This window comes from Perna viridis, chromosome 5 (assembly GCF_037379345.1).
Source record: "Perna viridis isolate PV_CMFRI_1.1 ecotype Kerala chromosome 5, ASM3737934v1, whole genome shotgun sequence".
NCBI lineage: Eukaryota > Metazoa > Mollusca > Bivalvia > Mytilida > Mytilidae > Perna > Perna viridis.
Window position 1 is genome coordinate 27,533,540 of NC_142449.1, and position 72,089 is coordinate 27,605,628.

The following is a 72,089-nucleotide window of genomic DNA, read 5'->3' on the forward strand; positions in this document are numbered from 1 at the left end:
CTCGACTGGTGTAACTATCACAGTGGAGCACACCAACCCTACCGATGGTGCACCTGGTCATTCCATGTCCAAAATTTGGCTGACTTTCTTTCATTGATTAAAAAATGTTTTTTCTATTCATTCCTGTATGTTTTATGACGTTTTTATGTCCTCAATGTTTCCTTGAAATTCGATTTCTGCGTTCACTTTTTTACCCCACAATTTCCTTGGATGGATAATTCAAATAAAGCCCATTTTCATTCAGTATGATAGTACATATTTCATGGGAGGTTATTTTACGTGTTATACATCAACATTTCATTATGCTCAAAAGATTCCTGTAATTCTGTAACTGTTTAATCGGTATCAACTATTACAATTCCTTTTAATCATAATAATAAAACTCGTAAAAACAGGACGTAAATTGAATGCGATAAATGATAAACAGTAACGTACGTATATAATAAAACTCTCAATATACACAATCGTCAATGATGCACAAACAATTTAATCGACTTTATACAGGTATATTGTACCTGGATTTCTGTAGTTACCTTGGGTATTGATCGATTTCATCACATTGGATATAGGTTGTAATAATACGGAATTCGTAAGTATGTTTATGTTTCATTTTAAAAACAAAAAGTGGTCAATCTATTTCTGTAATTTACCTTGTATATGAAGATGTTTATGAAAGTGTAACTACACAATACAGTTCACACAACTAACTGTCACGGTTCCATCGCTCTGATTGTTATTCGACTTCATTTTAAATTCCATTCTGGTAAATGGTGTTAAGGTTTAGGTGTTTGTCAGATATTTATTATATTACGCAGCTTTAAAATAAACATCAAATTTTATTCCTTTGTGTCAATCCACAATCTATGGGCGGTTGCTCACACACTTGATGTAGTAGTGTAAAAAAATGAGCTGAATAAACTCTATTATAAAGTTGAAATAAAAGTCATTTTAATACATATTGTTCATACCGCATAAATTTTAACTGAGCCTTTACTTCTTCTTTTTCTACGATAAAAAGAGCTTATCATAAAATTGGATCGCTTAAACCGTCATATTATTATTAAAGGGAGAAGCAAATTACAACTTTATATAAGATCACATTTGCATAAAAAGACCTTAAAAATATTTAGAAAAGGGAAATAATTTTTATTGCATCGTTATATAAGGTCCAATTATACAAATATTGTTCTGTAAAGTTTATATTTTTGCCTACTCCGTTATATTTCTATCCCATACGTTATAATAGCGCACCACTGATGTCTGTTTATTCGTCCGTTTACCAGTCCGTTCAAATAGCGATTGGATTAATGTATATTTTTACCTGGAATTATTTATCGACCAGAATCAAATAGAATACCGCAAACGCAAGATTGTATCATACATGTAGTTATGCACGTACGGAAAACGGCACATGGGGCATAGATCATGGAATAAACATGGTTCTTGTGACAAGGAAAACAGCTTAACGTAGACTGATTTTAAGTACTATACTATAATTACACCACGTTAAACTTAGGGAGAGGTTTCATAATACGATTGCATTGGTTTGATATACCGTAAAATCTGTCTAAACCGCATCCTTTATAATCCTTCTAAACCAGACAATGTTTAATTTATTTCAACTGATATGTAAAATATATTTAGAGGTGGCGGTCTGAATACTTGTTTTAACGAAACCATTTTTCAGTTCACAAGGGGCTCACTTTAGACATGTTTCCTTGTAAAACTTATAAACGTCTGGACATTCATACATGCATGCTGCTTGAATTTTAGAAAAAAGATACATTTAAAATGGCAACAACTATCAACTACGAGACATTACCTCCTTCAGGACCAAACACAGAGGCTAATACAGTTACAACACAAGGAGCACATCAGCAGTTAACTCAACCACTTCCTGTTAGTGTAGCATTGCAGGGTGGAATTCAACAGCCAGTAACGCTAGCTCCAGTTTTCACTCAGGGAACGCCTGTAAACATGAATACAACCCCAGTAATGACACAGGAGCCAAACCAAAATATAAATACAACCCCGATACTGGTAAATAATTTACAAGGAAGTAACCCACAAGAAACAGAGAGAACAACACATGAACAAGTGTTCCCCGTCAGAACATTTAAAATCTTTGGAGGCGTGCAGATAGGACTAGGTGTTTTATTGGCTATCATGAGTCTTATTGGCACCATTCTTGATGGAATTAATATGAATAAAACAAAGAATTGTTTTTATTGGGACATGTACTATTCCTCTTACGAACATCAGTATCACCTTTGCGCTTACAGTAACAATTATGACATCTTGTTTGCATTTGATATTACATGTCTGATTTTGTCTGGATGGGTAAGTTTACAATGTACAATTGTTAATGCATGCACATGCACAATATTCTGCATTTGATTTTTAAAATGTACTGAAAATAGCATGCAAAATAAATGTATCATATATCATATTAAACCGAGACTTCTATATCATTCCACCCGAGGGATTATATAGGTCAAGCACTAGTACGCATGTTAAGTAGAACTTCATATATTTTTAACTATTCTACAAGTATTTTCCGAGTACGGATGAGACATAGGGTAACTAATATAAGAATTAATCAATCACATTTAATGTATTTTTTAAGATCCCTACCAGCCTAATAGTATACTAATTTTTTTCAGAGGTGTAGTAGAATACACACACTCTTTTTGCCATAAGCACCTTAATTTATAAGTTGATTGTTTAATGTAATTGTAACGGATATCTGATTGGTAATTTGCAGTTGCGATATTACACGATCAATAATTGGGAATGCCGTCACAAACTTTAATGATTGGATTATTTATACCAGTATATAAACATTACACTACAATAATCAATTCATTAATAGGACATAAACGGTTGTTATTTAAAATACATTTTTATCGGAAACTACAATTTTACTGCCTTAAACTATGTATATCGACCACCTACTATTTATTCAAGGATAAAGACTAGACAAGGAAAATACACGCACATCAAAACCATAAAAAATGAATAAATAAATACAATAATAAAGAACATGATGAAACCAAATCAACACACATATGAAGTTAACGAAAGTTGTAACATTTCAGTTTATATTGACTGGATTTCTTCCTATGTGTATGTCGCGAAAACGACAAAGTAGTTGGAGAGTCCTGGTGAGTTATCCATTTACCTCGTTTACTGTTTTCTCTTCTTGTTTTAAATGTAAGTTTTAACTTACAATTTTCCATTTTTTAATATCGTTGCCAAAGTCCATTGCTTGTTTTGGTATTTAATAGATCTAGAATTATCACAGAAAAAAGAAAACATATTTTACAAGTTACAAAGTACACATAATACAAAAAATACTTATTTGTCAGCGGGAAAATCAAAACAACTTTTGAAGATATCTGACTACAATAAAAATTTCCTCTAACATGTCTTTGAGATTTGTTTATGAGGAACAGGTTCATATATATAAATCATGGATTTTTTTATGAGTTATTGGTGATATGTCAACCAGCTGGAATACAAGACACACCTGCGCTAAAAGTTCTAGCAATAAACTTTAAAATACGGACTAAAGAATGAATGGAAAATGACATATATTATTGTAAAGCGTGATAACCTGTGTCTTGCTACAGAAATTTTGTCATTTCAGAAAATAGCATTTATGGTATGCAGCATTGTTGGAGCCTCTGTTTTCGTACCGATTGTGTTTAGTCTTGGTGTGGTCGGATCAGTTATGGTAAGACTTCAATAATAGTCCAGTTACTGGACTGTACATATTTCACGCAAAAGAAAGTAATTATCCAATCCGAATGATTGCTTAACAAAAATAGTACAATGTAAGATTGTACTGAACAGTCAATGTTTTGTTTGAAGCTTCACGTGTTTCACTTAGTTATACATTGCGATTTCTTGAATTTCTAAATATTGTGTTCAAGCAATCAAACAAAATCCGTAGTTTACGTAGTACATATGCCATTGTCTTTGAATTAAGTTCACGTTTTATCCTTTTCTACATAGGGCGGCTTACAAGTTTGTTTGTTGTGGGATTTATATTCCTCTACTTCAATGGACTAACAAAGCATTCAAGCAAAAGAAGGAGAAAGAACTATGACTTTTCCAGTTACTAAATACTGTTCTTTATCATAGCTTCTCCATTGTTTTTCCGTCACATCTAAAACATTCACACGCGTACTCACTTCAATACTGACGTCGGAATGATTGGCAACTGACAATGATATGATAACTTCACCTTCTGATTTGAGCTAATGGTGGTCAGCGGTCCTTTTCACAAAAAATCGTAAGTGTAAAATTAGTCGTAAGTTATGACATCATAGTAAATAAAAGTATTGTGACGTCATAACTTACGACTAATTTTACTCTTACGATTTGTTGTGAAAAGGGCCACTGAATGCTATCTAAGTTGAGGAAACAAAATTAAAGGTTTTTATTTCATATTTGAAGAATCCTTTTTATCCCTTACTCACATCGACGAAACTTTCACATAAAATAAAGTTAAATGGTTATTCTTTTGTCACAATTTTGCAGAGAGATTTTACCCACAACGCAAGAAAAACAACGGTAGTGTCAGCTTCTACTGCAGTGTTGGCGTTCTTGGAAGTAATACTGGCCATAGTTTCGGCATCGTATTGTTGTTGTTGCACTAAGTGGGATACAGCTGTTCCTGCTCATCAGGTATGATTTAAAGTGACATGAACTATATGAAAATACATTTATTAGTTTTCGATTTGTGAAATTCGTTCATACAATCAAGTTCTACTTCGATTCAGATTGACAAATCTCTTAGTTTTTATGTATCAAAAGTAAAATGCGAATAATTCAACAGTTCTTTTTAACAAAATTTGCAAAATTTGATTGCCATCAATAGGATGAATAGTACATTTCCTTTTAAACTAAAAGACCAAAATACAGAAGAGAAGTTTATAGTTACCAATCTTTATACCTATTCTTTTTATAACAAACATGAATTTAGACCATTGTTCTTAAATCAACAAATGAAACACATTTAACAGTTATGTTTGTTTGTTGGGGTTTTACGTCCGGCTAGGTTTCTGAGCACTATTTAGTCGCCTTATACGACAAGCTTAGCGCTGCTGCAGGCCTATTCTTTTAACACCCGGACCTGCACGGGGACATTTAACAGTTATGAGCAAAATTGATTTTTAATGGATGGCAAAAAATGCATTTCAATTTTGTTTTTTTTTCAATTAAGAGTCTACATACATATTACAGGGTTTTGTTTATGTTGGTGGAAATAACCCTCACCTTATAATGATTCCTCAGTCACAGAGTTCAGGACCTCATTTGCAGACAGTTGTCATGGCTGACAGACAGCAGCAGTATTCAGTTATACAACAGCAACCACAAAACCCATCTAACGTAAACATGCCTCAAGCTGGTACAAATAATGCTACTATGAACCCCCCACCGTATAAAGAATAGAATCGACCATTCCTTTCTACTCATGTATACATAAGCATATATACAGCCATAACTTTAAAAAATTTAATTTGAAATTCCAGTAGGGAGCATCAAATCGTTATTCAATTGTGTTCAATGTACTGTAAACATAAAACAATGACGTCGTCTTGATTTTCGCTCTTTTCGCGGTAGACATAAATTCACAAAAAATTGCACCAGTGAAATTGATTTTAATATGATATGACGCTAATTGTTTTCTAAAAGCGCGAATCAATACACGCGTATGTTCACCAGACAGATTTCGCGAAAATTAGCATCCGCAATATCACGAATCTCTTTAACATTTATCCTGAAATGATATACACAAAACAACATTGTGGCTTTTTAATGCCATGAGTAAGAATTAATCCATTCTTCCATGTACATTAAATCATTTACTCTCGCACTGAAGAAAAAAAATAAGAAAGATCCGTGATGCTCTTATGAATTATGCAGCTAATGCTAATCTTGTCTTGTATACAAGTACATATAAAGTACTCTAAAAATTAAATCATAGCATATGGATAGTAAACATATAACTGGCAATGTTTATCGTCTGTTGTATTTCTTACATTAATACTACACGGGAGTGAATTAATATGTAATAACACTGTCAACAGATACATCTTGTGATATGCCAACCTATCGAATCGCCTCATCAACTGACTCAAGTGCTAGATTTTAACTGGACCGTAACATTAATCATGATTATCCATTGTCATCTGATAAAATAATTCTCATTTATTTAATACTTTTGGATAATATTTAAAACATATTTCAGATAACGAGCAACATTTTCTTTTATAAATCGCAAATTTTCAACAAAAGGAACAAATACTAAAATAGCATTTAGTTTTAGATAGTAAAATCATCAAGATTAATATAACGGCTCACCCTAGCAGACTCAGTTGATATTAAACGTGATGAAATATGATAAAAACAAAATGTCATTTATTCCTATAATAATGCTGTATCCTTGCCTAAACTAACTGAACTGATGATTAAAACTTTATTCCAGTTAGTTTTTTTACTTTATAATTATATATATGACTATTCCATAAGTAATCGAATGCTACACAGTGATGACATTGGTACATGTAAAATAAACATATTCCAAAACAAAACAGGAATAAAACAGGAAATGTAAGAAAATAAAGTAAAAACAGGAGACGATAGAAAAAAACCAAACAAAACTGGAATAAAAGCAGGAAACGATAGGAAAAAAACAAACAAAACTGGAATAAAAACAGGAAACGCTAGAAAACGAAGAAAACAGAATAAAACCGGAAAATTGGACTTCAAATGGTCTATACACCTATATAGATGGAACTGAAAAATTGGACTACAAATGGTAATGTGTACCTGTATAGCTAAAACAGGAAAATTGGAATACAATAGGGAATGTGCACCTGTAAAGACAATGTCTATTAACCCTTTTATTAAATAAATTCTGCTAGTTGATGATGCCATGACGTTTTGAATTCCATGAAAGAAACAATAATTTGGTACAAGGATTAAGAGGTACTTGTTGAACCCAACAAAAAGACCCGAGAAGAAAACACCTTTAAAGTGATACAAAGTTCCTACAATGATTGACCTAATGTCAAATTTTCTTCTCATTAAAATGTTTCGCTTGAAAAGTTAAGTATATTTGAAAATAAATCAAATAAAAAAAAAAAAAACAAAAAAAAAACGTGTACTCTATTGTTTTCCTTGTATCCTGATTTTGTATGTAATTGCATTGCAATGTTTCCTACAGTATGTATGTAGATACACTTAATAAGTTTCCGATGTGTACATTTTTTGCCATATAAATCGATATTTGATGTGTTTCTGATGTGTACATTTTTTTGCCAAATTAAACGATATTTGATGTTTCTGATTTATCCTATTTCGATGATTTGATATTTTGTTGCCGAAATTTAATATCCTACATAAATTTAAAACAATGACAAAAATGTCAAATTCAGAATTCAGTGTGCTTTTAAGACCGACCCTGTCTAAAATCAATTTTCGTTAGTGGCGAGATTATAACTGGACAATTGGACACATTTCGATTTCCGTAATAAAATCATTTTCTGGCGTTTAAGATGATGCCTTCCACATATTATTATTTACACAAATGGTTGATTTGAATAATGGTTTTAAGAAAATTTTGTTTTATTTTCTATCTAACTGATCAAATTTTAAAATGCAATTCAGATTTTTAGTACGCATGTTATGACTTTTAGTTGAACAAACATTTCTTGTTGATAACATTTAATGATCCTTGTTTATTTGTGGTGCTTTTAAAGCATTGAGTGCTGTATGAAATATCCATTTATCTTGATAATCTAAACTTCATAGTGATCTTTCGAACAAAAGTTTCATTAAAACTAATTGTTGTGTCTAATGGAATCAATAGACACCAAACCTGATTCCATAACTTTTTGTTGTTAATTTTGAACGCCGCATATATGAAATCATAAAACCATTGTATGCACATATGTAACAGATATCAAGGTTGTTGGGATGGGTGTTGCAATGATAATATTATTTTTTACTTTGCATTGTCAATGCACTAATAGTATTGATTATGACATCATGATACAGCTTCATGACTCGTTGTTATCAAACTATTCAAAACATATTCAGCCAAAGAAAAACGTATCGGAATTAATTGTAGTAAAGATTCAATTTTATATACAATTGTTGATAGATTATGATGAAACAAATGGACTTATCACATTATATGGGACTTTTATGCAGAGCTGGAAAGACGACTTTATTCAATGGGACGTGAACGAATTTCAAGGAATTACAAATGTTACACTACCATTAAAATCGGTCTGGATACCGAAGTTGTTATTAAAAAACAGTGCATTTAAACGTACCTTATTTTCATTTGATAATGATTTAGACTATGAAACGTCATTTGTATCCTATAACAATCAAGTTGTGAAACCAGTGGCGCCATCTCATTCTCATGTGGAGCGGATATGACGTATTATCCAGCTGATACACAAAACTGTCATTTAGAGTTATATCCGGAAAGAAATCGTATAGAACTAGCTGCTATGTTCAGTGTAAAAAACACGTTTACTCATGCCGTTGTTTGGATGGAGCTTTGTTCGGAATGGATTATACAAAATGTTAGTTCGAAAACGTTCAATAAGGAAGATTTTAGTACTCTCGAAATATGTATTAGAATGAGAAGAAAACCAGTGTTTCTGTTTTTAACACTAATCATGCCACTTTTTCTGGTTAGTTTTGTTAATATTTTTGCTTTCATTTTGCCAGTTGAATCTGGAGAAAGAACCTCATTTTCTGTCACTCTATTCTTAACATTTGTTTTTGTAATGGCTATGGCGGCTGATTCTCTTCCATCTACAACACAATTAGGCTTTTTAATGGTTTTTATTATAATAAAACTCCTGACTAGTTCTTGGACGACGGTTATGATCATTGTTTCAACCTCATTTTACTTTAACAAGGGAAAACCTTCGGATAAAGCGTCGGACATATCCAGTGAACACAGAAACGTAAAAGATGAAATGAGTACGAATTTGGCTTGTAAACAAGAACTGGATATGGCAAAATCAAAATATTGCTGCAAACTAAGTGATGATCTGCTAGACAGCAGTAATGCCAAATCAAATTCTAAACGGCTCGACAATATATGTATGTCTGTTTTAGCGATTGAATTGACAATTGAAGTGATAGTGTATTTGGTATGGCTGGTTTAGAGGACTACCTAAGGGATACCAACTGCTAAATTGACCAACTTTTCCGATACGGCAAATAGTTTAGATAATATCGTCAATTATTTATACTACTAAAGGAACAGACCGATTTCTTTGAGCCGCAATTCTTCTGAAACCATACATGGTCGAATATATTTGTGATATGAGGTATAAATGTAATGTTGTGTACTTCCTAAACTTGTCTTTGCAACAACCTTTTTTCTACGGAAAACACGAACCTTTTGGGAATAAATTCATATTCGGAAACCGTCATTGGTCCGTGTGTTATAATACGCTTTCGCACATTCTCAGTTGATGTACTGTCCGGGTCATGTGTTACACAAGTATTGAACGTTCATTATTTTGTTGAATTAAACGACATTCACAATTTTTCTGAGGTGCAAAACCGTCCAGACATGGAAATGCATAAAACGTGTCGACATAAACCTTCCCCCTTCTATGTGTAAACATCTGCGCCCAAAGTCTAGACCCTCCTTTTTATGTGTAAACTGGGTGGAGCAGAACTTTCTGAAATTTAAAGGGTGTTCAACCCAGCTCTCCTCCCCCCACCCAACCAAACACAAAAAAGCCTGGATCATCAATCACAAACAAACTGGAAATGACATTATCACACATTTAGATTGACTAAAAATGTATTTCAAAGTCTGAAAAGCTTATATTTCTTTTATTACATTGTATAATAACAATTTCTGTTCGAGCAAAATGCACAGTTTGGATAAAGTATGAATGGAACTTAAACTTTATATTATGCATAAAAATTCAGTTGAGTCTGTCTGTTCGTTCGTCTCCCTGCGTTTTCCATTTGATAAACAAAACTTTGTACAGTTATTAATCACAAAACTTCGATTCTGAGCTAGATAAAACAAAATTTTCAAGTTAGCAAAAGACCACTTTGATAATCTACTTGAAAGCATTATTTGGTGTAATTCTTTGATAACTAACAGGAAATTTCGCAGAAAAATAGGACAAAATGCTAGAAAGTCCCCTTTCGATGTTTCTCGCCAATTCAACCATTAAAAAATTACAAGTGTCAGTTTGGTTGTTGACCACATATTTGTTTATACATATCAAAGGGTAGCTACGGAGTGAAATGTGAGTCTGAAAAAACTCACACGATACATTGAAAATAACCGATATCAACGAACAGGGCTTTAATGCCTCTTCTGCGTTTTGATGTTGTATGAGGATCTTCAAAAACAACGTTAACACCCTCAAACCAGACCAGGAACTCTCTTGCTGCCCATTGGCCATGGAGTGAAAACTTGGGCGAAACCTCAGGATAACCAGCTAATAGTTCCATGGTTACAGGTAGAGACTACTAATCTTGAATTAATCGATCTCTGCAAACATACGTTATTGACGTAACGCATGTCTGGAGCAGTCAGATTGTTTATTGCAGGTGTATTTTAATGTACATTGTAGTTTTTTTTCTCTTTAAAGTCTTTTCTTTGCGTTTGTTGATGTCGTCATCGTCGGCATAATACATTAGTTCCTTCTATACCCCTGGATCATATTAAATCTGGGAACCACTAAAGCAATTTGAAGAAAAACTGTATACCATTGATGTATGGTAGATAATCGTAGATCTTTTTGCTTGGATTTGTCCACACTTTGCTCAACTGGCCGCGATTTCGCGTTCAAATTCTACTTATATTTATGGCGAACTGCTATTCATACATCATGAATTTTTCCGATAATTCAATTTAAAAAAGAAAATAATTTAAAAAAAAATGATTAGCTAATGCACCGATCACAAATTTTCGAAGAACAATAGGTTATGGAATAAAATCTAAACAATATTCAGGACAATTAATTATTCATCAAGAAAATGCAAAATAGTATTACTTGCTAACTTGCAAAAAAACTGATATGCGGACGAGTCTTAGAGCCAGAATTGTCAACTTTCTATTCATCTGTGGCAACATCCGTTCAGCACCTGCGTGTTGAGTGTTCTTATCACAACTCATACGTTATACCAGAGCTTGCCGAAACAACGCGCTAGAATTCTGACAAAACAAGTTTTATGTCGCTACATCACTACATATGTTTTATGGTCGTCATCATGAACTCGTGGGTCGTTTCGGTGTATCCATCTGCACCATGAAAACTGATTTGTTCAAAATGTCATAGGATTCCTTTCCTGTCTAGTCTGTCCCGGACTTGACTTTCTATGAGCAACTCGGCGGGTATTTCTAGAAAAGCAGAGGACGCTTACCCCACCGGTGCACTTGGTCCATGCTCCCAGTTTTTAGATCCTCTTCTAGTATTTTCATATACAAAATCATTTAATAAACATGCATGATAAACGAAACACTTTCCCGTACACAATAATAGTGATAGACCATTAACCTTGTGGAAGTGCCTTTTTAAAATAAGCATGCATGTAAGTAAAGTAGTAGACATGGTATACACATAAAATGTTCCCATAATTCATTTTTCTTTCAATTTATACATAATGTTAAACTAACTGGGTCTATGCGTCCTTTTGGATATTTTAAAAGATAAGGACAAACAACTTTTATTTCTGTTATTTCTTAAGTAAACTGAAATATTGGCGATTTGACCACTCCTATTTCCGTTGGTTATTCTGTTACAAAATATGCAACCAAAAATGGTATTTTAAAATTTAACATGAATTTTGCATTCTTTTTATCTTGTAGATCTGTAATTGGCTTTTTACCCAAACTACAGAGAAAGGGACAATTTTCAGCCATTTGTTCATATGAAAATCTCAATTTCGACTTCCAAAATATAGTCTTCACACAAAATTATCTTTACGTACCATTCATTTTCAAAACAATTAACAAAGTTTGGAAACGGTCCCGTGTTGTTGTTTAAAATGATTAAATAAGGGTAACCAAAAAGTATCGAACACTATGATAATATTATTTTTTACTTTGCATTGTCAATGCACTAATAGTATTGATTATGACATCATGATGCAGCTGCATGACTCGTTGTTATCAAACTATTCAAAACATATTCAGCCAAATAAAAACGGATCGGAATTAATTGTAGTAAAGATTCAATTTTATATACAATTGTTGATAGATTATGATGAAATAAATGGACTTATCACATTATATGGGAATTTTATTGATCCTATCTAAAATCAAGTCAAGTCTTAACTTAATCTGACAATATAGATATAAAACCAACAGAGTAACTTGTACCGTAGTGGTTCAGACCTGGTACAAGCATTTCAAAATAGAGTTACAGTTAGGTTTTACAGCGCGCCAAGCCTCTCTCTTCCAATATGTCGTGAATATGCCGATATTGATTAACGAATAAATAACAAAAAGGAATTAATAAAATCATCCATTTGAACGTTCTTTAATGCATTAAGTTTACCATTACTTATGTGAGTACTTACACAAAGAAACATACTTTCTTTATTATCAATATTTGCTTTACTCGAGGAATGTTCTGCAGGATATATATTTTAAGTCGTATTTTTGTGAGCCCAAATATCGTTCAAATATCTAAATTTGTTATTAAATGTGTCTATCAAATGTTGTTTTGAATGTTCTTTACTTATTTTAGTCATAATAGTGGTTCATAGCAATACAGAAAGAGTTCCACAATAAGTGGTGCACAATTGGTCATCATGGGCATTACATTGACTAGACGATCAACAGTTACATGTTGACAAACAGAAATTCGAGTGTAGTATGCATATCAAAATAAGTCCAATTAACGTATGTTTTATGTTTTTTGTTACTAAAAATAATCTTAAAGAATTCGAATATATATATTCACATTTCGATTTATCAAAATGACCATTTGATAAGGTATGAGAATTGTTGTTTTAAGTTGAAGTGTAGTGGAAATGGATTCAGTCTGACTGGTAAGCTGTGACTTGAACTGAAGTTAAATCCATATTCATTTAGGTGATTTGTTAAGTTCATATGACATGGCTAGACTATTGTTTGTCGTTTATATCATTACAGAGATTAATGCATATTGAATTGAATACTTTCCTAAGGGAATCTTGGTAAACAATAGAATGCGTCATTTCAAACAATTTTTACCAAATGAAGATATTAAACATTTAACCAATAATTTACTTTCCTAGAATTCACAGTACAAGGTTGCTGGGTGTTGAAAACTTTGCTCCTACTTAGAGAGAATAATCAAGGGAACTGAAGTTGTAGCAGTAATCAAAAGAATGTAATCCAGGGACGATGACCAGGCATGGAAAACATGCATACAAAGTAAAAAAAGTAAAAGCTTGGAGCATGGACCAGGTGCACCGGTAGGGTAAGCGTATTCTGCTTTTCTAGAAACATCCGCCGAGTTACTCATAAAAAGTCAAGTCCGGGGTAGACCAAAGAGGAAGGAAAACGACACATTGAATAAATCAGTTTTCATGGCGCATAGAGATATTGTCATTTTACACCTTTTTACTTTGAAGATGGAAATCTCGAGTCATACAAACATTCAAAAACCTTGTAATTTAGATTACCTCCTTATGCTTAGTCTACTACTGTAAATGTTGGGATAAGGTCTGTTCGTCGTGAGTCCGTTCATGCTTATCAATAGTTGCCGTGGTTATTCACAATCCCATATAAATTGATAAAATACCTTTTGTCTTACTTTTTTCATAGAGCTTGGTGTTGCATGTATTTGTAAATCGAGTAACAATTTCGATACAAAAATATTCAAGACGAAAGGATCTATAATTTATGCTATGTCTACCATTGATTTTTCAAATAAAATCATGACCGTAAAATGTATTCGATTTGCCAAATCCAATGTATTCAGTAAAAACTAAGCCGGATGTAAATTTTGTAAACATATCGACCTTTATTTATGTATTAAAAAAGAAACGACGCAAAAAGAGATTAAACGAAAAGTGAGACTTTAATTCAATTAACACAGGTACGTATATTTACCTACTGTTTACCCAAAACGACCTTAGTTATCTTTAATTCAATAGTCACGTTCTTAATTATTTTATTATTGTAATTATATCTACATGGAAGTCAGGTGTTATATTATTTCATTTGTTGCTTCTTAGGATCACGTTTGCTTTTACTTAGCTAGTATAAAAAATGAAAATAATTTATTATGTAACGCTAAACATTTTTTGAAACCGACATTTGACACAGTCGCGACAATCTGCATCTGCAATAATTAAAACGTTAAAAAGTTTTTCCTAGTTCAACCTTAAGAATTACAATTGAAAATATCAATAATATGAAATAATATTGTTTTGTTATTATCAAATTTCTTAATTTAACTTTGATCTAATGGTATTTCAATTTATAATGACTGTTTTACTTCCCATGTGCATGTCATAAAAGATGACAGAAGATTGCAGAAAAATCTTGTATTATATTTACATTCAACCTGCCATTTTGCCTTTACCCTTGGCACCAAGCCCTTTATCGTTTCTCCACGCAGAATATGCAATTTTCATACCTTTCAATTTTCTGCATAATTTCTTGAGAATCAATTCCTTGAATGTCACGGTGTAATTTTTTCTAATTTTTCAAGCAACTCTTTTCCTCTCTATCTTTGGTCTTCATTTAGTGTGAGGCACAGCTATCCCTCTTACCTTAAATTTATTTTTTTCCCAAAGTAACTGTCCATCAATAGCAAACCTTTTATTAGGATTCTGAAGATTCTCATTTTCATCACATTCGTACTCTGTTATAACCTCCAAGACGGTTTGCTTAACCTTATCAACAAAAACTGGGTCTTTCAATAGACTATTTTTAATGTCCAAGTACCTTGCCCACGCACTTGATAATAAACTTGAGGGTAATGTTGATAGCTGAATTATCAGGCCTGTAGCTTATTCCTATGTTTGATGAAACAACCAATGGCTCCAAGTCAGATGAAACAAGAAAATAATCAAGTCTACCTGCTTTTTGTTCGCCCCCCTCAATGTAAAACGCTTCACATCAGGGTGCTGCACTCTCAAATATCTAAAATATCTAATGTATCAATCACATCCCAAACGACACCTTGAGCTCGAGTATTATTTTGATCTCGATAGTTTGATGTGTCCAAATTATAATCTTGGACGACGTTCAAATCTCCTGCCAAAAAAATGAGGAATTATCATACATACATATCTTACTAAACAGGCTTTACAAAAATCTGGCCTATCTTCTTTGGACCATAGAGAGCTACTAGTCTATACTCTTGAATATTTATATCTGAAATGATTTACCATTTGGGTCTATGATTTCCTCACGTATCTTAAATTCAAAAGTTTTTTTTCAAAAGAATTGGAACACCCTTGCTCCTGCTGGTATGAGCGCTAAAGTTGCCAAGAAAGTCCCATTCATCTAGCCAACATTTTGTCAGATTCTCGAGTACTATGCATATCAATCAGTACTGAAATATCATATTTCTTTTTATAAATGGAGAACATTATATTGCGTTTAATTTGTTTCTGCCAGACCCCAACAATTTAATGAACCAATAACAATATTAGCTATGTCTAATAAAAGTGAAAAACAATGTATATCTTGATACACTATTAGTTGCCTGTCCACTCATGTCTACATATACATGTAGTAGAAGTAAAGAAGGATTTTTCTTATTTAAAAATATGTACCTGACATTCTCATGCATATGTTTATGAATTAGAGAAACATCTACCCCCTACAAGGATACATCTAAAAGCCATATAAAAGATATAATCACCAAGCCGAAACAAGATAAAATAGGTAAACCAATTGAGGAAAAAAAAATACAGATGCATTTAATTTTATGTCAAGAAACAGACAGGTGCCTTATTCTTTTATAATTGTCAACGTATCATTATCTTTATACCACAGAATGGTAGGGCTTTGATCTCATTAAGCTTTTGTGCAAACATTTTATCTGAGGAAAAAAGCAAAACCAGTAAACAAAAATCAAACAAACTATCTTTATATACAAATGTTTGAGTTAATCTTTATAAAGGAAGTCTAATGAACATTGTTGTTTCAAGTCAAATCTGCATTTCTAATTATTGAAAGTGTACTAAATATTTATTTTAATGCTCATGGTAACAGGAACAAAGGTATACTATCTATACATGTGCATCACGTATGGTAAATATTAAACTTTATCATTTGCTTAAACAGATGTAATTTACCATCTAACATAACGCTACTTGCATTTTTACAAATATATGACATAACATTACAATTATAAAGTGTATTTCTGACATGTTTGCGGGGACTTTATTATAATACATACATTCCCTGCTAGTACACATTACATGTGCATTTGAAACGTCGAAAAAGGACATAAATGATGCATCAATCATATGTTTAAGCATATACTGGATCATATTAATACAGATGGTACAAATTCCTCACCTGACACCAGCTATAAACATGTATATGTAAATAACATCAATAATGAGGTAGTTTCTATTCATATTGTTTTGGTTCTGAAGTGCACGTAAAAAGACAAAACAAACTATTGTAATGTAGATTATCGCCTTACAAAGTAAGTATCGATTGTGCATAAAGCAATCATCTTATTCGAGTTTCGTAGATAGTTAAAAGTTTTTATTTTGCGAAACTACTCTGATCATTCTGAACTTTTCAAAAACAAGAAATGTTGGGAAAACTTTATACTAAAACGAAGACGTTGAAGACCCAGACTTGTTCCGGATATTCAGAAGTAACAACGCCCACCAAGGGATTATTGATTGACATGGAAAATAAAATATAAAAAACACTTTGTTTTATAACTTTTTACACACACTTGATGATAGCGATATAAATTGTTATTTCCCCCAAATTCTGTCTTAAGCCACTTGTCGATATTGTCAAATATGTTGAACCGATATCGTTCACCGTCAGTATCAGTCTATATATGTGACCATTGAAGTACCACGCACTTGTTATGTACTTGTGATTATTGAGTCTTTATATAAAATCCTGGTTTTTAAAGGTTATGTCATCTCTAATGTATATTTTAAGTCATTTTAATATACCACAGACGATTTATCAGAATATTTTGCAAATGTTGATAATGAGCAAAATGAAATGCAATAGAAACATGGAGATTCATTTGAATAGAACATACACATTTCTCCATTTATTCGCGTTTTACGCTTTTTTTCTGACAACAAAAAAGGTTAAAATATACCACTGCTATCAAATAACTAATAGAACAATATATGGCTTTTTAAATATTGCCTTTGTAATCAGCCATGGATTTGTATGAAAATTTCGGGACGATAACGAGGGAAATACTAAAAAATTCATGCATAATTTAATTAAACTTTGAACGAAATAGTGATAGGATTTCTCATTTTAACTAATTCTGACGGGTTTACGGGTTTAGGAAGGTGGTTTAGATTAAATTAGAAAAAAGAAATGAGCGGGAGGAGAGCGTCAAACATACCAAAGAGGACAGCTTTTGCGAATAATTTGTGATAACTAGGTCTATGAAATATACCAGGCCAGTGTTTTCTTAGTATGTCACTGAAATAGAATGTCACATTGCTTATTCTGTTTTATTCAATTGTATCAATTCATGCATATCCAACTTTATGCACGGCATTTGCACATCACACACCTGCTGAGATTTCCTAGTCTTGCGTTCTATTGCGCTCTTTGATTCTATTCTCACTTATAAGATTTGTTATTAGTACGCCAATGATTCAGAATGTCGTGCTTGCGGAAATTCCTTTGAATTTACATAAAAATTTTGATTGTTTCTGTCCACCGCGAAAATAGAGAAAACCAGTGCACCGTGCATAAGTAAATAATTTATTTGACGTAATTGTTATAGCAATCAATTTTTGGAATGGTTTGAGCCATATAAAGACATTGCCTTGAATCGTTCAAATGTTTGTGGTATGAATATTTAAGGAGTTTACTGCTAATGTCTATAGACAATTATAAAGATACGTAAATACAGAATGCTCATCATTCTACTTTGATCATTTTTTTTTATAATACTAAATATGAGGACAATTGTGTGAATTTATTTGACCACATTTAAAATGCTTTAAGACAATATCTATAATTTAGACGAGCCGCTGTTAGACTAATTCCTACTTTACACGAAAACGGAGTTTCTTCTATAAAAAAGCGTATACATGTACTTCAATACAGATAAATCTAGCACAAATTTTCAATATATTAACTTTATGCTGATCAACAGTAATATAAAATCTATTAATCTTTACATTGCAATATTTGCTACTGTTTCATTTTGTCTGTGACAACTCTTTTATTTTGCCAGCCTAGCTATTATCAAAATAAACTTTTGTCCCCTAAAACATCTATAAAAAGCATGGAATGTCAAGTAAACAATGGCAAGTTTTGTATATGTGATCAATATGAATATGAATACTAGTTTTGTCCTTTCAAACATTGCAATCACCATGTTTGTACAGTAATTATACTTCATTTCTTCAGTAATACAAATTATACATGTATAACTTAAAAACACAAACAAAATATGAAAGTAGTCTGACAACTCACATGAACTAGACACAAATATATATACATTATAAGGGTTATTAGTATGAATAAATTATGAACTTGGTTATAATATTAAATTGATAAGAATCATTCTAAACCTAGAATTTCCAGAATGTCCATTACTCTTGTTTACCTAGAAAAGTATGGAAACATTCTGAATCAAGAATAATCATTACTCGTTTTTATCTAGAATATGTAGGATTTACTGTGAGCATAGTATATCCATTGCTCGTTTTTATCTAGAAATTCTTTTCGCGTTTTCATCTAAAGCGTTTAGAAAGCATTATGGACCTAGAATAGTCATTACTGCTCTTCATCTAGACTATTTAGGAATTGTTCCAACCAAGATAATTTATTAATAGTTTTTCTCTAGATTATGTAGAAATCGTTCAGATCTAAATATTTAATACTAGTATTTTTACCTAGAACAGGTGCGAATTGTTTTGGTCTAGAATATTCATGTACTATTCTGACATAGAACAGTCAGGAATCGTCCTTATATCAAACAGGCATGAACAAGATTTGTCAAAAATTACATGTTGAATTCTGTTATCATTACTTACCAGTCAGTCAAACATTACACATACTATAGCCTGCCTCTACTTGAAATTAACAAAAAAATATTTGCATTTACAATCAAGAATTGTGAGTATTTGGCATTGTTAACGAGGTCCAAAAAATAAAGGTTAAGGTTGTCAAAAATCATTTAATAACCAGTGTGTCAATAACACTGCTTGTGGACTAAAATAATGGCTTCTGCCTTATTCAATGAGTGAATAACGATAAAAAACTGATATATTACACGTGCTTGTTGCAACGAAGGGTCTGGATATTGGAGGGACACTTTGGGGACTAATAATATGTGGTTTATTGGCATGCCTATCTGTAACTGGAGTGTATGGATAGTAAACAATACACGGATAAGTTACAATTCAACCGCATTCAAGGCGTATATACATAAAATGAGTATCCAACTCACAACTTGAAAACATACATAGTATGACTGTCAGACGTGTTAATTCTAAATGCATTTTCGAACGCTCAGCAAACTTCCATTTTTTATAGGTCAACAAGTTCATGTATGTTGCAAACTAAAATGTTCGGATAAATGTTTTAATTGTTTTGTTTGCGCGATTTAAGCTCAACGCCATGCTTTAATTTGTTCCTTACAATGTTATTAGTTCAAATGACCAATACAAACCCACCAAAACAAAATTATATAATGTGGTTCTGTCTAAGATTTAGGATTTATATTTCTTTGGTGAAATTGCTGTCTTAATTAAAAAGTATGTCCATCTACAGTATATTGTTAGATTTGTTTGATTTTTCTTCCGGTTTCTAGACATTTCGTGAAATACACGTTTTATGAAACTAGAAACAAACGGGGCCACACTGACCCTACCAGTGCACCTGGTCGTTCCAAGCCTTCATTGTTACTCATTTTGATAAATATTTTTCTATCCGTTTTAGTATGTTGTGTGTTGTCGATTGAAACGTGTTACCATTACATATATATACCGCCATGTTGTAGATCGACATTTATTCCTTTTTTAACATTTATCAATAAATGTTAACAAAAGACCCAAATTGTAATCGAATATAATGCTTATAAACGAGAGCATGCATGTATATACCATAGTACACGTAATGTACACCTTCGTGAAACTTCCGCTAAAGGAAAACAAACTAAAAACTAAAAGTTAAATATTTTATTAGTGTATGCCATAATAACATCATATCATATACCAAAATGTTCCTCTCATTTAGTACAAGATTTCTAAGTCATTTAAAATCATTTTTCCATTACTGTAATCCTTGAATCTTGCATATAAAGGTGCCAGACTGCCATTAAATACACATCTTTTGTAAGTCCATATTTACCTATAAAAAGTAAACAAAAATATTTTACAAACATATATCTAGTGCAAGTTCCCCTTTTAACCGATTCTAAATCTTAAAAATATACTTAATTGTAACAAGTAAATTGCTCAAAATGAATTTAAATGGAAGCCATTTATATTGGGACTGCTTTCAATTCTATTTATAGCTACTTTCACTTTCTCTTTAGTGAGAAAAATATAGAAGGCGATTTGGAGCTTACTCAATGTGTTAAATTAACCAATTAAAACAACTACTACAATGTTTTAAAAAAACATGATGGAGCTTTGCAATTTAAAAAGAGTTTGCTGAAATGATAATGTACATGTATATGTGTATATATGTCAACAATAAACACATTACCTTAAACAAATTTCTTTTGCAATCCTTAAAATAAGGACACTGTTGTTGATTTGATTTACAGACCAAAGACTTTTCAGCGTATTATCATATTATGAACCCCTGCTCAATACCATCTACCTGCATACTAAATTTCAATTCATTGCTTTCAGTGATGCTCTCTAAAAACTCTGGACAAAATCATTGGAAGAAAAATAATGATAATAATAATAATAATAATAATAATTATAATAATAATAATAATAATAAGAAGAAGAAGAAGAAGAAGAAGAAGAAACAGTACAATAACAACTTGTCGCCCGACATTCAGGTTAATATTGTAAGATTTGTCATTTAATATGCCATTTTGGGAGGGGCTAAAGGGGTTAAGTTCAAAATTTTGAAACAAACTGCTAAATTTTACACAATTGGCCACTGAGAGATGATTGAATCAAACAACCATGGTGAGCATGGTAACATTTACCCCATGAGCACACATCTTCACTCTTTAGAAAAAATCAATTCCAATACCCGAAATAAAATTAACCCTCCTTTTATGCTCAACTGTAGAATAAATTACGTTAAAGTTGTATTGCTGTCAGCTACGTAACAAATTTGAAGGTAAAATCAAATAAAATGTTTTGCAGGGTGCAGCTTGATATGACTGCAGAGGTTGAACCCTGAACATTTTGGGCAAGTATGGACACACCATTTAAACTTGACACAGCTACGAAATTTGATTACGATTAGATATTTTACACAGGATAAAAATTTGATCAGAACCAATTTGGTCACTTCTTTTGCCATTCTTCCAAACTGGTTCTAGTAACGACCTGTAAAAATCAATCCCAAAGTTACTGTGGAAAAATGGTATCTCGTGGTACAACTTAAAATGATCCATTTCTTTTCACTAAAGTTATTGTCCAGAAATAATAAAAAAAAACAACTTTTTTTCATGGCCCATTAGTGACCCCTTATTCTTACTTGGCTCAAGTCACAACCATAAAAATCAATCCCAGTCTTTTTTCGTTGTATGGCACCTTGTAGTAAAATTTATATGAGATCCGTTCACTTTTATTCAAGATACTATTAAGACATAGGGAAAATTCTTGTTTCAGACTACAAGATTAAAGTCTAAACCCCAAAAATTAATCCCAGTCTTCCTTTGGTGGTACATTGTACGTGTATATCACCTTAAAATACGATTTCAAAGAAATTCATTTCCTAATAGTCAAGATATTGTTTGGACATCAAGAAAAGGCATTTTTCTGGCCCCTAATATCCGAAAAGTTCAAATCTTTCCCCCCCAAAAAAATCAATGCAAGTCTGATAATTTTATAGAATATTAAGGAAAAAATATTATAGACATTCCTATGCTTGTACTGGAGTTATGAAGTTGAATTCTATCAAATGCTTTTTTTTATGCCCCTTTTAGGTCCCTTTTCTAAAACGGTGGGACTATGAACCCCAAAATCAATACCAACCTTCTTTTTGGAGTTTGTAACCTTGCAACGTTATAAGATTTTATAAATATCAACCAGTACTCCAATTATGGCACAAAAACCAAGTGTGTACTGACAACGACAACAGCCCCATACTACTATATGACCGCAAATAAAAAGTAGCCCCCCTGCATTCATTGATTTCTTTGAATGAATTAATCTTATTCAAGCATTTTTTTTGCTATAAAAGAAATCGATCCAAAATATAGAGGCCCCATCCAGGCGACAAGCCTAAATTGTTAGCTGTTTAACACTGAAGTCCCCCTCTCAAAAAAGTTAACCCCTTAGACCATTTTCTAGGAACATCCATCCTATCTAAGATTTATTGGTACTTACAAATCATTAAAGTTTTAAAACAATGAGTCAGAAATTAAGGTGCTATCACAGTGACTTTTGCCACAACCAGATTGTCTAAGCTGATTTCTGTAATGATGCAGCAATGTAGATGAATATGGAGTTCCTACAAAATTGATAATTAACATTAACACCCCAAAGAACTGCAAAAAATATAATAAAAAAGAGAAAATAAGGTATAATTCAAAATAACTTGAAATACACATTGAAAATCCACAAAAAATTGGTAAAAATCAATTGCAAGGGCATTACTTCGACCTGTTAAATGTCACCCGATTATCATCAATTAATTATATAGTGAGTATTATCTGACACTTCCATATTATTTACTCAAAAAGTAATTTCCATTTACATGTACATTTGTACATGTCAATTGAACTTACACTCTGTAAGTATAAGATTTATACATGTAACATCTAAAATAAGGTCTACATCTTAATCTCTTTCCATCTACACATCTTGGTACTGAATTATTTGTATTTGTATGGTTCTGTCACTTTTTCCATAGAACAACCTGAACTATAAATGTATACATATTTTTTTTCAAAACTGCCTATGTACAGTTTACTTGTCAGAAGGGTCTTTTAATCCAGGGACAGCTGGACAAACATTACATTTAACAAATGTTACAGACCCAGATATTTTGAAAAGAGAGGGTTAGAGTGGCGTTCAAAAGGGTGGTTTCTAGGCTGTTATTTACTAATTTTACAGTACATTAATCACAAATGTAACAAAATTTTCCAATGAAAAGGAGTTTCCACTACCAGAACCCTCCCCTGGACCCCCTACTAGTTCCTCTATTTTCTTCTTGTTTGCCATTTGCAGGTTGCAAAAAAGACCTGAAATAAGGGTTAACATCCCATTTGGGGTACTATCCTTCATATGGTGTTTTTTTTAATCCATTATATAAATAAAAAAATGGGGAAATTATGATTTTCTATTTAAAAGTGAGAATATTTATTAGTCACTTAACGGCTTTAGCACTCCATCTGTCTGTCCATCCAAAAAAAAAATTAAGTTTTCCGCATTTTTTCTAAACACTTGCAGATATTTAGCTGAGTCAACGTTGATGAGTTACAGATCTAAATAACATTTCGTTTTGCTTGGCTCATTATTGTCCGAGTTATGGCCCTTAAAATTTATTGAAATTTAAGTTTTCTGCGGTGTTTTTCTATTAATTGCTTGCAGATATTGAGCTGATTTTTGATATGTGAGTCTACCCTGATGAGTTACAGATCAAGTATGGATTTTGTTCTGTTTCACTTTTTTTGTCAGAGTTATGACCCTTGAATTTACCGAAATTTGAGTTTTCCACACTTTTTTTCTAAACGCTTGCAAATATTGAACTGATTTTTGGTAAGTGGGTCTACCTTGATGAGTTTAGGATCGAGTTTACATTTCGTTCCGCTTTGCTGATTTTTTTCCAAAGTTATCAATTATCAGTTTTACTAACAACCAAAATTTCAGTTTCACATGCTCTTTTCTAACGAAAACCTGATAATATTATCTTAATGTGACAAAATTTTATATAACAAAAGATTGGATAATCATTCATTTAGATTGGTATGGAATTTGAAACATAATCTGTCCAATTATCCGTGCATGTAACTTTTCAAATCTGCATCTGTTAAATGGATTTGGACATCTTTCTTGTCTTTGTCCATATCCCTTCTTCTGTTTAAGATCAATGTCATTTCTTCTGTTTGTCATTTATACTTGATGGTTCAAGGTAGTATTTGGATCAGTGATATTAACAGCCAATCATAATTTAGTTTTAAATATTATTTATTTATTCATAACATTTACTCCATTTACTCCATTATAATGGGTTTGAGTCGCTATTTCATTTATTTTTATGGATGACCCAGTTGGTCTTTTGAAAATTCTTGAAGTATCAAGTATAATTCTTTTACATGTATATCTTCTTTATCATTATGATAGTACGAGTTGTCTCAACATGTCTGTTTGTCCATGGGACAAGATTCCCATATTTCTTCTAAAAATAAGGAAAATAAAAATAGACTTCCTTTACTGTTCCACTGTTGTTGTCAAGAACCTAACCCGACTCGGAAATAAATATAACTCCTATTATATAATCATATCGAAGCATATCTTTTCTAAGATAGGAATGACAATAATTTTCTTGTTTGAAATTTACAGTGTCATCTGAATTTTGTGTACGTCACATGAGTTGTGTAAAATATTCTCACCATTCGTAGAGAATTGTAATTATTTACGATATCTATGCAGATTGATCTGACAGATCAAAACTGAAGTTGCTAGAGTTGCCCTTAAGGGATAAAACATGTAAGTTATTGCAAAGTGCTATAAAGTTATTGACCATTTTGAGAGCAAGGGAAAAGGGGTATGCTCATGCTGTTGGAAGTTTGAGAAAAAAAATGTTCCAAGTTATTCATTCATTAAAAAAAAATCCCCTATCAATTAACAAGACAGATTTCGAAATAGAATTATTTATTTTGCTTGCTGCTTAAATATGAACAAAAATATTACATTTGCGAATCAAACAATTTCATCTGGGTTGACACCCCCCCTCTTTGTAATGTCATTATTTTTATTTTTTTAGACAGTACATGTATGGTAAAGCTCAGGGCGCTCACTGATTCAGATAATGCCTACTCCATATTATTCCATAATGTATAAAAAAACACTATTTAAGGGATCCCCTAAACAGGCGTTTTAGCCAAATTTGTGGTATTTTGTACTAAAGACAGGACAACATGTAAGAAAATGGCTTCCATATGTTATGTGTCCATACGACAAATATCACAGATAATCATAAAAGTACTTATTAATATTTTGATAGTAAAATTATATACATATTAACGACTGAAACCTTAACAGTTCAATTTAAAAAAAAAATAAATAAAGTAAACATGGTAAATAAGTTGCCCCAAAAAGCGTGGTAAATATGGCCGATGATGGTGCATGGAACCATTTGAACATTTGATTGATCAAGACAACCTGACGAAAAGTTTAAATAAAAGTCAATTGTAAATAAAAAAAAGGAGATGGATACCTGCATATACTCACCGATTTTAAATAATCAAACATTTTGTCTCTGTGTATACATCCTTGGCGTCACCGAATAACAGCCCTCACATAACCGGATGTCATACGTCGTAGAATGAACCGACAGCGAAACGTTGCACAATGTAGTATAAATACACGTGACTGTAAATGAGATAAATATTTTTTCCATATAAGAGCATGTTCAAAATTTAGAAGGGTAATCTTAACTTCATTGTAAAATTAAAAATAGTTAACAATACATTTTCGAGCGGAGGGATACATCAATTTACTTTCGATTTGGACAGATCTAGTTGCGCAAGATGCAAACAGCAGTATCTGATGGAAACGACTATCATCATAAATACATTTTAGTTATAGTTATGCAAACATATTTGTGGGTTGAAATGTTATCGGCATTGACCAGATCGGTTCAGTATTACCTGAGATGTTAGAATTTTTTACACTGCCCACCAAGATTTAAAAAATGGCGGCTTCTGCCAAGCTGACTAGAAAGTGAAAGTAACCATGAAGAGCGTGAAATATAGAAATTCGTTACATGTAAGGAGTAACTTGCACTGGATAAAGGTCTAATGAATTACTGGTAACGATTTGGTATTATTTAAATGTGTACTGTAGTGCCCCTACTTTTTTTTAAATTCTCAAAATAACTACATTTTTTTCCATAATTATACTATTTTTGATAAGCGGCATATCAACATAACATTACAAATATAAAGATAGTAACAAAATTAACTTCTTGGCCAAGTTTCAAGTCTTTTTATGGTGTAATAACGAAGAAATTAACAACCAATATTTTCCTTTAGCGGAACCTTAATGATTAAAATAAAATTTAAACTCCTTTATACAGGAATATTGTACCTGCATTTGTGTGTTTACCTTTGGTATTGATTGATTTCATTACATTGGATGAACATAGTATTGGTTATTGTACATTGCAAATTGGGCGTAAGTTTGTTAAATTAACTTTTAAACAGTCGATATTCAATCAATTTGTAAAATATGTATTTATTGTATATCCAGGTGTTCATGAAAATGTAAATACATTACACAGCTGACACTAATAACGGTCACGTTTACGTCGCTTTTCCGGTTGATTTAACTTTTGATAAGTTTTGATATTATTTCTCAGGATAGGATCAAAAATTGATTATCTATCCTCACTTATAATTTGGAATGGAATAACAGATCAATTTCTTATATCTTTCCTTATGCTTAGTTAAATCATGTAACTTTTGCATTAACATATTAATGATATACATATTATATATTTGAGAATGTTTCTAACAGACCCCCCCCCCCAAAAAAAAAAAAAAAAAAAAAATACATGTGTTTTTGTGATATTAGAAATCACTTAGAGATTGTTTGTGCTTTAATCCTAGAACATCAAACTTATAACATACTTTTTGCTACAAGATTGAAGTCATCACTACAGAAGTTTAATGGTCGTCATCATGAACTCGTGGGTCGTTATGGTGTATCCATCTGCAAAATGAAAACTGATTTATTGAACGGGCCATAGTTTTCCCTTCCTCGTTTGTCTACCCAGGACTTGACTTTTTAGGAGCTACTCGGCGGGTGTTTCTAGAAAAGCAGAGGACGCTTACCTTACCGGTGCACCTGGTCCATGCTCCCAGTTTTTAGAAGTCCGAGTTGCTCATTTGCTTTTGTTACTTTGTATGTATGATTTTAGTTACTTTATGTTCTCTGTTGTTTATGTCTGTTTTCCGTGTCTGGTCTTTGTCCCTGGATTGCATTCCTTTAATTACCGCTATAACCTTGATTCCCTTGATTACTCTTTCATTCCGTTTAATATCGTCCTTGAAGTATAGTTGTTTTTTTTCAAAGAAATTATTAAATTGCGCAGCGTAAATACATCAATAAAAAATCAATTTGATTTTTTGTTATGTCAATACATGACCTCTATTTCTTTTATTCTTGCACGTCTACTTATAGTTCTTATTTCAATCGATACTTGTTAAAGTAAAGTAGTTGCAACAGGAACAATATTATCATATTATTAAAAATGTATTTCTTTTGATATGATCTTATCCACAACCGAATTTCAGTTCAACTACCAAGGGCGGTTGGTCACGTATATTATGTTATAGCTCGAAAGTAATCTAATTGATTGATTGATTGATTTTTTGGGTTTAACGTCCGAGCAGCAATATTTCAGTTATATTCAGACGATGAACATGAAATGGATGATAAAATGAACATGAAATGATGATGAAAATAAAAAAGGGATAGGACACAAGGAAAATAGGGTCGAAAAATTTTGATTGCCACTAGAAAAAGGGAGGGATGGGTAAGATTGGGCAATTTGAATTTAAGCCAGCTGTAGCAGAGCGCAAAGCTGCATACTCCTATCGAATACCACAGCAGGGTTCTTTAACAAGCGAGGAACATGACATCTTTCCCAACATTGTGCACCACTTTGGTTTGCGGTCAGGTTTTCCGTATTATGGTCTCACTAACCACTTCTAACGTTTCCATTACTTTACATGTTAAAAAAGTAATTTTCAAAGTCTCACTGTGAATTCCCAGGACAAATGACATCTTAAAGCTGCATACCGTTGCGAAACATGGAAAATAAGGCTTCCAAAATCATTATGCTAATGGTACGATGATTGTAGAAATTCTTCACAAAATTTACTTGAATAAATAATACTGAAAATCCACATTTTTACCTGTTCTGCTAACTGACAGCATGGAGGCAAATTACTCACACATGTTAACAATATTCATACACTTTTGTAGTTAATTACATATATGATTTTAAAGTACACATTCTCAGCTTTATTTTGACTACTTTTAATCATAATACACACAAATAATGCACTTACAATGCATATGTCTAGGTTCGGTGTGTTTTTGGTACTACATAGGGGGGTGGCCATTTGACCCGGAAGTGGTTAGTGAGACCTTAAAAACAATTTATGAGTTTTTATGTTTTTCTTTTTTTACATTTTATGAAAGCTTGTGGTATTGTGAGTCTAATAAGACCAAAACTATCAAAATCAGACATAGGACTACAAAGAAATGGTCATTTTTATATCATGCCCCTCAGTGATATTTTCCCTAAATTACTAAAAAAATTACAATTTTAACTAACTTGTCACACCAAAGTGATACCTATGATAATTCAAGAAGTTATAATAGCAAATATCATTTATCATTATGAAAAAAGAACAGATTTCAACAATTTATATCATACCTATTTTATTACTGTGTGATTCTAAGTCTGTGCTGTGTGACTATTTGAGTACTTTGAATATCCCAAGCAGTGACGTTGTGTATTTCATGGATGACGTCAAGTTATGAGTCACTGTTACTGATAAAAATCTTGTTGCTATGTTGTTTTTTAAAATACCTTGCACAATGCACCTCTTAAAATATAGCCAGATTACCAGTATCACTATACTGATTTTATGGGAAAATGGAAATAATGACCAGGAAAGGCAATTTTCCCCAAATTATGCATTTCTCTGAAATATGCCATAATTTAATTAATGGTCTCACTAACCACTTCTAACGTTTCCATTACTTTACATGTTAAAAAGTAATTTTCAAAGTCTCACTGTGAATTCCCAGGACAAATGACATCTTAAAGCTGCATACCGTTGCGTAGCTTGGAAAATCATTATGCTAATGGTAAGATGATAGTAGAAATTCTTCACAAAATTTACTTGAATAAATAATACAGCATTCAGGTTCAGTGTGTTTTTGGTACTACATAAGGGGGGGGGTGGCCATTTGACCCGGAAGTGGTTAGTGAGACCTATAGCCTGACAACCCCAGCATGTAACACGCCAGGGGTATTCCATTGCATCACTTGGGGCACACATCCCAGTTGCTCTGTAGGCAGAGCTCCTAGCCCCCGGCTAGGTTTCTGAGCACCATTTAGTCGCCTTTTAAGACAAGCTTAGCGCTGCTGCAGGCCTATTCTTTTTACAACCGGACCTGCACGGGGCTTAATCTAATAAATATATACTTTACTATGATATATATTGTACTAACTGCATACATATAAAATGAACCTTTTATATTTAGTTATCGTATAAGTACGATGGAAAAGGCCATCTAATACGTTGTAAAGGTGGATTGCTGCTCGTTCATCAGTCTTTCTGTTTGCATAGATATTAGATAATGCATTTTCTTTTCATTTTCCTATGCATTAGAACCATTTGGTGTTTCTTATATCCCTTTTAAAGAAGATGCGTCAGACACAACATTATATCCGATATACAGATCACGGTACACACAGCATGGTTCAAGGGACAAATATGGCCTTCGTTACAAGGAAATTACACGGTTTTACACTTAGGAAGTAGTTTTGAAAGGGGTCGGTATAGACAGGTTTCAATTTAACACTTAGAACTGTCTTGCCATTCATGCGCTGTTTGTAATATTCGATAAAAAATGGCAACAACTACCAACAATGAAGTATTTCTGCCTTCAGGGTCAAACACAGAAGCTAATTCAGTTATACCACAAGGAGCCAATCAACTGTTAACCCAGCCATCCCATGTTGATGTAGCATTTCAGGGTATGGTTCAACAACAAGTATAAGGAACTCCTGTAAACATGAATTCAACTCCGATAAGTGCACAGGGACCAACCCAAAATATAAATACAAACCCGATACTGGTACAAATTGGACAGGGAATGTACCAAGAACACACATTGCCCGTCAGATCATTTAAAATCTTGGGAGGCGTGCAGATCGGACTGGGTGTTTTATTGGCTATCATCAGCCTCATCAGTACCGTTCTTGATGGAATTAATATGAATGAAACAAGTTTAAAGAATTGTCAATATTGGGATTACATGAATTCCTCTTACCAGTATTACACTTGCAGTTATAGTAATAAATATAACGCATTGTTTGCATTTGATATTACGTGTCTGGTTTTATCTGGATGGGTAAGTATTCAATGTATATACATTAACATTAATTATTTCCTAATTTAATGATAATTACAACAAAATTCACATATTTTTTCCCTTCTTGCTTTGAATAGTACAGTTCATACGTTAGTTAAAACAGGAGTAACCATAACATAGCATATCATAAGAAATATAAGGATACAATAACATCTCAGTTAGGATTCAAGAACAAGTTTCAAAGAACTTCAAAGATTAGTCTGTCATCGTTCGTTTGACGGTTCACAGTTGTCTTCTTTAACCAAATGGAACTTCACATGATGTTATTGTACATCTACTGCTCATTTGCTTCTGTCTCATTGTACATGTTATTTGTTTGTTATTCCATGTCCATGTGTGTGTCTATTTTCCTTGTTTGGAAACTCAAACAGTATAACAAGAACAAAATCAAAAAGAAAGTTGTACAACTTCAAAGGCTTAAATAGGAAGTTTCTATTTTAACAAGACATAAAAATAACGTATTGATCGCTTTTGAGGAGGATTAAGCTTTGGTGCTTGTTGATCATGTAATTTGCATGGTAATATTGAAGAAAAAAATCAGGCAAGGTAAAAAAAATGAGGTGTTTCCTTTAACTCTATACAACTTATTTTTGTCAACTGAAAATAAACAAAAAAACAAAAAACAAAAAAACAAAAAAAAAAAAAAACAAAAACAAACCAAAAAAACACGCATTTAGATTGTACAATAGTTTTAACATTGTAGTTTATAATGACTGGATTTCTTCCTATGTGTATGTCACAAAAAAGACGAACTAGTTGGAGATGCTTGGTGAGTTAATCATATGAATCGTTCGTTGTTGTTCTCATGTTTTGTGTTGGTTTTAACGTAACATCATATATTTTGGAATAGCGTACGAACAATACACATTTTACTGCAGTTCTGCTGAATGCTTACACCTAGTACATATGCATCTTCCTTAAATGATATTAGGCATTAAACATAAATAAACATTAGACAATTACCTTTATTTGTAAGAAACCGTTCCTGTTTCGTTCATTTGCAAGCTAGCTATCGCCAAATTCCAAGCGTATGTCTGACAAAATGGTATCTGATAGATTTGACACAAAATAACATACGTATTTCATTAGTTACACGATACACAAAGTACAAAAAGACAGGGAACTCAAAATCACTTTGAAAATAACTGACAAAATGGCCCGACCGATCCGACTTTATCCATCCAATGCCACTTTGCATAACCAATTTACAGATGCTTTTGTCTGTGCCGACTGTTCAAAAATTTTTTGCAAGAGGCTTGCATGTTTTAAGTTTAAAATTGATAATCCACTGAATGTAATGTACATTTAATAAACATTGGTTTTTAATCAATGTTCGGCGAGATGTACTCAATTATGAAACACAAAATATAGCATTATCAATATGTGTCTACATCAGGCAGTTTAATCATTTCAGAAAATATCATTTATGGTATGCAGCATTTGTGGGGCTTCAATCTTCGTACCGACTTTGTTCGGTCTTGGTGTGGTTGGATCAATTGTAGTAAGACTTTAATGATAGTATTTTCTTCAGTTACTGTTTCGTAGATATTTTATGCAAGGAAAATATAAGTAACTCATCAGTAAGGCTGCTAGTTTATAACGAATGGATAGAACAAATTTATTCGCTGAATTTTGTGATACATGGTAAATTCTAAATATTTTTTTTCAAAAATAAAAGTATTTACCGAGGTTTATGTAGTACATGGGTTATTGTCTAAGCTTGGAGATCATGTTTCACCTTTTTCCACACAAAGCATCTTACTAGTATGTCATTTGTTAGATATAGTACCTGTTACATGAAAGATCTAACAAAGAGGTAAAGCAAAAAAAAAAAAAAAAATGGGAACAAATCTATTCAATAAGCTAAATGCTGCTCTAGTCATTACAGTTTCTTCATTACTCCCCCAACACGTCTGAATAATGCACATGCATATAAAAGTTCTCATTAGAACCTTCAATACCCACGTCAGGATCATTTTGTCACTAACAAAAAATTGGTATCTTTAGCTCCCGTTTTGAGCTTATGAGGATCTGAGTTAGAAAAAAATTAACTTATTTTATTTTGTCACAACCTTACAGAGAAATCTTAGTTATGACGCACGAAAAACTACGATATTGTCAGCTTCTACTGCAGTGTTGTCGTTCTTGGAAGTAATACTGGCCATCGTTTCGGCATCGTATTGTTGTTGCTGCACTAAGTGGGATACAGTTGTTCCTGCTCAACAGGTACTGTTTGCAGCGCATAGAACTGTAAATTAATAAGATGTGGCATGTTTCTTTAATAGCAACATTGTTATCAAGTCATTTTAAAATTGGACATTAATCGCATTAAAGTGAAAGGCGGTTACCTACTGCATCATTAATAATATAGAGGCTAATGCAACTTTAAAAAATCAATATTAATTTAGAAAATAGAGGTTAAAAAACCAAAATCATTCATCTTTATTTGCGTGTTAGGTTGAGTGGTTTCAGGTAAGTAAATGCAGATTATTTTTTCGATATTGGTTGGTTATAATACATACAAACTTTAATTTATGCATTGTACCATGGAGATTGTACAAATAGTGAAAACATTTAAGTTAATCAGTTTTTCCCATGAAATGAGAGCAAAATAATTTTAAAAATTTGAAATGGTGGACGAACTCATGCAGAAATTTTATAATTGATCGCTACTTATAAATTCATTTGCACTTTTATTCATTTGTTTAGAATGGTAGTGCATAATATCTTAGTTCTACAAGCATGTCAATATTTTCCTGATTTGTGGATTTTTTTTCATGCTATTTAAAATTGATTCCATTCAGATTGAATCAATCTCTAAATGATTTCATGGTAAAAATGAAATGCGAAAAAAGCAACAGGTATAACATCTTCCTCCAAACAATTGCAAATATTGATTGTCATAGATGTAACCAATTATATATTTCTTACATTACAGTCTTTTCTCATAAAAAAAAAAACAAAAACAAAAACAAACAAAACAAACAAACGAAAAAAAAACAAGTTAAAAGCCAATCCATACACTGATTATAATTATAATAAACATTCATTTTAACCATTATTCTTATTTCAACCGTATAAAGTTATAGGCAAAATTAAATTGTAATGGATTGCTAATAATCAATTATCATTTCAAATATTTCAATTAAAACTTTATTTGCATATTACAGGGTTTTGGTTACGTTGGTGGAAATAACCCGCACTTTGTTATGATTCCTCAGTCACAGAGTTCAGGACCTAATTTGCAGACAGTTGGTATTATTGAAAGACAGCTGCAGTATTCAGTTAATCAGCAACAACCTTAAAGCCAATCTTGCGAAAATATGCCTGAAGCTTGTGCAAATACTGCAACCTTGAACCCTCCACCTTATAAAGAATAGAGTAGACCTTTCCTTTCCTATCATGTATACATAAACATGTATACAGACGTGATCTTGATGTAAAAGTTGCAATAGGTAGCATCATATCGTAAATCCATTATGAAAGGTGTACAGTAATACTTGTCTTACCCAAACCTCTTTATGACTGAACAAATTGTTAGATTTTGACAAGTGTTTACCACGGTTTGAAACACAATTAAAATAATACGAAAGGACGTCAAAAATGTTTCGTCTAGACTGGTTCCCGGTTTACCTAGGGTTTGATTTAGACAGGTTTTACTATATTGAGTGTTTAATTTGGTGATTATATTTTACTGACCCTTTATGCCTTTAGATTTTATCTTCCAAAACCGTAATTTCTTGTAATGCATTATCCATGCCTAAAATAACATATAATTAAAATGAATACCCGTTTGTTTTATCTTCCGTTATGTCAATATAATAATTCATACACAATTATTACATTGGTGTAGTAAAAAAATTTAAAGTAAAACAGAAATAAAAACAAGAAACATTAGGGAACTAAGGAAACAAAATAAAATGTGTTAAATGTCTGATTTGTAGAACTGTTAAATTGATCAAGTTTCAAATGCAGTTCAGATTGTAAGTACGGAGTCTATTATTGTTTGGTAAACGCATTGTTTTTGTTGATGACATTTATTGATTCATATTTGCATTAATGGTTTTGTTTGAGGTGCTTTTAATCGAAATGGTGTTGTATAAAAGGTCCTTTTATCTTGATAATCTATACCTCAAAATTATGTGATCAACAAAATGTAAATTAAATCTAAGTGTTTTGTATGATGGATGATGGATGCAAACCAACTACTCGCAATTCCGTAGTTAATCTGTCCACCGACAACAGGTTATTACCTACACTTATAAATCCATTATACATGATCGGAATATTGTTAAGATGAGTGTTGCAATGTTGATAATTTTATTCCTAAATTTTCAATGCATAAAGTGTATTGATTATGACATCATGATGCAGCTTCACGATTCATTGTTATCAAACTATTCAAAACATATCCAGCCAAAGAAAAACCTTTCGGAATTACTTGTAGTAAAGATTCAATTTTTTATACAACTGATATTAAACTATGACGAAACAACCGGAATTATAACATTATATGGGACTTTTATGCAGAGGTGGAAAGACGAATTTATTCAATGGGACGTAAACGAATTTCAAGGAATTACAAATGTTACACTTCCATTAAAATCGGTCTGGGTACCAAAGTTATTATTAAAAAACAGTGCGCATAAACGTACCTTATTTACATTTGATAATGATTTAGACTATGAAACATCATTTGTTTCCTATAACAATAAAGGTATTGCAAGTTGCGAAAATAGTGGTTCAATATCATTCACATGTGGAGCGGATATGACGTACTATCCAGCTGATACACAAAACTGCCGAATAGAACTATATCCTGAAAAAAATGATACAGAACTAGTTGCCATGTTCGGTTTATTCGAAACGTTTTCTTATGCCGTTGTTTGGATGGAGCCTAGTTCTGAATGGATTATACAAAATGTTAGTTCCATAGAATTCAGTGACAAATATTTTAGTACACTCATAATATTCATTACATTGGAGAGAAAGCCAGTATTTGTGTTTTTAACACGCATCTTGCCGCTTTTTCTGGTTAGTTTTGTTAATATTTTTGCTTTCCTGTTGCCAGTCGAATCTGGAGAAAGAACCTCATTTTCTGTCACGCTATTCTTGACATTTGTTTTTGTAATGGCTATAGTTTCTGAGTCCCTTCCTTCTACAACACAAGTAGGATTTTTAATGGTTTTGATTATAATCAAACTCCTGACTAGTTCACTGACGACGGTTATGACCATTGTTTCAACCTTATTTTATTTTAAAATGATAAACTTTCAGATAAGCCCTCAACACAGAAACGTAACAGTTGATACGAGTACGAATTCGGGATTGAGCCATAAACCGGATGTGGCAACATTTGAATCAAGAAATGAACATAATATGATGACATCTAAATGTTGTTGCAAACCAACTACTTGTATTTCGAACAGTTTTAAAACAAAATCGATTTCTAGACGGCTTGACATTATTTGTATGGCAATTTTAGCGATTGAATTGACAATTGAAGTAATAGTATGTTTGATCTGGTTGGTTTAGAAGCCTTCCTTAGGGATATCAACTGCTAAGTTTATCAACATTTTATAAAACTGTAAAGTGTTAAGACAGTATTTTCAATTTTGGTATCAATGGTGTACTGTATAGTTCATTATATCATGATAGATTACAAATATAACATAATGGAAAACATATGGTCAAAACGCTGCTTTTTCATCTTTTTACCGATAAAAATATATTGTTCAAAATAATTTGATTATACCTACTGTATTATTACTCACTATTCTTAGAACCACGCCGAACCGAAACGGACTATATATATATAGTCTAAAGGAATCTGCCAACCAGCAAACTTAGTGGGTATCGGACCATTACCTAAGTGGATGGATATCCAATGCACCCAATGAAGTTTACTTAAATATCTGCAGAGAATGGTATTTTTATATTTGTTTTTCTTTTTTCGTTTCTTCGTTATATCATGGACGGCGCTGTTTGTAATTTAACGTTATAGATAATGCACGGTTATGTTTTTATACGTTAATGTCCCAACCTACGGGGAAATTCGAGACTTCATATCAGAAAAGATGTATATCTCTGTTAAAAGTTAAAAAATCATAACGTTACTGCATATGTAATTTCAGACAAAAAAATGTTAGCCTTTCTTGTTTTGACAGCGGATTTATTTATGTATTGATCAGTATCCAGTAATTATCATTGATCGTAACATATAAAAGAAAAATAAAGAACACAAACAAATATTATAATTCGCCGATCACACTTTTTAGTGTATTTAAGGAGGTAGACCTGGGATAAGGGACAATTTCACTAAAGTATTTCAAGCTTTTCCTTGAAACAGAATGAAATCAGTCCAAGTTACTTTGATGCTCACGTGAGATTGATGTAAAATGCTGAATACAAACGGTCTAATGATTTAAAAGAGTTGTGTCCCTTGCCCTAGGTCTACTTCCTTAAAAAGAACTTTAGATTATTAAACAATATATAGGATAAATAATTATCGAGATAAAACAATCTTTGCGTTCCGCGCACAAGTTTAAGTTGATAGTTTTTCACACTAGTGATCATATCAGATACATGTCACCTCTTGTTTTCGGAAATTGATGTTTTCACTTAAATACCATATGTAATATGGGTTGTTTAAAATGTATATCATCTAAAAAAAGAAACAACTTTTCATCATGCCTCGAAATTCTACATACTTAAAAGGTCCCTAAATTTTATTTTGACGATTTCTTGCATCGTTTGTTTACATCTATTCATAATTTTATTGATGTGTTAATATATAGGTGAAAAACAGAAAAGATAACTGTTTTGTCAAGTCCAGTTCTAAATAACTACACATATAAAACAAGCCAAAGCGTCAATGAAATTCAGTTACGAAATTGAATTTTTTTTTATTTTTTTCAACCATACGTCAGATCAGAGTAAAAACAAATTCACCATTTTACCGTTTTGTATCAAAGTGACCAAAACTTTTTGAAGTATTGTTATACTCATTTGAACGCATGACTTGTTCTTGCTAAGTAATAAGATTAACGGAACAATCTATGCATGCATTGTGATGGCTTCCATCTTATATTATTAATATTTCCAAACAACTGTGCCTAGAAAGAAGTTATCAATAAGTAGATATAAGAAATTTCAATGTGAAACTATGATTTAAAAGAATAATAAAGATTTCATAACGAACAAAAAATTCATATACCTTAAAAATCATGTCTATTCATGCCATCTTGGCAAAAACATAAGGTCGCTAAGACTCGTTTGTTTTATTTGTTTTAAATCGAAGTTAAATGATGAAACTTTTGACGTTTTTCTTGCTTTCATCCCCGTTCTCATTCTCATTCAGATTCATAATCATTTGGTTATTTGAAAATTTGGTTATTTTGCAAAATGGCATGCTGAACTCTTGTGTGAAGTAGCAGTTGATGCTGATATTGAAATATGGTCAAGAGATCCCAATAGAATGCCGTTGGTCTTACATCTTTGATGGTGCATCATTAGTGAAAACGAAGCATGCAGCCTAGACACGGTAGAAGTTGATGATTATACCAAAATTGTTATCTTTCATATCTTTGCAAAGCTATGAGAGGATTGATTTTGTCTTTGATGTATATTATAAAGACAGCCTTAAGGGCGAAACGAGGAGGGTCCAGGCGTAAATTGGTCGGAAATAATACTCTAGACCACAAAAATCTTGATAAACGTTTATACAGTTTAACGAATACAAAACCGAGCTTTTCGGCCTCTTAGCAGACAGGACAACGTCAACTATTAATAAAGCTGTTGTAGTAGTTATAACTAATTGTTAATAAATATGTAATTTCATGCTGGCCCTCTTATAGGTTTGAGGTCTGTCATATTGGTAGAGGCGGTCGTATTGGCCCCAAGGCATCGCCGAGGGCCAATACGGCTGACAAGGCCAATAAGATTGCCCAAAACCTATAACAGGGCCAATATGAAATTACATATTTATTGACAATTTTATTAACCTACTCAACTAGATGATTTGTAGAAAAGTTGTTTTCGTGTTTTACCAAGAACATGTAGGTTTATTTGCATTAATCAGTCTTAAATATCCTTTTTGTATAAAATGGAAGATTTTTTTTTGTGTTTCTGCAGAGTTCATGAAATCCAATTCAACTCAAAATGGCGGTGACAAACGACCGAGATTTATGATGCCGTATTGACCATGATTTGATCCATATTGGCCCTCTTTTTTCATATTGGCCCCGTGTAATGCCCAGTTTAAATTGATATCAATTGGTGAGTTTTTCTTTTGTATATTTTAACGTATTTTGGGTAGTTGTTTAATAAAAAGGAAGAAAACGTTGTTTGCAATAAGGTTATAGATTTTGACCTGAGAGTACCCTGCAATCATGAAGAGGAAGATACGACTTCCTCCATGCAAAACATTCAGGCCAATGTGGTATCAAATCAACCAATATGATCAGTTCCGATACCGATGTGGTTGTTATATGCATGGCTGTGTTTGATCAATTTAATATCGCTCAGCTTTGGATGACATTTGGTAAAGGAAAAGACTTGAGATGGATTCCAGTCCATTGTATTTCTAGATCGTTAGGTTCAATACGTTAAAGTATTACCTTTTTTCATGCACTTACAGGCTTAGACACGGTATCCACATTTGTTAGAAAGGGAAAAAGAACGATTGACATGCTTAAAATATGTTTGAAAATGCAAAAAGACATTTAAAAGTTTGAATCCTCCATGTGACAATAGCGTTGAAAATGATATCAGGGTACTGGAAGAAGTTATTGCTTTATACGACTGCTCCAGTTGTACCAGCAATGTGGATAAAGCTGACCTTTTTGCACGGATACAGCGTCTATACAGTTGTATTCCGCCGTCAAAGGATGCCCTGACACAACATGTCTGTTCTGCAAGCTAGACATACTTAGGGACGAAAAAAATGGCAATATTTACCAACGTCTTTGAATTTGGGATGGAAGAAAAATGGTGGACTTTGGGTTCCACATTGGAAATCCTTGCCATAAATAGCATTATCTAATCAAGGTTTCCTTAAATATGGATGCCAAATACACTGTTCTGTCAAATGTAAATATTCCAAATCAGGACTTCTATTCACAGCTTTATACAGCTGTAACTGCTCTGAAGATAAGGAAATGTGTTTTTCTACAATGTAGCACATATGCAGTGCAGTTATAGCACATGAGCAGTACTGATATGTATATCATAACATCTATAACATTATTCATGTGCTTTATCATTCAATAATTGGTGAAGATATTGTAGTCTTTATTATATAAAAAACATATCTTATTCAATAAAGACAAAAATCACCATTTTTTAAAGAGAATATCGGCCATTTTGAAAATGGCAGATTGTCAATGGCCGACAATCGTTTGTAATCAAACATATTCTTAGGAAGCTATATGCCAATTTTGGTGCTTGTTTCATTAAGTAAAATACTTTTCCAGGAACAGCTCCACTATCATGTTATATTGAACTCCGGATATTTATACAAGTCCACTTTACTTGTGATCGATTAATGGACATTCACTACATATTTGACAGCCTCTTCAACATGAAACCAGCTGCTTTAGAATACAAAAGTAGTTTAAGGCCTCTCTGCATCCAAAAATCATAAATAATTGAAAATGGAAAGGGCTCCCTCATTTAAAGACAGAACTGCTACAAAAAACAATAATCTGAGATATGTAAATTTTGTCTGTAGCTTTAATTAATGGGGCGTCAAACATGAACGTCGGTGTTTGATGCTCTTCATGCCTTGTTTTAGCCTCGAGTTTGAGTCACACACAGTTTGAGTTTGAGTTTCATGAAGTTGAAATTTAATTGTAATTATACTGGAAACAAATTCGTCATCCCCTTATATATTATTTATACATAAGAATAACTTTTTGCAAGTTGTCAAGAAGTTTTTTATACCTGTTTTTATAGTTTACAATATAAAGACATTTCCATGTATAATCTATATAATATTGGTTTTTAAAATGACGAATGATCATTTGATGTAGATTTCAGAATTTTTACTGGAACGAATCAAATATATTTCCTAGAGTAAGGGTGTACTACCATAAGGTCAGTGATCTATATTTATCAAGTTAAAACTCTCAAGTAAATTGTTTATTGAGCACCATCTATGTATGAATAGAAAAATCGAAGATTATCTCCGTTATATCAAATTACCAAATTTCAGTCTGAGCTGTAGTTTCAACTTAATTGCATAGAACTATTTTGTCACTATATTCTTCATTAAATATATGTCTGATTATTATGTAAAAAAAATCAATGTACTATGAGTAATGATTCATGGAACCAACTATCGTAAGATCAATAAATCATCCTGGTGGTGCCTTTGTTATTATACACTTTCTCATCGATTGAACAACGCAATGTTTTTTCTCCATGGTACTTTTATTTCAGAATCCACGTGATTTGTGATATGATAAGAAATTTAGATTGTCATCGCATGGGGAAAACAATTATGTGACTTTAATCAAAGTATTCGTACATGCATGATACTACTTTATACTTGTTGAACTATTACATGTATGCTTACATCACATAATAAGGTGTAACTGTAATAATTGTTGGTCTAGTTGAAATATAACTCGATGCCCGTTGTGCGCAATTGAAAATGATATCTGTCGCCTTAATGTCATTTCTACACAGACAGAACAAAACAGTCATTCGGGTTTAAATAAAATTGATATTGAATATTTTGAGGCTACATAGGTCATATGTTTTGTTATTGAACAAGACATTTCATTTACTCGCATTTAAGCAAATAAACACAATATCAAACGAAACATGGTGTGGTAACTAGTAACAATTTATTTTTTCATTGATTGGCTTTAGATGAATAAGTGTCTATATTTGTAACCATACCATATCACCTATTTTTATATGCTAGAATATGCTGTACGTAATAAGCTGTCAGTTTAAATGAGTTAATGGCAAGTTCGGTTACAATATTGAGCATCAAATCCATGATTTTGAAAAACGTTACATTCAATATAAGTTTTTACAAACAAAAATATCTGTATAATTCCTCTTGTGTAATTTTTATGTGCAGGCTCACTCAATAAATCTGAGAGGTAAATGCGACACTTTCCCGTACACATAAATATTGATAAAACAAATGTTATAAAAAGTGTTGGCGGAAATATCATTCATGAAATCACCACGAAAGGTATTAAAGGTAGTAGACGAGGGGTACCATTAACATTTTCCAAAATTTCCTTTAAATTTCTACATAATATATCAAAAACTGTAGTAAGTCTTCTAAAGAAATGCACCGAGCAGATTTTAAATAATTAAACGAATGAAAGTTTTCAGTAAGTCAATGAGTGCTAATGCTACATCAGTTTTCAAAGACCCCGATGTAGCAAACACATTGTCTAATATATATGACAATATATTGTCGTAAAAGCAGACAAAGTCCAAAACAACATTGTTTTTGTCTGCAAAACGTTTTATATAAAATGTTTATTATCAGAGGTAGACGTAGAAAATAATACCAGTGATAAGACCTATACTGCTACCACACTCTCCAAAGAAGAGATTGTGGACAGTCATAAATCTGTGCTATCCTCTTTTGGTCTGTCTACCAAGGACGATGATTGTGATTTACCGTCAATGTACTGGATTCCCAAACTCCACAAGAATCCATACAAACAACGTTACATAGCTGGATCAATGTACCACCAAACATTTTTCAAAACTTTTACCTTCTATACACATATCTGTCAAAGAGGGTCAGCAGTCCTACCACAACACTTGTTACTCCCGTAGTTGTGTAAATTCAATGTGGATCCTGAAAAATTAGAAAGATCTTTTAGAGACAATCAGTTCAAGACTATTATCAGAATATAATAACTTTAAAACCTATGATTTTTCAACACTGTATACTTCTATCCCCCATACCCAGTTAAAATCATTATACATCGTTGTTTTTCCAAAACAGATGGTACACCTAGATACAAATATATAGTTCTTATTAGAGATTCCTCATACTTTGAAAGAAATAATTCCAAAAAATCTTCCATATATACAGAAGATATTAACAAAATGCTGGAATTTTTAATCGACAACATATCTGTCCAGTGTGGTGGACGCGTTTTTTTTCTCAAAAAAAGGTCGGCATTCCAATGGGAACAATTTGTGTTCCTCTACTTGCTGATCTATTCCTTCACTCTTATGAGGCTGACTTTATAGCTGGTCTGATGCGAAAAAAGGAATATCGTTTAGCTAGATCCTTTAGTATCAGTTTCCGCTGTATAGATGACGTATTATCTTAAAACAATTCTTATTTCGGAGATTTGGAGATACATCGCATCTACCCTAAAGAACTTGAGATAAAGAATACTACAGACACTGTCAGCCTCATATCTTGACCTACATTTAAAAATCGATGGTAAAGGAAAATTATTGACCATACTTTACGACAAACGTGATGACTTTTCATTCAGAACTTTCCTTTCATCTGTGGCAAAATCCCTTCAGCACCTGCGTATGGAGTGTTCATATCACAACTGATACGTTATGCCAGACCTTGGCAAAACTATCCATACTTTTTGTATCGCGCTACAAATAGGCTTCTGTAACAGGGGTATGTTGCACAAGATAGAAGTCATCATAACAAAAGCTTTATGGTCGTCATCGTGAACTCTTTGATCGTTACGGTGTATCCATCTGCGCCATGAAAACTGATTTGTTCAACGTGTCATAGTTTTTCTTTTCTCTTTTGCCAACCCTGACTTAACTTTTTCTGAGTAGCTCGGCGCACCTGGTCCATACTATCAGTTTATATTGGAGTCTGAGTTGCTCATTTGCATTTGTTGCTTTGTGTGTATGATTTTAGTTAGAAATACAATGAACAATTAAATCTTTTCCTTGTTTGTCTACTGCGGACATCACTTTTTATGGGCAACTTGGCGGGTGTTTCTAGAAAAGGAGAGGATGCTTACCCTACAGGTGCACCTGGTCCATGCTCAAAGTTTTTAGTTTTTAGTGGAGTCCGAGTTGCTCATTTACTTTTGTTACTTTGTATGTATGATTTTAGTTACTTTATGTTCTTTGTTGTGTATGTCTGTTTTCCATGTCTGGTCTTTGTCCCTGGATAACATTATTTTTATTACCGTTATAACCTTGGAAGTTGAACCCATAATTTGGAGTATTCCCCTTCTACACAGATATAACTTAACAAACAAAAAACAAAAAACAAACAAAAGAAACATCAATCTTGGATTACATTCCGTAGTCTACGTCTACAACTGTAAGTGTTGGGATGGGGTCTTTTCGCACTTCTTTCTTGTTGTCGTAGTTAGTCATGATCCCAATCAACCGATTGCATAACCTACACTCTCTAAAATCATACAGTGTGACATTGTGTATATATGGCGACGGACCCGGGCAAAAAGAGATACGGGTCGGACAGATTCCGATTTTCAAGTTATGTCTTCCACTTGTATTTTCTAGGTAAATACTAAGATAAAAACATATATCAAGTACATCAAGTAAATAATAAACCGGTTGTACGATTATTTGAATACACAAACATGCCTTTATAAACAAACGATACAAAAGAATTTAAAACGAAAAAGATACTTGCAAGCAATAAACACAGGTACATTTACCTGCCTTGTTTGTTATGAGACACTTCCTGGTTACCGATCAACCTAAAGGAAATTTTCAGTGTTGATGCAGTGGTTACGTTAAATCGATGTTTATAATTGTAATTCTATTTACCAGTAAGTTATGTGTTATTTTCTTTCATTTAGTGGCATGCTTATACTAACCTAGTCTTTCTACCTAGATTTCCCATGCTTAGTTAAACGTGTTCAATTTATTTATGAGTCTTGAACTTTCTGTAAATTTGGTTCAAATTCAGCAGATGAGTTGTTACTCCTTCAAGCACGTATGCAGCATACCGAATCATGTAATATTGAAATTATAGGTATTTTTGAATTCTGAAACCAAAAATCAGCCATGAAATTATTGTTTTATTATGCTTTTTAACCTAAAAATAAAAATTGACATAAGAAAACTAACAAGTAAAAGCATTTGTCAATATCGTATTCTTCTTCGTATTTACAATTCTTTCTTCCCAGTTCTACTGAGTTCACTGTACGGATGAAACTATTCTGGTCATTAACTTCTTGTGCTTGATACTTTGCATAACTTCTATGAAAATTGATTTATTCAACGGGTCATAGTTTTCCTTTCCTCGTTTTTCTACCCCGGACTTGACTTTTTATGAGCAACTCGGCGGGTGTTTCTAGAAAAGCAGAGGACGCTTTCCCTACCGGTGCACCTGGTCCATGCTCCCAGTTTTTAGTGGAGTCCGAGTTGCTCATTTACTTTTGTTACTTTGTATGCATGATTTAAGTTACTTTATGTTCTTTGTTGTGTATGTCTGTTTTCCATGTCTGGTCTTTGTCCCTTGATTACATTCTTTTGATTACCGCTATAACCTTGGTTCCCTTGATTACTCTTTCTAAGTTTATGTTTTACTTGTAAGCACATAGGCTTCTCATTAATATTTGATTTTATAGCCTAAACAGACTTAAGTAGACCTACAACTACAATACTTAGCACGAACTTCAATTCAGTTTTACAAAGGATGCACCAGCAATTACCACTTCAAGCACATCAAAATCAAGAAACAACCTCGTTCCAAGGAGGTTTTCAACAAGTACCGCCATCGGTTGTATTTCAGGGAACACCCGTGAGCATGAACTCGCCCCCGAAAATGAATCAAGGAACAACACAAATTATAAATACAACCTCGATGATGATACAGGAGGCCTTTCCTCAGATCATAGACAGTTCATCTAACGAACGAGTTTTTCCTGTCAGAAAATTCAAAACACTTGGTGGCCTTCAGATAGGGGTTGGAGGTTTATTGTGCTTACTGAGCCTTGTTGGTGTCATCATTCACAGTGTGAGGAAATCTAGTGATTGTACATATTCTTATTATATGTCCTACGACTACCGGTGTTATGACATCTATAGAAAAGGAAATGACACTTTGTTCGCCTTTGATATAACGTGTCTTATTTTATCAGGATGGGTAAGTTTAAATATAGTCATTGTATGAGGTAAATGTTTTGTGGTAAATCGTTGATTGAAATAAAAAATGGAGATGCGAAATAGGGAAAAGACCGTTCGTATTATAGGATGATATTTTGAAAGGAGGAGAATGGGAAATTACGTGCGTTTTGCTTTTGTTTCTATCAAAACTATACTTTAACTTAACATCAAATATTGAAGAATTAAAAAAAAATGATTTTCAGAGTTTGATTGCATCTGGTCCATGCTCCCAGTTTTCAGTGGAGTCCAAGTTGCTCATTTTCTTTTGTTACTTTGTATGTATGATTTTAGTTACTTTATGTTCTTTGTTGTTTATGTCTGTTTTATTACCGTTATAACCTTGGTTCCCTTGATTACTCATTCACATATAGTGTGATGGTGGAAGATAAAAAGAGATGTTGAGATGGACAGTAATGTAAAGGATTTTGTCAATAACCTCTCCCTTTTTTAATTGAATGTCAAATGTAAATTTGGGCCTGACAGCAACAGTTCGTCTAATGCACACAAATTAAATTGGTTCAATGAATTTTGAGTATTTTTCAAATATGTTTTGTCATATAGAAACAAGAGCAATACACTATCCATAAAAGTGGTAATTGTGTGTTCAAAAGTAGATGTAAAAGTAAAACTCAGATGTATAACACACTACATCCTTTTTAAACAATTTTGTATTTGAGTAAACGATTGATTTGATTGTGATAGCTATATAAAGTCAATACAATACGATATATACGTATACCTGTACAAATCTGTGTTGTGTTTCGGTATTTGCAAAAAAAGCAAAAAAAACAAAAAACGTATCAAACTATGAAAACAATAAATGTGATAATAATTATCCTTTGCAGTTCATAGTTACTGGCTTGTTCCCTATGTGTATGACCAGGAAGAGACAGAGCAGTTGGCGATGTTTAGTGAGTTAACAATAACTTTAAAATTATTGATTGAGAATTATAAACTAAAAAGACAAAGGCCGTTTTGAATATTGAAATTAATTTAGACACTAGTTTGGTTTGTAAATGTTAGCAAAATTTGGGATTTTAACTAACTGCTATGTAATCGAAATCGGCTTGTCTGTTTAAAGAATCTTTTAATTGAAGTGCAAAGATCGATGAACTGTCTTTAATATACGTATAAATCACTTACACTTTTGAAACTTTGACGGCAAAAACAAAAGAAAAAAAGCCTTAGTAATGAAAGTGCAAAACATGAATACAGCACAGTGTTTTGGTTTTGCAACAAAATTGTATTCTCTGATACGTGTAAAGCGTAGGTTGGCACTTGCCAATTTTGTTCCGGAAAGAAATTATCCGTCTTAGAGAACAAACTTATTGATTTATACTGAATGTTGGTTTGTAACTACTTAAAGATAGAAATAAATTACATAAAGCACCAGGAACTTTAATCTAAAGAATAAGAACACTCAAAGGTGCTCATGATTTGATTGCTTTCTTAAGGAACATTGAACATAAATGCTGAGTTATTTACTTTTTAAACAAAAACATTCCTGATATAACTGACTGCCTAATGAGTTAAACATTACATTGAAACAAAACATGTAGGTAGTCTCTTATATCTAGAGTTACAAAATACCGTATAGCGGGAGATTTTCGCGAGGTTTGAGGAATCATGAAATGAAAGCTCATAATAATTTACGTGCGTTGTGTCTTCAATAAATCCTGAAGAATCGAAAAATAAAGACTTAAATTAAATGCCTCTATTAATAGAGCGAATGCAAAATGTACACGATATACGGTATACTTATTAAATATTGCACATTGCACCACGTGTTCAAAATTTGAAATATAGCCACATTGTTTGCGTCACTTCTAAAAGATGACAAACACCTCATGACGGTAAACAAAACATAAATAATATAGGACCATTGAATTACCAAATGCCTGAATTCAGTCTGACTAGGAGTTATTTCATTCTGTTCTATTTAGGCTTTCTTATCAAACTGTAGCTCAGATAAAAGGCCGAATAATTTTGAATGGGTCATGAGCATGCTATATTATAACTCAAAGGTTTAACAATACTCTTAATAATCATTCCGATCGGCAACAATAAATATCGAATAAGAATCTTTACTCGTTTCATATCTTCTAATATCAAAATTTTATAGTAATTCCCGCCATGTTAGTTCTATGATTATTACATTTCCAATATTTTATCCGACTCGTTTATCTCATTTAAAAAATAATTTGCCAGTACTACATTTGTACCCAAATAATTTTTTTTATTAGATACTGGTATTAAGCATTTCATATGTGACTTATTATTTTGTTAAGGATGTTAAAATTTTGCTAAATAAATTTCAAAAAGATTGACTTGATAATGAAAAAAGAAATCCTTGTGAATGTACCACTGTAAAACGAATAAGATTTTATAAAATAAATCAGTATATTTAATTTTTCCGTGCTCCCCAAAACATTATCTTTATCAATTGTCAATACACCTTTTGTATCCGTGACTTAAAAAAAAATAAGTTCAATTTTTCAATATTGAGCAAAGGAAACTAACTCTCCAAACCGACACACTTGTTTACTGTCCAATTTATAATAAGAAGAAGACTTCAAATTCAAATATTTGACGTGTTGGAGCTACGGTGAGTACTTGGATATTTTATATAAAACCATAAAGCTGCTTACCACAGTGAACTAGTTAAAGTTCAAAGAACAATGTTTACTTCCTTTCACCAATGAGACCTCTAACCAGGTTGTCGTGTGTTGGTGGGTTATGTTCCTTTGATAAAGTTGCTTAAATTGCTTGAGCTCATAAATATGATGAAAGAAAATTGCTTACAATGGAAATTACTGGTCTGATTCACTGTTCATTGTACGTTTATAGGATAAAATTATTTTATACTGTGCTATATGATGATGGACAATTGCTCACAACAGAAATTACAGGTCTGATTCACTGTTCATTGTACGTTTATAGGACACAAATATTTTATACTGTGCTTTATATATGTATATTTAATATTTCAATGATGTATATAAAAAAGATATTTTGAATTGACGGTTTAATACCAAACTTTATTATTATTTCAGAAACTATCATTTATGGTATTCAGTATCGTAGGAGCATCACTTTTTGTCCCGACTATATTTATCCTTGGTGTTGTGGGATCGCTAATGGTAAGAAAGGCCACGGAGACAAATTAATTATCTATTCTATTGATTTTCTCAAATACATAAAGTACTACAACTGTAATACACTTCTCATTCTATGATAACTTGAGGACGGGGAATGCAGAATTTTGTGAAGATTAATGAGCATTGGCAAGGTGTTGAGAGAAGGTGATTTAGAATAACAAGAATGGGAAAGAGTAATAAATGGAACCAAGATTCTTGCGAACGTCAAAAAAAATGTTATCTAGGGGTATAGACCAAACATGGAAAACAGACAAACACAACAAAGACCATAAAGTAACTAAAATAATACATACAAATTACAACAGTAAATGAGTAACTCGCAATCCACTAAAAACACTGCGAGCATGGATCATGTTCACTGGTACGGTAAGCATTTACTGCTTTTCTAGAAACACCCCCCCGCCCGAGTTGCTCATAAAAAGTCTGGGGTAGACGAAAGAGGAAAGGAAAAATATGACAACTTGAACAAATCAATTTTTAAAAACAAATGGTTTAAAATTAAAGTTGATAATATGGTGATATGATAAATAAATAATAATACTGAGATTATTCTTGGGAAATTGAGATAGGGACAAAGATGAATACGGGAATAAGAAGATGTAGGGATCGTATACTACAATGTTGTAAAAGGAAAGCTTTTAAAATTTAAGAGCTGTTCGACAGTAATAAATATTCTTTTATAATTTGCATCATGTTTTGATACCCACATAACTTAATGTGGTATCTACTTAAGAACGAATAAAACAGGAAAGACATAATAGTAAGTGTAAAGCGTGTGTCAGCAGCAAACGAGCCATTAACATCATTTCATGTCAAGAACTCTGATAATTACCGCATCAAGCATACTCAAACCAATAAAATTATTTTTTTTATCGTCTATCTACTATGAAATCGTTTGTCAGCAGTCTTTTATAAAGCCGGGAAGTGTCGCATTCCCTCATATAAACCTATTGATGATAAAATACTTCCCGCAAATTGGTTCCATAACTGTACTCTCTGTGAGATAAAATTATTTTTCGATCTTCTTTTATAAGTTTGCTTCTTATGATAATTTCAGTTGTACTCATTTATTTCAAATATCGGTGAAGGTTTGCGACAGGAAGTGATTCTTGGTCAAGTCCTCTCTGCAATATTTCATCATTGGTTCATCTGAAAAATCTTGTTTGCTTCAAAATTAGACACATACAGTTGTACATTCTTATTCTTTGATTAAGCTAGCTTACAAACATGATATAAATTAAGATACAATCTATGTATAAATTCTACAAACTTTAATAATTATGTCAAATGAATGTTATTGACTTCCAATGGTTCTTATGCACCATTGTCTGTTTAAAACTTGTTCATTCTGTAGTCTTTACACCAAATTATAATATAAAAATGCAATCCTTCTGAATGCAAGTTTAATATTTAAATCAATATGTAAATCATATCTAGTATATGTAAGTTGTTTCTTGTAAATGTTAAATACACACTATTGGTCGGTAACCTGGAAGCCCAGGTAATTTTTCGTTCCACAAGTTTCCCGAAAATATAACCCCGAGCCACCAGTGATGTCCTCTATATTTTGATTGGTGAGCGAATTGAACTGTATTTTATTTACTTTTATACGTTCTAATATTCAAATTAAAAGAAAAATGGATTTTAATTTTTTTTTCAAATATTTTAAATTACCTTTCGATATAAATGCACACTTATAAAGTTAATTTAAATAATTTCATCTCTGTTTTTATTTTATTTTATAAGCTTCAATTTATATATATTATATATATTGTGCATATCCGTCACTGGTGACCTGAGTCTATATATTTAGCGATCCTAGGTTCGCTACGATATTGACCAGGGAACCAGAATATATTGGTCGGTTGATTTTTTAAACAACCAAGGAGACACATAAATAAATAATATGAAATAACACGTACAAGGAAACAAAGTTAACCGAGGAACCAAGATGCCATTAAAAACCTAGGAGCAAGGACCAGGTGTACCGACAGGTCAAGTGTCCTCTGATTTTCTACAAATACTCACAGAGTTTCTCACAAAATATCAATAAGTTCAGTAGGAAGGTGGTAAAATGATGTGTCTTCCATGTTGAGGTGTACAAACTTATACAAACTTTCTACATTACAGGGAACTTTTTTCTATTCTTCCCCTAACAATGACATAACAACAATATTGTCAATATCTACTGCAGCGTTATCGTTTGTGGAAATCATCATGGCTATAGTTTCGGCATCATACTGCTGTTGTTGCACGCAGTGGGAAACAACTGTCCCTGCTCATCAAGTAGGAAAACACGTATTAATATTTTCATTTAAGACAAGTTATTGTGAATTCAATTCATAGTTGACAACAGAACTATTTTTTTAATCTTACCACTGACCACTGTATAAATACGTTCTAGATATTATCTAAGCCTGGCGTCCCATAACTTTGAAAGATACATGAGACTGTCAAAAGTGTTTATGACGTCATGTTTGTGCCACGGTTAAATAAAAAAAAATCATAGTGTTTGGAATTTAAAAACTCAAAAATAAGAACAACAAAATAGGGAACAAAAACAGAACAGTTTCTCCCGTTATACCTTATATCAAACAAAATAGAAAGATGAGTCAAATTATCTATTTTTGTCTTACCTATCTTCTGTAACATGTTTTTTGTTTTATTCTTATTGTTCAACTATGCGCACAATGATTGTTTCAATGACTGCATCTCTTTATTACAATCTTAAAATTAGTTTTACTTGAACTTGGTTCGGTTTCTAAACAAAGTTCACGGTCTATATTTTGAAGGTTAGTTGGTCTTTTTAGGCTTGGTTGGCAGTTAGATTCTTATCGCTCTCAGCCAGTGTTTTTCCCATATGAAGACCGTAAAGCGGAAAATTTGATGCCTCCCTCTTTGTTTAATCTCGTTTTTATTTTATTTCATATGAACTTTGTTCCTTTGTTCTACTACTTTCACTTATTTATTATTCATAATATTAAATTGTACAGGGTTTAGTTTACATCGGGAGAAATAATCCGCAGGTGATAATGATTCCCCGGTCACAGAGTCCAATAACTAATACACAGCCGGTTGTAATGGGTACCAGACGACAGCAATATACAATTAGCCAACAGCATCTACAAGACCCTTTGTGTGGAAATATGTTTCCGACTGCTGCAAATAATCTTAGCATGGATCCTCCACCATATAAGGAATAAATTGATTTTTGCCTTATGTACCTTTTACATATTAATGCTCAATGTAACTACTTATTTTTGTGTGTATTTATTTTTGCAGTCCTAAAGTTCGCGATATGTTTGAAGTAACAATACAATAATTTCTCAATAACCTACTACTATTTTTGTGAATATTGACTAATCGTAAAATTATCGGAAATAAATACGTCAGCAAATCAACTACAAATTACATTTATTTGGTTTAAATGCTGATTAACACTGAATTAATTTCAAAATCTTTATTTCCTGGATTAATTGGCGAAACTCCTACACCACAGGGCATATAGGTCGACGGTTGATACCGCACCCGTCTAGGGTACGGTATAGGTCGACGGTTGATACCGCACCCGTGTAGGGTACGATATAGATCGACGGTTGATACCGCACCCGTCTAGGATACGGTATAGGTCGACGGTTGAGATATAAGGTACATGTATGCGATAAAGGTCTAGGGTGTGATATACAATGTAGGGCATGCAAAAAAGGGTAGATGATATAAGATTGAAGAAAACACTAAAATTGCATATAAAAAAGGTATATTTTGTATAAAGAATATGATATAGTTTCATCATATATATCACTATTAGATATTCTCCATTCTATATCATATCACATGCTATTTAAAAGAAATAAACTTGCAAGCAAATGGTATCATTGGTATAGTGTGATAAATTTGTACAGTAACTACCTGAATATGTTGACAAGAATTTGTATAGGGGAACGATTGTAAGGCTTGTAAGTCACGTAACCCTGGGAATTCAGGAAAATTCGTCCCATTCAAAAGTTCTGAAAATGGTCTGTTCATATCATGAAGACTGAAAATATTTGTGCAGTATATCTACGAGAAGGTAGCCGATGCCACAAACAATATGATTGTATTGTATTCATATTGTACACACTAGAGGGAATGTAAACTCAAATCGCTTGTTGTTTGTGGTCGCCTTCAGAGGCTATTGTATGCATGAGTAATTAAGGGAACCACGGTTATAGCGGTAATAAAAAAAATGTAATTCAGGGACAAAGACTAGGCATGGAAAACAGACTTACACAACAAAGAACATAAAGTAACTAAAATCATACATACAAAGTAACAAAGGTAAAAGCAAACGAACAACTCGGGCTCCACTAAAAAACATTTTGTTCAGATTTATAACTGTATTTAAGTGTTTTTATTGAGTATTACGTGATTGTACGAATGTAGACCTGTACAGATTATTCTACATCCACAAAACTGAAACAGATCAAAACACTCAGGCTGTAAGTAGCTTTATCTTCTGAGGAACCATGTCTGGTTGCTCCTGGAAATTTGATAAAATACATATGTACTGTGATATCTATTTACACACAATTGCACTTAAAGTAAAAAAAAATGATAGTTTTCTATAATTTGGGAATACAAAAAATGATAAGAATAGTATTATGATATATTTTATATGGTTAACATTTAAAACAAGATTGATTGATTGATTGTTGGTGTTTAACACCCGAGCAGCAATATTTCAGCTATATTCAGGCGATGAATATGAAATGGATGATAAAATGAACATGCAATGATGATGATGATAAAATGAAAAGAGGGATGGAACACATAGATAATAGGGTCGATAAATTTCGTTTGCCACAAGAAAAAAAGGAGGGATGGGTAAGGTCGGGCAATTTAGCGGAGCGCAAAGGTTCCTACTCCTACTACCACAGCACGGTTCTTTAACGTGCAAGGAATGTGGCATCTTTCCCAACACGATGCACCACTATGGTTTGCGGTCAGGTTTTCCGTATTATAGCCTGGCAACCCCATCATGTAACACGCCAGGGGTATCCCATTCCACCACCTGGTGCGCACATCCCAGTTGCTCTGTAGGCCTAGCCCCCGGCTAGGTTTCTGAGCACTATTTCGTCGCCTTTTACGATAAGTTTAGCGCTGCTGCAGGCCTATTCTGTTTACACCTGGACCTGCAAGGGAGCATTTTGAAAAAGAGTAATATTTCCATATACTATACATGAGGGTTGCTAAAATTTTATTTTTGTTTACATATTGACTTGAATAAAATATTGTAACATTTAATTTCTCGTGTTAAATAGAATACACAAAAATACTTAACCAGTATACATGCAGTATTTGTTGATGTTTTTTTTTCATATTTCAATCATAGATTTATCTGGAGTAATAAACTCACTTGTGATAATTCGTTGGAGATATATGTTCAGTGGACAACCGAAAGAAAAATCAAGACATATGTGAAGTGTAGGTGTGTTCAGACACGTGTCGAACATTTGTCTATACATTAATGGTCTAGCACTTCATTTTGTTAGGACATCTTACATTGGAAGACCATGTTGCTTTATTCATCTTTATTCACGAAGACTTGATTTGATTTTGTACTATCTATTGTCATATAATGTGATACTGTAAGTGCTCAAAATTTGACTTTCACAAGCTGTTCATACTTTTTTTGGCAGGACTTTAATGAAACTGTGCAAACAGTGCTTTATTTTTATTCTTTCTGGTCTGTTTTTGTTCCTAGAATTCCAAATAATATAAGGCATATTAATGAACTCTGAGTAAATCAACCGAAAAGGTAAAACAAAAAAAAAAAGAAAGTCCATATAGCAAAAGGCCAACTGGATTATCATAAACAACCGCAATAGTCATGACTTAACAACGAACAGGCAAAGATTATATAAAGATGTACATCATAGATAATTTCATTTATGAATGCTAATCATTTGGACAGGTTCGGGAAGCATTTTACCAAGTAGAGGTTCGGGAAGCTTTTTACCAAGTAGATGTTAGGAAGTGTGGCCATGTATGCTCATTCGTGTTTAAAATGAAACATCTCGTAAATGGATATACTAATAAGCAAACAGAGGGACAGTACTAGACTTCAGCCCAATACTACATTTATAGAGTTTATCGATGCTTTTTGTACATGTAGTACATAAATATTGTCCTTAACCAAAAGAAATGAATTTTGTCATCATGACAATAAAAAAATCAGTTACAAAAACTGAGATATCTTTTTAGAATTATATACAGGAAATGCCACCACATGAGATGAACTCAGCACATAAGGTCTAAGCTTGGCCCAAAGTCTAAGATTGGCCCAAAACTGACATCACTTGACGTGCGTTGTCGTAGTCGTCGTTAACAATTTTTAAAGATTCTTTTCCCTTGATTCTAATTTCTAATAGATCAATTGCAACAAAAATGGATTGATTGTCCCTTAGGGTATTCTGCAAAGAACAGATAAAGGAAGAAAACACGGCAGCTGTTCCTGAAGAAGAACATAAGAATCAGACAGCAGGTTTTGTATAATTTTATTTCCACAACCATCATGTTAAGCAAAGTATTCCGCATGATGAGATCTTATTTGTGATCAAACTTTCTTGTAAATCTGTCCAAGCCATTTTGGAGTTATTGCTATTTTCCAATGATTTTTCGTTATTTGTCTTCAAAATACTTCTCCTCTCACACTAGTAGACCAATTAGAACAAACCTTAGGTTGAATGTTCCTTATGGTATTCTGTGTAGAATTAATTTGTGATTCGTCATACAAAACGGTGGCGGTTACTTAAAATATAACATAGGGATCAGACAAAAGGTTTTCGCTTATAGATAAAAGTGTGCAAAAGTATCTATATGCGTATAAAAGTTTCTCATAATCTTGTGTGCAATGTTAATGTTATATTATTTTACGTCGTTTTGTGGTTTTAATGGCATTGCTTTCAGAACGTGTCTCCCCATAAACTATTGGATATATTCAATGAAAATTATTTTTGATTGTTCCTTAGGTAAGGAGCGATTTAAATCTTCATCCAAGAAAAAAAAACATTGCCGCTTATTGAATTGAATGTTACTGGTCAAGCAAGATGAGCGATTTTGGGCTTTTATAGCATCTTTCATTAGTCCATAACTTTTATTCATTTTGAGTAAAGCATTAATTAAAAACACAAGAATATTGTTTCAACAAGCCAATATTATGTATAAACAATCGAGAAAAAAAACAACTGTCGGATAAGGAAATTTGAGAATACAGCTCACTTTTACTTTCAAACGATTAAAATGTCAAATATACAGATGTTCCAACCACATGACTAAAACTTGTACCCATGTAACATCTATGATGACATTACTTCTAGCGCCCTAGAACACCCGCCAAATAGGTAATATAAAAATAAAGCCTGCACTGCCCGGATTATTCTTGTTCATAGTTTTGATCGAATGTTGTCACCGAATACACGATTTATGGTAGTACAGGATGACTCGTCTAATTGTGAATGGGTTTTAATTATCAATAAAACTCACACAAATTAGATATCCTATATACGTCTGAGCGTTTAACGACTCTATTTGTTTCACTGCTAGATCGGATCATGTTTGATACAGGGCAGATAACCTAAGCATATAACATATAAAGTTTCATTATACATACATGTATTATCCCAACAATATAAGAACTGTAGAATTTTCAAATCATTTGTTGCTGTTTCTTCCGCAAAAATGAAACTTGTATCACTATGACATCCAGCGCCATGAGCCACTTTGTCAGTCAAGCTCTTATAAATGCAGATTTAATTAGCTGGATGATTATTTCGTGAAAAATTAAAGGTTGTTACTTAATATACTATGGTAGTACAAGACAGCTTTGCTGTTGCTTTCATTCTTATTTTAAATCTTTTAGTTTCTTCGGAAGTAAGAATTGGTATGTATCCTAAATTGGACCATACGACTTCAAATAGCACTTTCCTACCTAAATCATACATGCTCATCATATCTAATTCGTACTGTATTCTTAATATGGCCAGTGACAGTATGTAACACTTTGGCTCCGCTTACTTTCCTACCCGTGCATGCACTAGTTGTTTATCTTAGCGGTGTCATTATATGGGGCAAGTAGTGGTAAATAAATGTAATAGACTAGAAATAAACATGAGTCAGATTCTTTGTAAATAATTAGCACAATCTGTCACACGCACCCCAGATGTGTGAATACAAAAAAGAAACAAAAGAATGATTACACTCATAGATATTCATTGTAATAAGCGATTGTTAAAGTTAGCTTAATTGACAAATCTTCATTAAATATACTTTTTTTCAAATCGGAATCATCCTAAATGAGCTCTTATTATTCTTCAGTGACTGAATCATGTGACTTGATAAAATAATGACCCCTTCTCTTTCAGTTTATACAAGATACTATAAATGATAAAGCAAAAAATGACCCCGCCACTACAAGATCAGGGAAAAAACTGATACCTCTTTGACATCTCATAAAAAAGATATATGGTCACCCTACATTTTGACCAGCCCCCACCCCACCCATGTAAAAATTGGAAAGACCTTAAGGTTACTCTATTTTTCTGCCAGCAGAAGCATTTGAAAAAAAAGTATATTTAATGAAGATTTGTCAATTAAGCCAACTTTAACAATCGCTTATTACAATGAATATCTATGAGTGTAAGAAAAGCATGTATTACCTTTCCTTGCACCAAAACTTTCTTTATGCATTATGTCTGAAATTACCCCATTTTTCTGCATATTGTATTGGTACTTGTATGAAATGTTTATTATCTGATTTTTAAACCACCGTAGATTTAACTAGTCAACTTTTACAATTGTAGATTTTCAGACCAGTAATATGCATTTACGACATTGTAAATAAAGGGCATGATATGTCATCATAATCAAACAAAACAATTTTAATGTTCTTTCATATTGTAATTTAGTTTTAATTTAGCCTTTGATTAATATCCCTAGTTGCTTAATTGAAATGAAATTTGACATGCATACTTAAACCATATATACTTTAAATGTAAAATATCTAAAATATTGCAAAAATTGTTGTCAATAGACGACTACCATACATTTGCATTATATGCACGGGTCATGGTTGTTCAAACGAAGTAATTCACTGCTTCATTGTTAGTGATTTATTATGAGATTTAATCTTAATCCTTTAAAGTTTTTCATTGATATTGTATCATTGGCCTCCAATCATTAGTTGTCCAACGAGTTATATTTCAACGTTAAGGTCAAATAAAGCCTGGATGATTATTCTCAAATAACGTCCAAAGAAAGAAAAGTAATTGAAATTGGAAGACCGGGGTACTGCTACATAACAGTTAGTTCGAGAATTACCGAAATCAATGCGATAGTTGCATTGTTTACATTGTATTATCGACACTCTGAGCAGCATGAGAAATAATCATGCACAATATTCTGAAAAATATAGATATATGTATAAATTGTGAATGACTTTGATTTCTAAAATTATTCTTTAAAATGTTAAAATTGCCCAGATAAGGTTTTTGTTGATTGTTGTTTTACATATATCTCAAACCAAATTCTTGAACATGAGATATGTTTTCCAAATTAAATGAGTGCCAACACTTAAAATTACCTAAATGGTCTTAATTAATTGTTTAAAATGTTAAAATTATTAAAATAAGCATAATATTTGGGCTTTGATACATTTATTGCAATCAAATTTCTCAAAAAAATGACATATTTCTGCAAATTGAAAGGGTGTGAACAATTTTAATTACAATAATGGTCCAAAATTATTGTTAACTATATTAAAAATGGCAATATTTGTATCCTTTTGGTAGTTGCGACAATCGTATTTTAGTAAAAAATCTTCAAGAAGACATATTTTTGAAAAACGTATTTGTGGGAACAATTTAAATATACCTATTAGTCTAAAATTAATGTAAAAAATGTTAAAATTTTCTATATCAATATTATGTTGATGGCTGTGATACATATATTTCAGGCCAAATTCTCGAAAATGAGATATTTTTTGGCAAATTGAATGAGTGCCATCACTTAAAATATCCGTACTGGTCTAATATCATTGTTTAAAATGTTAAAATTGTCAGACAAGTATTATGTGTGATGCTTTGACACATCAATTTCAGTCGAAGTACCCAAAAATGTCATATGTCTGCAGTTTATATGGGTGTGAACAATTTTAATTTCAAAAATGGTCCAAAATTATTGATAAAAATATTTTAAAAAAAGGCAATATTAGTATCCGGTTGATGGTTACGACACTCGTATTTTAATAAACAAATCTTCAAAATGACATATTTTTGCAGGGTGTATGTGTGCGAACACTTTTAATATACCTTTTAGTCTTGAAATACCTTTATGGTCTTATATTATGGTTAAAAAAGTTAAAATTATCAAAATAGGCATCATATGTTTGGCTGTGACATATTTCAGTTCAATTACTTAAAAATGAAATATTTCTGCATATTGGTAGGATGCGGACAGTTTTAATTTCTATAATGGTCTAAAATTCGTGCATGAAATATTAAAATGGCAATATTTTTTATCCTTTTCGAGGTTGCGACAAACGACATATTTCTGCCAATAGAAAGATAAGGGAATAAACATTTTATTATTATTATTATTATTATTATTATTATTTTGCTTAATTTGCTTTTTTTGTAAATATTAAAATCATACGAGTGTACGACACAGAATTATTTCAGTATAAATTTTTAAAATAATTACGTTTAGAAATCGTATGAGCGATCAATAAGAAATGTACTTCCGCTTAATATTTAAGAAAATATCAATGAATAATGAACTGCTACACCTGTAATAATTAAAAATTACTCTAAAACAATCTTGTTGAAAAAATATTTTTATTGCTCTCATTGAATTATGACATGTACATTGCTTGCGAAGAAAGGCAGAACAATTTGTTTGATTGACCAATCAAAATTATTCCCCCGCCCCATTCCCCTATTCATTTACCCCATTCCCAATGCCACATTACCCATTGCCCCAATCCCCATTGCCCCATTTCCCATTGCCCAATCTCTCGTTCCTCATTTCCCCATTTACCACGCCCCATGCTCCATACCCCATAAAATGGGAAGTTTATCCCATACAGGTATTGTAAATCATTTAACAAACAATGAAGGTAGTTTTTAAGGCTCTCCATTGCATGGTGTTTTCCTTCCACATCATAATAACGTCTTATCAGGATGCATTTTTTTGTGGAGCTTAAAGACCCCACAAGACATTATACGCACTCCGTGGTCGGTAAATTAAATATAACCATACACGTATGTTCTAAATGTAGTACTTCCAATGGATGCGACGTCATAATATTTCTTTAAAAGAGTAATCAAAGAAACACCCGCCGAGTTGCTCATAAAAAGTCAAGACCGGGGTAGACGAAAGAAGCAAGGAAACCTATAACATTCTCAAATAAGTTTTTGTTTAAATAATTTCACTACACATTGGGTGTAAACACAGGGAGCAAATCAATAAAATCATTTCAAAAATGTATTACCTTGACAAGTTCTTACGACATTCGAAGGACCAATCTTCTGGCGGTACTTGAAGACCCATATTGTTTATAAAAATTGCCACAAAAAAAAACAAAAAAAAAAACAGCTCAGACTGTTGGAAAAAGCCACAAAATATAGTAGAAAGTCTAGTCTGTGTTCGAATGCTCACCCCAACTTTGGGAGGATTGTCTAAGTTTGCTTTATGTGGTAACTCTCGTTTCGAGGATTGTAAGATAAGGCCAGACTTTGGAATTTTCAAACGCAGATATGTTAGATAAGAACTTGTTATGAGATCTTATAATTGTGCCAATGTTTACTGGAAAGCGCAAGTGATCTGTCCGCACACGTGGGGGAGATTAGAAATCTCGAAACAAATATGTATATTCTTTTTTTAGTGAGGAAAATTAGTCTTAATATTAATTGAAATTTTGTCAGTTCGGTATCATTACCTTTATTCTTTATGTGCTTTAACTTGTTATTTGGTCCTAGCAATTTTTTTCTCGTTCTTTTTTTTTATCAATTTTTCTTTTAAAGAAAATAAAGATAAGAAGTAATTTATCTAAAACCAACGCGATAAATGATAAATCAGTTGTATTATAATGGGAACACATAAACACGTATCAAACCATTAATAAATAAACACAAAACGAATTTAAATGAAACCTCATACCCGAAAACATAGCTACATTATCCTATGCACCTGTCTGAATCTACCTTGGTTATCAATTTTAAAATTCTAAAGTAGCTAACAATCAGAATTATGTCAACTAGTAAGTCACGTTTTATTATTATTATCATTATTATCATTATTATTATTATTATTATTATTATTATTATTTATTATTTGTACATTTTATGTATTTAGGTTCTTATCTTGTACATTTATCTTTTGGCTGAACTTATATTGAAATATTGAAATTGTCTTAAATGACAATTTATCCAGCGTGTTCGATACACAAACTGATTATATGTGGAAGAGTCATTTGAATATGATCTTTTTATATACGTGCATGTTTTGTTTAGCTAAGTATTTTTTTATTCTTTCAAGTATTAACAATCATTGGAAACTGTATTGTACTCGAAGACACTTCCTTAAAGGAAAATACAACCAGGAAGTTTTTTTTTGCTTGAACATTAAGATATAAAACGAAATATTTCACACCGTGTCCTTATATGAAATATTCATTGCATGTATTATATTTCCCTCGTATACATGTACGTCTAATATGTAGTGCGTAGTAAAAACAATTTCGTATTAAAACAATATTATAATATTATAAAATACGTATTAAACAATAATATCCTAAACAGTAGATGTTTTTCAAGGGTCCAAAACATTCTCGTACCATTTAAAAAAAAAAAAAACAGACCGGTTTCCTTACATGGGAGTGTTCATAAGAAGACATATACGTTTTTAAAATCATTATCATATAATCAAAAGCATATATCGATAGCAGTGAAACAGTGTCTAAAACAAGCTATTGGTTTTTGGTCCCCATTGTCATGATTCTGATTGGTAAAAGGTTAAAGCCTTTCATAGCTATTGTTCAGATTAGATTAACATTATTTGACCACACAAATATTTCGTTTTAGTCTTTGCAAACATATTGTATTGAGGAAGTTCTCTCAAAAACATAATTACTGTGACTGCATGTTTCTTTGAATCCATTTTGAAGTAACTAATAACAGCACGTTGCAATATTCTACAGGTTTTATTAAGTACCAGTCCACATAAAATTCAGACACTGCTAATGGTAAAGTGATTCATGGTGTATAACAAAACAACATGTGCCATGCAATCACATAACTAAGATAATTTCTGCATTCAGTCCTGCACTTTTTAGAAAACCACACATTTATCTCCCACTAAAATCAACCAAATTCAAACCAAATCAAGTACCATAACTCTTGCAAAATACCACTTTCACCACTCTACTCCTAAACATTACATGAATATAATTATTAAAGAAATACAATAAGGAAGTAGGAAAATTACAACAAGGTGTTTCCAAGTTTTCAATCAGACTCAATTATAAGTTACTTTCCCCGAGCTGAAAATTACTCTCTGTAAACAAACATGACCGGTAAAATCAATGCGCATGTAATAAAATATTCTTACGGCTATATTATGCCGTTCAATTCGTTGTCACAGTCGTTCGAACTGCACGGCCGCCATATTGGTTTCAAGTTGACTGGCGTTCATACATGTATGAACGATCTGGCGAATTTCATGCATGTATGAACTTTCTGGCAATGACGTTCTAGACCAATCAAAAACGGCTATAAGCATGAAGAATCTCATGATTAGAATTATAATCTGATGAATTTACTGAGATGAATAACTACACTATAAAATAACGGTTTACGACTTGAAGTTGATTTTCATTAGATGAAAAAGGGGTTCATTTTTTCAGTAGTCTTTTTATATGTATGAACAGCTTTTTGTGTCATCACTAGCAGTCGACCCAGGAGTTTGAATGACTGCCTTAAAAATTTCTTATAATCAATAGCTTCTAATACTAGAAGAAAATATTTCTTTACGAAGAACAGATGGATAATCTTAAGCCATTCGTCCTTGTGAACTACTATTATCTGAAATCTTTGTGCATGGTCATACTTCTATGTATTCATTTTGAGAAAGAAAATTGAATTATGTAAGCTATTTCAATACCTGAGAACGTCATAAATATAGGCTCTCTCTTTTGACTATCGCTATAACATTGGTTCCCTGGATTACTCTTTCAATATAATGTTTACTTACTGGAACCGTTTTCTTCATCGTTATATACGTTTCTTTTTCTGATTTGTCTACTTCGGACGTGACATTTTATCAATTTTATCAGCTAATCAGCAGGTGGTTGCGTCTTTGAATGTGTTATTTTGATTATTTTACGTTCTTTGTTCATGTATTTATTTTCTTTTCGCTATTTATGAAATATATTCTTTTGATTTCTGCTCGAATGTTTGTTCCATTGATTATGATAACTATCGCTCGTGATACGTTGAGTATCATTTAAGGCAACACATGCTATATGATCATATTTTATTATAATAACTTGTTTTAAGCCAGCGTTATATTTTTCAATACACATGCTTCTCATTGTTACATTTATTTGTTTTAGCCAGAAAACCCATAACATAACAACAGTTGAAAAATTTACAAAACAGTTTAAGCAATGCATTCATTTTCCAACACAAACATGGATACATCACAAGATTGAACTGTTTGAAGAGGAAATCCAACAAGTACCGACAGTATCAGGTGCCATCCAAAGTGCACTCTCGAGCATAAATTCAACCCCGATTATAAATCAAGAAACAACAAATAATGTGTATGCTACCACAAATATGATAGAGGAACCCTTTTCACAAAACACCGAAAGCTTTGCGAATGAACAAGTTTGTCCAGCTGTCAAAAAACTCCGAAGACTTGGAAGTATACAGATAGCAATTGGATATTCGTTGGCTGCCCTTAGTGCTGTTTTCGGAATTCTTGACGCTGTGCAAACCAATAGAGCGACAAAATGTATCACATACAATGACTTGTGTTATGACTACTCTTTGGTCTTTGATGTGGCGTGTCTTTTTTCATCGGGATGCGTACGTATACATGTACATTACAGAATTGTCGGCGGAACGACTCCAAATTTGTGCCATATTAAATTCACTTTAAATTCAAAACATTAATTTACATTTTATATTTCGTTAAGAACAAGCAAATGTAAATAAAAAAAGATCAAAGATCAAATTTATATCATTAAATACATATGTGTAAAAATGAAATACCGAGCAAACGTATCCTTCAAATCATGTTAACTGATCAGGAGTGTAAAATGGAATCCTTAATCGTAAACCGGTTTAACAGATCTCATTGGCAGATCGCTGACTAATTGGAAAATGATTTTATTTATATCACATAACGCATATATAGATACATATGTACAGATATGCTCAGACACAATATACATGTAGCAATAAGCAAGAAATAATTAAACGTAGTAAACGTTATCTCGTGCTTTTAAACGCTCATCCAACCATTGAACCTGGCCCATGCTCCCAGTTTGTAGAGGAGTTCGAGCTACTCATATGCTTTTCATCTTTATACGTATCATTTAGGTAAGTTTATGCTCTTTGCTGTGTGTGTCCCTTTCCCCGTCTTGTCCTTGTGTCCGGATGACATTCTGTTTATTTCCGCTAGATTTTTAAGTCCTTTTCTTACGCTTTAAATCATGTTAACCTCACAAATCCTGCTGAAAATAATAGTGTCTAGTAATAAGGTTCATTGCGGTTGTGTCAATTTTCCGATTTTGGCCTTTCTTTTCCCTTTTGTTTTACTAACTATCTTTTTTTGACAATTACTTTTAGACTAACGCCTTTTAGTTAAATATTTATCTAAAATAAAAAACTAATTAAAGGGAACAAGGATCCGAATGGTAACTAACATGCATAATAATATACATTTATAATTTGTAATATGCAACACCACTTATGTATTTGAAATATCTTCCATCTCTTGACTCAGACTATTCTCTAATAATGTGAATTATGATTATTTGTGAAATAGTTTATATTGACTGGATTTCTGCCTATGTGTATGTCCAAGAAGAGGAAGGGAAACTGGAGATGCTTGGTAAGTTTACAATAATTTTGAAGGAGTAATCAAGGGAACGAAGATTCTGGCGATAATGAAAAGAATGTTACCCAGGTACAAAAACCAGACATGGAAAAACAGACACACATACATAGAAGATTAAATAACCAAAATAATACATACAAAGTAACAAAGGTAAATTAGCAACTCGGACCTCACTAAAAACTGGGAACATAGAGCTGATGCATTAATATTGGTAGGTTAAGCGTCCTCTGTATTTCTAAAATTACCCGCTGAGTTGCTCAATAATAGTCCAGTCCAGGGTGGTCAAGTATAATTAAGGGAACTAAGGCTATAGCGGTTATCAAAAGAATGTAATCCAGGGACAAGGACCAGACATGGAAAAACAGACATACACAACAAAGAACATGAAGTAACTAAAATCTTACATACAAAGTAACATAAGTAAATGAGCTACTCGGACACCACTAACTAGGAGCATGGACCAAGTGCATCGGTAGGGTAAGCTTCATCTGATTTTCTATAAACACCCGCCGAGTTGCTCATAAAATCTCAAGTCTGGAGTAGACAAAAGAAGAAAGGTAATCTATGACACGTTGAATAAATCTGTTTTCATTGCGCGGATGGATACACCATAATGATCCATGAGTTCATGATGGCGACCATAAAACTTCTGTAGTAATGACTTCAATCTTGTAGCAACAAAACCCTCTTCCAGAAGCCTTTTTTGTTAGAATATTCTAGCGCGATACAAAAAGTCTGCCTAGTTTCGGCAAACTCTGGCATAATGTATGAGTTGTGACATGAACACTCCATACGCAGTTGCTGAAGGGATGTTGCCACAGAAGAAGGGAAAGTTGACAATTCTGAATAAAACGTCATCACGTTTGTCGTACAGTTTGGTGAATAGTTTTCCTTTACCATCGATTTCTAAGTGTAGGTCAAGATATGAGGCTAACTTCACAGTCGGGAAGGGATGAAAGGATAAATTGGAAATTATGTGTTTTAGGACCAAAATACTAAACTTATTTTTGAAACGTTGAAAAGATTTAAAAAAAAATCCTTTTGTTAATAAATTTAAAGAAGATTTAAAAATGTATTTGAGTAAGTTTATTGATCGCGTAGCTGTGCCAGGCTTGATAGGTAACTTCAGAATTGGTAAAAAATGAGTACACGAAAAATTAAAAGAACCAAAACTCGAGCGAAGATCAACGATATATTTCAAAAATAGAAATAGAGGAGGAAGACAGACTCACACAACAAAAAAAAAATGACCAAAAACACTCTTACGGAGAAATATTAATAAATGAGCATAATAAGTTGTACAAATAACAAACAAATCGTAAGTGTAAAACTAATTGTTATGACGTTATGATACTTGATCTACTTTAATTTGACGTCATAATTTACGACTTTTTTCATTTACATTTTTTGTGAAAAATATTACTGGATTCCACTATGTGGATCTGAAATTGAAGGTGATAAATACACATGACCATACATGAGTGTAAAATCTTTATCGTCTTAAAGTTGACATCGGCTATGACATTATCTCCTGATAGGCAGTTACATGTAACTTACCAACAATTTAACACACAATGACTTATTTACCACCATTGTATTCGAGTTTATTCATATAATACATTATAAAACCATATATATTTTCCATTATCAAATCGTTGAAAGTTGTACCTACAGTTGATGATAATGCAGCGATTTCGTCTCATTCTTAGACAAATGTTCATATGTTTATTTAATTTAAAAATTACAAACCTTCCTATCCTTTCAGAAAATATCCTTCATAGTTTGCAGCATAATTGGAGCCTTTCTTTTTTACCCGACTATATTGGGCCGTTCCTTTAGAGCGGCCATTTTTGTAAGGAAGTTTATAATAATACTTATGATAAGAATTTATGTATATTTAGCTCACCTGGCAGAAGCCAATGATAGCTATGCCTTCACTTTGCATCGTCGTCGTCCGTTGTCGTGGTTGTTTTTTTCATAACTCTTCTCCCCTCAGATTACTTTGTCAATTATTACAAAAGTGGGTATGAATATTCATTAGGGTGTTTTGCAAAGAACAAATCTAGGGATCACCGTTATTGAAAATAGAACATAGGGGATATACTGAAGTTATTTGCATATATTTTCAAAACAGTGAAATTATGCTGTGGGATAAAATTATTCAGCATGGACAGATCTATCAGTGGTGAAATATTCGTATAACTATTTGAAGCCATGTCGAAGTTATTGCTTTTTTGCGTTTTTGCGCTTCTTTCTGTTATTTTTTTTTAAATCTAATCTTTATTACTACCGGGCCAATTAGAACCAAACTTATCCTGACTTAAAAACATTATACATCGTTGCTTCGTCAAGAGAGACGGTACACCTAGATACAAATATTTAATACTTGGAAGTTATTCCTTATACGTTGTTGAAGAATAAACTTTTACAATTAAGCTACTGGATCAGGGTTATATTACTACAAGATTAAAGTCATTACTACAGAAGTTGTATAGTCGTCATCATGAAATCGTGGATCGTTATGGTGTATCCATCTGCACCATAAACACTAATTTATTCAACGTATCATTGATTTCCTTTCCTCGTTCGTCTACCCCGGCCTTGACTTTTTATTAACCACTGGGCGGATGTTTCTAGAAAAGCAGAAGACCTTGACCGGTGCACCTGGTCCATGCTCCAAGTTTTTAGTTAGGTCCGAGTTACTTGTTTATTTTTTTTAACCAAGGTTATAGCGGTAATCAAAAGAATGTAATCCAGGGAAAAAGACCAGACATAGAAAACAGATATACACAACAAAGAACATAAAGTAACTAAAATCATACATACAAAGTAATAAATGCAAATGAGCAACTCGGACTCCACTAAAAACTGGGAGCATGGACCAGGTGCACATTAATATCATGTTGAAGTTTCTTTATTACTAATTATCTCTGTCAAAACCTATTTACTCCTTGTCAATATATTTTCAAAGAAATATGTGTAAACGTAAGAGTAAACTTGAGTTCCTACAATGTATGTGCTCTTTTGTATGTGTGAAAAAAAAGCTAGAATGTAATGTATTCAATTTTGAATAGTAGGATTTGACTTAATGTTAAAACAATGGATTTCTTGAACATTTCAGAGAGATGATATAAACTATGATAAAACATCGGTATGGTCATTTGCAACTGTAGCATTGTCTAATGTGGCATTTGTAATGGCTTTAGTGTCAGCAGTATGCTGTTGTTCCGTTAAGTTGGTGGACACAACTGTCCCGGTTCAAGAGGTAGGGAAACACGAATGAATATTTTCATATAGGTTCAGTCATGGTATTAGCTGTCATAAATCATTCTATAACTCTAGCCAGACTTTTTTCCTACGTTTGAAAAAGTTTTTGAGTTCATGAAATGCCATGACGTTGATTGGAGTTAGTGTACCAGAAAAGTCAATACTGTTTTAAGAAATAGGAATGTTTGAAGTTCATGGTGCCTAAACCGACTATGGAATTTTGGCAAGAAATATCTACACATTTTCTATGTGATATAAATAACAATATCATAAATTGTTATTTAGTAGGTATTGTAAGTTACAGTACTTGTATGGGGAATGCTTAAAATTCTACGGTATATGGGGGATTGGGATTGGAGAATGGGGGGATGGGGAAATTTAGTTTTTAAAGTCTTTGTTGTAGTTTTGAAAAATGTATTAAATTTAATTGATATTTACAGTTTTAAGTTAGAAGAATTTAAAGATATAACATTAAAGTTGATAATACAAGTATAAGGTCAGTAATATGAAATGGAGAGTAAATGGGGAGATTAGGATTTATCTAAGGTGATTAGGGGATTGTCAGTGGGTAATAGGGATGGGGACAACGGGGAAAGGGGTATAGTATTATATTATGTGGTGTAAATGGGAAATATATGTCATTTAAGAGACAGACAGTAAAGTAATACGCAAACGCAAGAAATAAACAAATACCAAACCTAGAATTCAATCAAACAAAAACAAACAAAGAACCATAGCAAAATATTGATTAACGCCAAAACAAGAAATCTAAACACATTAAATCCCTAACGAAGGAAAACGCATGATACTCAAAATGAAGGAAAACGCATGATACTCAATCAAATAGAAAAGAAAAGAACCATATCTTATATTATCTTATAGTCTTATTACTGTAGTAATAGCGTCGTAATAATAATCGATAATTATGTAATAAATGTAATAATAATAAAGAATTATGTGATAAATGTAATAATAATCAAAAATCATGTTATAAATGTTATAATCAAGAATTATGTCATAAATGTAATAATGATTAAAAAAAAATATGTAAAAATGTAATAATAATATAAAAAATATGTAAAAAATGTAATAATCGCTAATTATGTAATACTGTACGTCTTTTCTCTCTTTACCAGCAGTTTGTTTGATAAAGATATACAATGTTCGCATAAGACTTGTTTGTCAATGAATATTGTAAATATAAAAGTAATTAGATTTGAAGTCCTAAGTGAGTGTCGTAGAAACAAAATCAGGTAGTGGGTAGTTTTTGACAACTTGTTTTTAATAATGATCATCTATATCCTTTACATCCTTTCTCCAAGGTAAGTTCTTGTTTTGATTTACGGTTTATGAGAAATGAATCATATATAAAGCATTGATATTCATTGAAAATGGGAGAAAACTCTTTCATGTTGTGCAAAATGTGTTTGTTTCTTAGAGAACTGAAAAATCATTTTCTGAGCCATCCAATTTTAGTACTATTGGAAATAATTTATATATGATATTAACATAACATTGAAACCAAAAAAAATCCGTTGAATAAAATTTACCACATGTGATCCATGTCATAGGAAGTGCCTTGATTTTAAATGGACAGTCTCTTAAATTCTGCGAACCAAACACGCATGTATATTTAAACGTAGTTTTAATGTGTTTACTAATCAGGGAGTTTTTCAACATTCATGTCGATTACAAAAAGCCTGTACTTGTCTAGAACTATTTCAATATTTCTTTCATAGGCTTTTGTTAACATGAGTGGACATAATCATCAGCCGATTATGAATCTCCAGGCACAGATGACAGAAACAAGTCTGCAGGCTGATGAAAATGAATTAAGCAAAGACTCTCCACTTTCATACTGCTCGGTATTAATTTGATTTTCAGACTTTCAAGAAATCGTTTTTATACTTTTGAAAAAAAATATTGGTGACACTTATTGTTATTTAATATTCTCTCAGCGACATTTCCCCTCTGGATGATTAAAGTTTGTTCTTATGATTTTGCATGCACATGCGTGTGTCCGTAAATCTCTTTGTTCTCACTGCGGTTTTGCATTGTACATAATTAACATCATTTCTATATATACAGTATACTAGGTGATTAGCTTTAATCTCAAAGTTCATTTAATGTTATTGTATAAAATACTACAAGAAATGTTCTATAATATTTTACATTACCACTTATTTGAAATAAAAAACTAAGCTTTCTTATGATGTAATGTGTTAGCTGTTATTTTTTTTTATTTTATTTTTTGTTGTTTCGTTTTGTTTTCGTTTTGTATTTTGCTTTAGATTGTCACACCAAACTACGTTGACATAAATACACCGTTAGGATGGTGCTGTTAACAATCTACATCCCTTCAAACATGAAATTGATTATGTATGTATGTATGTATGTATGTTTGTATGGCTGACTGATTTACTGGCTGGCTTTATGAATTTATATACATATAGCCGTTTGTTGAAGTCAGACTAGCTGATTTGAATTTGATCCTTCTATCTATCTGAAAAGAATGAATAAAAAAAATCAAATTTCAAAAATCAATCTGTTCCTTTTGTTTACCGTAAAATATTCAACAGTCATTGAATGATCTAAGCTTAATAGCGTTCCTAACTTGTGACCGTTCCGAATCCATTTCGCTTTAAACCCTCGAGTTATGTCATTACTTATGACATGTACATTATATCAAATGAAATTATATAAATGCCTGGAAGAACAGAGGACTGCAACAAGTAAAATGATACCATAATTTAAAAATCTTAACGGCCTAATTAAATCTCTATTTCAGATTTGGTTAAATATTGTTAGGTACAAATTTGCATTTCTACTTCGATGTAAGCCTCTATTAACATTGTGTATATTTATTTTCTGTTTGTAAAGTGTGTTACTGCATATACTTAGTAAAAAGATCTGAAATCAATGACAATTGACAATTCAATTCGATCTATATTCAAATATTGATACGTACAATATTAAAGCTTATCACATGGCTTCATTAAAATTTTCGTCAAGTAAAGAGTCTAATGAATTACTGTATTTTTACTCAAAAACTACATATGAATCCATACATACTGTATTACATTGTAGGATAACCCTTGTTCGCAAGAAGCAAGATATCGGCGAATGAAAGACATAACTTGACCATGGAAAGCTTCCCACTTTATAGGGGAATGTACAGAAGCATCTTCAACGGAAAAATATGAAGAAATAAAAATCCATGCACATGGTAGTAAATATTAAAACAGAAAACAGGAAAGATATACATACCCAAATTACTAATCAAAATGAATATAATACATGTAAGGATTGTCTTCTATTGTTAGTTAGATTATGGCATATAAACAACTTTGGGTCAGTTTACGTAATTGTTGCAGTGTAAATCGACCCATAGTCGTTTATATCCCATAATGTTATCAACAATTGAAATCAATTCTTAAAAGGCGACTAAATAGCCGGTGGCTAGGCGCTCTGCCAACAGAGCAACTGGGATGTTTGCCCCAGGTGGTGAAATGGGGTACCCCTGGCATGTTACATGCTGGGGTTGTCAGGATATAATACGGAAAACCTGACCGCAAACCATAGTGATGCACCGTATTGGGAAAGATGCCACGTTCCTCGCACGTTAAAGAACCCTGCTGTGGTATTCGATAG

General features: G+C 32.4%; 4 protein-coding genes and 1 long non-coding RNA gene across 16 annotated transcripts; 4 read left to right on the forward strand and 1 right to left on the reverse strand.

The window, feature by feature from the left end:
• The first annotated feature begins 461 nt into the window (after positions 1 to 461).
• LOC148616912 (uncharacterized) lies at positions 462 to 7,171 on the forward strand. 3 transcript variants are annotated; one of them, XM_088584081.1, is made up of 6 exons: positions 467 to 589; positions 1,774 to 2,340; positions 3,099 to 3,164; positions 3,650 to 3,736; positions 4,546 to 4,692; positions 5,251 to 7,171. In XM_088584081.1, exons 2-6 carry the CDS (start codon positions 1,792 to 1,794, stop codon positions 5,458 to 5,460), a joined length of 1,059 nt encoding a protein of 352 aa, XP_088440207.1. In that variant the 5' UTR covers positions 467 to 589; positions 1,774 to 1,791; the 3' UTR covers positions 5,461 to 7,171. The 3 variants fall into 3 exon arrangements, with proteins under 3 accessions (XP_088440209.1, XP_088440207.1, XP_088440208.1); XM_088584082.1 differs by having other exon boundaries at positions 493 to 593; XM_088584083.1 differs by lacking the exon at positions 3,099 to 3,164 and having other exon boundaries at positions 462 to 589.
• A 6,788-nt stretch (positions 7,172 to 13,959) lies between these two features.
• On the forward strand, positions 13,960 to 36,424 carry LOC148616913 (uncharacterized). Of its 4 annotated transcripts, none has more exons than XM_088584086.1 (7): positions 13,993 to 14,102; positions 16,235 to 16,273; positions 30,257 to 30,720; positions 31,445 to 31,510; positions 32,156 to 32,242; positions 32,821 to 32,967; positions 33,912 to 36,424. In XM_088584086.1, the coding sequence occupies exons 3-7, from the start codon at positions 30,382 to 30,384 to the stop codon at positions 34,044 to 34,046; spliced, it is 774 nt and encodes a 257-aa protein (XP_088440212.1). In that variant the 5' UTR covers positions 13,993 to 14,102; positions 16,235 to 16,273; positions 30,257 to 30,381; the 3' UTR covers positions 34,047 to 36,424. The 4 variants fall into 4 exon arrangements, with proteins under 4 accessions (XP_088440211.1, XP_088440212.1, XP_088440210.1 ...); XM_088584084.1 differs by lacking the exon at positions 16,235 to 16,273 and adding an exon at positions 26,642 to 26,739 and having other exon boundaries at positions 14,009 to 14,102; XM_088584085.1 differs by lacking the exon at positions 16,235 to 16,273 and having other exon boundaries at positions 13,960 to 14,102.
• Positions 20,365 to 27,209, reverse strand: LOC148616914 (uncharacterized). Of its 2 annotated transcripts, XR_015922324.1 has the most exons (4): positions 27,195 to 27,209; positions 25,795 to 25,935; positions 22,726 to 22,849; positions 20,365 to 20,551 (listed from the first exon to the last, which is right to left on the reverse strand). It is a non-coding gene; the product is annotated as an uncharacterized LOC148616914 (long non-coding RNA). The 2 variants fall into 2 exon arrangements; XR_015922323.1 differs by lacking the exon at positions 27,195 to 27,209 and having other exon boundaries at positions 25,795 to 25,942.
• A 7,929-nt stretch (positions 36,425 to 44,353) lies between the features above and the next one.
• LOC148616915 (uncharacterized) lies at positions 44,354 to 54,715 on the forward strand. 2 transcript variants are annotated; one of them, XM_088584090.1, is made up of 6 exons: positions 44,354 to 44,510; positions 45,315 to 45,832; positions 46,698 to 46,763; positions 48,906 to 48,992; positions 51,141 to 51,296; positions 51,821 to 52,103. In XM_088584090.1, exons 2-6 carry the CDS (start codon positions 45,383 to 45,385, stop codon positions 51,872 to 51,874), a joined length of 813 nt encoding a protein of 270 aa, XP_088440216.1. In that variant the 5' UTR covers positions 44,354 to 44,510; positions 45,315 to 45,382; the 3' UTR covers positions 51,875 to 52,103. The 2 variants fall into 2 exon arrangements, with proteins under 2 accessions (XP_088440216.1, XP_088440215.1); XM_088584089.1 differs by having other exon boundaries at positions 44,356 to 44,510; positions 52,004 to 54,715.
• A 6,462-nt stretch (positions 54,716 to 61,177) lies between these two features.
• On the forward strand, positions 61,178 to 71,443 carry LOC148616916 (uncharacterized). 5 transcript variants are annotated; one of them, XR_015922325.1, is made up of 6 exons: positions 63,884 to 64,135; positions 65,100 to 65,165; positions 66,937 to 67,023; positions 68,293 to 68,436; positions 68,879 to 68,934; positions 70,178 to 70,306. XR_015922325.1 is itself a non-coding variant. In XM_088584093.1 (5 exons), exons 2-5 carry the CDS (start codon positions 63,884 to 63,886, stop codon positions 70,313 to 70,315), a joined length of 621 nt encoding a protein of 206 aa, XP_088440219.1. In that variant the 5' UTR covers positions 61,178 to 61,305; positions 63,658 to 63,883; the 3' UTR covers positions 70,316 to 71,443. The 5 variants fall into 5 exon arrangements, 4 of the variants coding, with proteins under 4 accessions (XP_088440219.1, XP_088440218.1, XP_088440217.1 ...); XM_088584093.1 differs by lacking the exons at positions 65,100 to 65,165; positions 68,879 to 68,934 and adding an exon at positions 61,178 to 61,305 and having other exon boundaries at positions 63,658 to 64,135; positions 70,178 to 71,443; XM_088584092.1 differs by lacking the exon at positions 68,879 to 68,934 and having other exon boundaries at positions 65,139 to 65,165; positions 70,178 to 71,443.
• Positions 71,444 to 72,089: the final 646 nt, after the last annotated feature.

What these genes read in the sequence shown, in the direction of transcription:
- LOC148616912 (XM_088584081.1), top strand. Translation starts at nt 1,792, where the DNA reads ATGGCAACAACTATCAACTACGAGACATTACCTCCTTCAGGACCAAAC. An exon ending in GTGTGGTCGGATCAGTTATG is followed by an intron (nt 3,737 to 4,545) that starts GTAAGACTTCAA and finishes ACAATTTTGCAG; the next exon opens with AGAGATTTTACCCACAACGC. An exon ending in CAGCTGTTCCTGCTCATCAG is followed by an intron (nt 4,693 to 5,250) that starts GTATGATTTAAA and finishes TACATATTACAG; the next exon opens with GGTTTTGTTTATGTTGGTGG.
- LOC148616913 (XM_088584085.1), top strand. Translation starts at nt 30,382, where the DNA reads ATGAATTCAACTCCGATAAGTGCACAGGGACCAACCCAAAATATAAAT. An exon ending in GTCTGGTTTTATCTGGATGG is followed by an intron (nt 30,721 to 31,444) that starts GTAAGTATTCAA and finishes TTAACATTGTAG; the next exon opens with TTTATAATGACTGGATTTCT. An exon ending in GTGTGGTTGGATCAATTGTA is followed by an intron (nt 32,243 to 32,820) that starts GTAAGACTTTAA and finishes ACAACCTTACAG; the next exon opens with AGAAATCTTAGTTATGACGC.
- LOC148616915 (XM_088584089.1), top strand. Translation starts at nt 45,383, where the DNA reads ATGCACCAGCAATTACCACTTCAAGCACATCAAAATCAAGAAACAACC. An exon ending in GTCTTATTTTATCAGGATGG is followed by an intron (nt 45,833 to 46,697) that starts GTAAGTTTAAAT and finishes TATCCTTTGCAG; the next exon opens with TTCATAGTTACTGGCTTGTT. An exon ending in GTGTTGTGGGATCGCTAATG is followed by an intron (nt 48,993 to 51,140) that starts GTAAGAAAGGCC and finishes TCTACATTACAG; the next exon opens with GGAACTTTTTTCTATTCTTC.
- LOC148616916 (XM_088584091.1), top strand. Translation starts at nt 63,884, where the DNA reads ATGATAGAGGAACCCTTTTCACAAAACACCGAAAGCTTTGCGAATGAA. An exon ending in GTCTTTTTTCATCGGGATGC is followed by an intron (nt 64,136 to 65,099) that starts GTACGTATACAT and finishes TTTGTGAAATAG; the next exon opens with TTTATATTGACTGGATTTCT. An exon ending in AGGGAAACTGGAGATGCTTG is followed by an intron (nt 65,166 to 66,936) that starts GTAAGTTTACAA and finishes CTATCCTTTCAG; the next exon opens with AAAATATCCTTCATAGTTTG.